A 71,369-nucleotide genomic window follows, 5' to 3' on the forward strand; every position below is an offset into this window, starting at 1 on the left:
ATTTTTTAAAGCCAAATTTGTTTTTTTAATCCAAATTTGAAAAATGGACATCAGGATGAATTTCAGGATGAAATTCCATGTCTAAAAATGGTGTTGCTTCCACTTTTTAAAAATCGAGCCTTTTTTGTGCCAGGGGAAGAAAACGCTTTACTCCGCTATCAGGGAAAACGCTGCCAAGGAACCAAAAATGTTTTTTAAAGAGAATTTTTTTTTTAAACAAAATGCAAAAACGGACACCAGGATGACTTTCAGGATGAAATTCCATGTCTAGAAGTGGTGTTGCTTCCACTTTTTAAAAATCAAGGCTTTTTGGTGCCAGGGGAAGAAAACGCTTTACTCCGCGGTCAGGAAAAATCCTGCCCAGAACCAAAATGTTTTTTGAAGCCAAATTTGTTTCTTTAAACCAAATGCAAAAACGGACACCAGGATGAATTTCAGGATGAGATTCCATGTCTAAAAATGGTGTTGCTTCCACTTTTTAAAAATCGAGCCTTTTTGGTGCCAGGGGAAGAAAACGCTCTACTCCGCGGTCAGGAAAGATGCTGCCCAGGAAACAAAAATGTTTTTTAAAGAGAATTTTTTTTTTTGAAACGAAATGCAAAAACGGACACCAGGATGACTTTCAGGATGAGATTCCATGTCTAGAAATGGTGTTGCTTCCACTTTTTAAAAATCAAGGCTTTTTGGTGCCAGGGGAAGAAAACGCTCTACTCCGCGGTCAGGAAAAATCCTGCCCCGGAACCAAAATGTTTTTTGAACCCAAATTTCTTTCTTTAAACCAAATGCAAAAACGGACACCAGGATGAGTTTCAGGATGAAATTCCATGTCTAAAAATGGTTTTGCTTCAACTTTTTAAAAATCGAGCCTTTTTGGTGCCAGGGGAAGAAAACGCTCTTCTCCGCGGTCAGGAAAAGTCCTGCCCCGGAACTAAAATGTTTTTTGAACCCAAATTTGTTTCTTTAAACCAAATGCAAAAACGGACACCAGGATGAGTTTCAGGATGAAATTCCATGTCTAAAAATGGTTTTGCTTCAACTTTTTAAAAATCGAGCCCTTTGGTGCCAGGGGAAGAAAACGCTTTACTCCGCGGTCAGGAAAAAATCCTGCCCCGGAACCAAAATGTTTTTTGAAGCCAAATTTGTTTCTTTAAACCAAATGCAAAAACGGACACCAGGATGAGTTTCAGGATGAAATTCCATGTCTAAAAATGGTTTTGCTTCAACTTTTTAAAAATCGAGCCTTTTTGGTGCCAGGGGAAGAAAACCCTTTACTCCGCGGTCAGGAAAGATGCTGCCCAGGAACCAAAAATGTTTTTTAAAGAGAATTTTTTTTTTTTTTGAAATGAAATGCAAAAACGGACACCAGGATGACTTTCAGGATGAAATTCCATGTCTAAAAATGGTGTTGCTTCCACTTTTTAAAAATCAAGGCTTTTTGGTGCCAGGGGAAAAAAACGCTCTACTCCGCGGTCAGGAAAAATCCTGCCCTGGAACCAAAATGTTTTTTGAACCCAAATTTGTTTCTTTAAATCAAATGCAAAAACGGACACCAGGATGAGTTTCAGGATGAAATTCCATGTCTAAAAATGGTGTTGCTTCCACTTTTTAAAAATCGAGCCTTTTTGGTGCCAGGGGAAGAAAACGCTTTACTCCGCTGTCAGGAAAAATGCTGCCCAGGAACCAAAAATGGTTTTTAAAGAGAATTTTTTTTTTGAAACGAAATGCAAAAACGGACACCAGGATGACTTTCAGGATGAAATTCCATGTCTAGAAATGGTGTTGCTTCCACTTTTTAAAAATCAAGGCTTTTTTGTGCCAGGGGAAGAAAACGCTTTACTCCGCGGTCAGGAAAAATGCTGCCCCGGAACCAAAATGTTTTTTGAACCCAAATTTCTTTCTTTAAACCAAATGCAAAAACGGACACCAGGATGAGTTTCAGGATGAAATTCCATGTCTAAAAATGGTTTTGCTTCCACTTTTTAGAATTCGAGCCTTTTTGGTGCCGGGGAAGAAAACGCTTTACTCCGCGGTCAGGAAAAAATCCTGCCCCGGAACCAAAATGTTTTTTGAAGCCAAATTTGTTTCTTTAAACCAAATGCAAAAACGGACACCAGGATGAGTTTCAGGATGAAATTCCATATCTAAAAGTGGTTTTGCTTCAACTTTTTAAAAATCGAGCCTTTTTGGTGCCAGGGGAAGAAAACGCTTTACTCCGCGGTCAGGAAAGATGCTGCCCAGGAACCAAAAATGTTTTCTAAAGCCAAATTTGTTTTTTTAATCGAAATGGATAAACGGACACCAGGATGAATTTCAGGATGAAATTCCATGTCTAAAAATGGTTTTGCTTCCACTTTTTAAAAATCGAGCCTTTTTGGTGCCAGGGGAAGAAAACGCTCTACTCCGCGGTCAGGAAAGATGCTGCCCAGGAAACAAAAATGTTTTTTAAAGCCAATTTTTTTTTTTTAATCGAAATGGAAAAACGGACACCAGGTTGAATTTCAGGATGAAATTCCATGTCTAAAAATGGTGTTGCTTCCACTTTTTAAAAATCGAGCTTTTTTGGTGCCAGGGGAAGAAAACGCTCTTCTCCGCGGTCAGGAAAAATCATGCCCCGGAACCAAAATGTTTTTTGAACCCAAATTTCTTTCTTTAAACCAAATGCAAAAACGGACACCAGGATGAGTTTCAGGATGAAATTCCATGTTTAAAAATGGTGTTGCTTCCACTTTTTAAAAATCGTGCCTTTTTGGTGCCAGGGGAAGAAAACGCTCTTCTCCGCGGTCAGGAAAAGTCCTGCCCCGGAACTAAAATGTTTTTTGAACCCAAATTTGTTTCTTTAAACCAAATGCAAAAACGGACACCAGGATGAGTTTCAGGATGAAATTCCATGTTTAAAAATGGTGTTGCTTCCACTTTTTAAAAATCGAGCCTTTTTGGTGCCAGGGGAAGAAAACGCTCTACTCCGCGGTCAGGAAAGATGCTGCCCAGGAAACAAAAATGTTTTTTAAAGCCAAATTTGTTTTTTTAATCGAAATGGAAAAACGGACACCAGGTTGAATTTCAGGATGAAATTCCATGTCTAAAAATGGTGTTGCTTCCACTTTTTAAAAATCGAGCCTTTTTGGTGCCAGGGGAAGAAAACGCTTTACTCCGCTATCAGGGAAAACGCTGCCAAGGAACCAAAAATGTTTTTTAAAGAGAATTTTTTTTTTAAACAAAATGCAAAAACGGACACCAGGATGACTTTCAGGATGAAATTCCATGTCTAGAAGTGGTGTTGCTTCCACTTTTTAAAAATCAAGGCTTTTTGGTGCCAGGGGAAGAAAACGCTTTACTCCGCGGTCAGGAAAAATCCTGCCCAGAACCAAAATGTTTTTTGAAGCCAAATTTGTTTCTTTAAACCAAATGCAAAAACGGACACCAGGATGAATTTCAGGATGAGATTCCATGTCTAAAAATGGTGTTGCTTCCACTTTTTAAAAATCGAGCCTTTTTGGTGCCAGGGGAAGAAAACGCTCTACTCCGCGGTCAGGAAAGATGCTGCCCAGGAAACAAAAATGTTTTTTAAAGAGAATTTTTTTTTTTGAAACGAAATGCAAAAACGGACACCAGGATGACTTTCAGGATGAGATTCCATGTCTAGAAATGGTGTTGCTTCCACTTTTTAAAAATCAAGGCTTTTTGGTGCCAGGGGAAGAAAACGCTCTACTCCGCGGTCAGGAAAAATCCTGCCCCGGAACCAAAATGTTTTTTGAACCCAAATTTCTTTCTTTAAACCAAATGCAAAAACGGACACCAGGATGAGTTTCAGGATGAAATTCCATGTCTAAAAATGGTTTTGCTTCAACTTTTTAAAAATCGAGCCTTTTTGGTGCCAGGGGAAGAAAACGCTCTTCTCCGCGGTCAGGAAAAGTCCTGCCCCGGAACTAAAATGTTTTTTGAACCCAAATTTGTTTCTTTAAACCAAATGCAAAAACGGACACCAGGATGAGTTTCAGGATGAAATTCCATGTCTAAAAATGGTTTTGCTTCAACTTTTTAAAAATCGAGCCCTTTGGTGCCAGGGGAAGAAAACGCTTTACTCCGCGGTCAGGAAAAAATCCTGCCCCGGAACCAAAATGTTTTTTGAAGCCAAATTTGTTTCTTTAAACCAAATGCAAAAAGGGACACCAGGATGAGTTTCAGGATGAAATTCCATGTCTAAAAATGGTTTTGCTTCAACTTTTTAAAAATCGAGCCTTTTTGGTGCCAGGGGAAGAAAACGCTTTACTCCGCGGTCAGGAAAGATGCTGCCCAGGAACCAAAAATGTTTTTTAAAGAGAATTTTTTTTTTTTTGAAATGAAATGCAAAAACGGACACCAGGATGACTTTCAGGATGAAATTCCATGTCTAGAAATGGTGTTGCTTCCACTTTTTAAAAATCAAGGCTTTTTTGTGCCAGGGGAAGAAAACGCTTTACTCCGCGGTCAGGAAAAATGCTGCCCAGGAACCAAAAATGTTTTTTAAAGCCAAATTTGTTTTTTTAATCCAAATGGGAAAACGGACACCAGGATGAGTTTCAGGATAAAATTCCATGTCTAAAAATGGTGTTGCTTCCACTTTTTAAAAATCAAGGCTTTTTGGTGCCAGGGGAAGAAAACGCTTTACTCCGCGGTCAGGAAAAATGCTGCCCAGGAACCAAAAATTTTTTTTGAAGCCAAATTTGTTTCTTTAAATCAAATGGAAAAACGGACACCAGGATGACTTTCAGGATGAAATTCCATGTCTAAAAATGGTGTTGCTTCCACTTTTTAAAAATCGAGCCTTTTTGGTGCCAGGGGAAGAAAACGCTCTACTCCGCGGTCAGGAAACATCCTGCCCAGGAAAGAAAAATGTTTTTTAAAGAGAATTTTTTTTTTTGAAACGAAATGCAAAAACGGACACCAGGATGACTTTCAGGATGAGATTCCAAGTCTAGAAATGGTGTTGCTTCCACTTTTTAAAAATCAAGGCTTTTTGGTGCCAGGGGAAGAAAACGCTCTACTCCGCGGTCAGGAAAAATCCTGCCCCGGAACCAAAATGTTTTTTGAACCCAAATTTCTTTCTTTAAACCAAATGCAAAAACGGACACCAGGATGAGTTTCAGGATGAAATTCCATGTCTAAAAATGGTTTTGCTTCAACTTTTTAAAAATCGAGCCTTTTTGGTGCCAGGGGAAGAAAACGCTTTACTCCGCGGTCAGGAAAGATGCTGCCCAGGAACCAAAAATGTTTTCTAAAGCCAAATTTGTTTTTTTAATCCAAATGGAAAAACGGACACCAGGATGAATTTCAGGATGAAATTCCATGTCTAAAAATGGTTTTGCTTCCACTTTTTAAAAATCGAGCCTTTTTGGTGCCAGGGGAAGAAAACGCTCTACTCCGCGGTCAGGAAAGATGCTGCCCAGGAAACAAAAATGTTTTTTAAAGCCAAATTTGTTTTTTTAATCGAAATGGAAAAACGGACACCAGGTTGAATTTCAGGATGAAATTCCATGTCTAAAAATGGTGTTGCTTCCACTTTTTAAAAATCGAGCCTTTTTGGTGCCAGGGGAGGAAAACGCTCTTCTCCGCGGTCAGGAAAAATCATGCCCCGGAACCAAAATGTTTTTTGAACCCAAATTTCTTTCTTTAAACCAAATGCAAAAACGGACACCAGGATGAGTTTCAGGATGAAATTCCATGTCTAAAAATGGTTTTGCTTCAACTTTTTAAAAATCGAGCCTTTTTGGTGCCAGGGGAAGAAAACGCTTTACTCCGCTGTCAGGAAAAATGCTGCCCAGGAACCAAAAATGTTTTTTAAAGAGAATTTTTTTTTTGAAACCAAATGCAAAAACGGACACCAGGATGAGTTTCAGGATGAAATTCCATGTCTAAAAATGTTGTTGCTTCCACTTTTTAAAAATCGAGCCTTTTTGGTGCCAGGGGAAGAAAACGCTCTACTCCGCGGTCAGGAAAAGTCCTGCCCCGGAACTAAAATGTTTTTTGAACCCAAATTTGTTTCTTTAAACCAAATGCAAAAACGGACACCAGGATGAGTTTCAGGATGAAATTCCATGTCTAAAAATGGTTTTGCTTCAACTTTTTAAAAATCGAGCCTTTTTGGTGCCAGGGGAAGAAAACGCTTTACTCCGCTGTCAGGAAAAATGCTGCCCAGGAACCAAAAATGTTTTTTAAAGAGAATTTTTTTTTTGAAACCAAATGCAAAAACGGACACCAGGATGAGTTTCAGGATGAAATTCCATGTCTAAAAATGTTGTTGCTTCCACTTTTTAAAAATCGAGCCTTTTTGGTGCCAGGGGAAGAAAACGCTCTACTCCGCGGTCAGGAAAAGTCCTGCCCCGGAACTAAAATGTTTTTTGAACCCAAATTTGTTTCTTTAAACCAAATGCAAAAACGGACACCAGGATGAGTTTCAGGATGAAATTCCATGTTTAAAAATGGTGTTGCTTCCACTTTTTAAAAATCGTGCCTTTTTGGTGCCAGGGGAAGAAAACGCTCTTCTCCGCGGTCAGGAAAAGTCCTGCCCCGGAACTAAAATGTTTTTTGAACCCAAATTTGTTTCTTTAAACCAAATGCAAAAACGGACACCAGGATGAGTTTCAGGATGAAATTCCATGTTTAAAAATGGTGTTGCTTCCACTTTTTAAAAATCGAGCCTTTTTGGTGCCAGGGGAAGAAAACGCTCTACTCCGCGGTCAGGAAAGATGCTGCCCAGGAAACAAAAATGTTTTTTAAAGCCAAATTTGTTTTTTTAATCGAAATGGAAAAACGGACACCAGGTTGAATTTCAGGATGAAATTCCATGTCTAAAAATGGTGTTGCTTCCACTTTTTAAAAATCGAGCCTTTTTGGTGCCAGGGGAAGAAAACGCTTTCCTCCGCTGTCAGGAAAAATGCTGCCCAGGAAACAAAAAAGTTTTTTAAAGAGAATTTTTTTTTTGAAACGAAATGCAAAAACGGACACCAGGATGACTTTCAGGATGAGATTCCATGTCTAGAAATGGTGTTGCTTCCACTTTTTAAAAATCAAGGCTTTTAGGTGCCAGGGGAAGAAAACACTCTAGTCCGCCGTCAGGAAAAGTCCTGCCCCGGAACCAAAATGTTTTTTGAAGCCAAATTTGTTTCTTTAAACCAAATGCAAAAACGGACACCATGATGAGTTTCAGGATGAAATTCCATGTTTAAAAATGGTGTTGCTTCCACTTTTTAAAAATCGAGCCTTTTTGGTGCCAGGGGAAGAAAACGCTCTACTCCGCGGTCAGGAAAGATGCTGCCCAGGAAACAAAAATGTTTTTTAAAGAGAATTTTTTTTTTTGAAACGAAATGCAAAAACGGACACCAGGATGACTTTCAGGATGAGATTCCATGTCTAGAAATGGTGTTGCTTCCACTTTTTAAAAATCAAGGCTTTTTGGTGCCAGGGGAAGAAAACGCTCTACTCCGCGGTCAGGAAAAATCCTGCCCCGGAACCAAAATGTTTTTTGAACCCAAATTTCTTTCTTTAAACCAAATGCAAAAACGGACACCAGGATGAGTTTCAGGATGAAATTCCATGTCTAAAAATGGTTTTGCTTCAACTTTTTAAAAATCGAGCCTTTTTGGTGCCAGGGGAAGAAAACGCTCTACTCCGCGGTCAGGAAAAGTCCTGCCCCGGAACTAAAATGTTTTTTGAACCCAAATTTGTTTCTTTAAACCAAATGCAAAAACGGACACCAGGATGAGTTTCAGGATGAAATTCCATGTTTAAAAATGGTGTTGCTTCTACTTTTTAAAAATCGTGCCTTTTTGGTGCCAGGGGAAGAAAACGCTCTTCTCCGCGGTCAGGAAAAGTCCTGCCCCGGAACTAAAATGTTTTTTGAACCCAAATTTGTTTCTTTAAACCAAATGCAAAAACGGACACCAGGATGAGTTTCAGGATGAAATTCCATGTTTAAAAATGGTGTTGCTTCCACTTTTTAAAAATCGAGCCTTTTTGGTGCCAGGGGAAGAAAACGCTCTACTCCGCGGTCAGGAAAGATGCTGCCCAGGAAACAAAAATGTTTTTTAAAGCCAAATTTGTTTTTTTAATCGAAATGGAAAAACGGACACCAGGTTGAATTTCAGGATGAAATTCCATGTCTAAAAATGGTGTTGCTTCCACTTTTTAAAAATCGAGCCTTTTTGGTGCCAGGGGAAGAAAACGCTCTACTCCGCGGTCAGGAAAAGTCCTGCCCCGGAACTAAAATGTTTTTTGAACCCAAATTTGTTTCTTTAAACCAAATGCAAAAACGGACACCAGGATGAGTTTCAGGATGAAATTCCATGTCTAAAAATGGTTTTGCTTCAACTTTTTAAAAATCGAGCCTTTTTGGTGCCAGGGGAAGAAAACGCTTTACTCCGCGGTCAGGAAAGATGCTGCCCAGGAACCAAAAATGTTTTTTAAAGAGAATTTTTTTTTTTTTGAAATGAAATGCAAAAACGGACACCAGGATGACTTTCAGGATGAAATTCCATGTCTAAAAATGGTGTTGCTTCCACTTTTTAAAAATCAAGGCTTTTTGGTGCCAGGGGAAAAAAACGCTCTACTCCGCGGTCAGGAAAAATCCTGCCCTGGAACCAAAATGTTTTTTGAACCCAAATTTGTTTCTTTAAACCAAATGCAAAAACGGACACCAGGATGAGTTTCAGGATGAAATTCCATGTCTAAAAATGGTGTTGCTTCCACTTTTTAAAAATCGAGCCTTTTTGGTGCCAGGGGAAGAAAACGCTTTACTCCGCTGTCAGGAAAAATGCTGCCCAGGAACCAAAAATGGTTTTTAAAGAGAATTTTTTTTTTGAAACGAAATGCAAAAACGGACACCAGGATGACTTTCAGGATGAAATTCCATGTCTAGAAATGGTGTTGCTTCCACTTTTTAAAAATCAAGGCTTTTTTGTGCCAGGGGAAGAAAACGCTTTACTCCGCGGTCAGGAAAAATGCTGCCCAGGAACCAAAAATGTTTTTTAAAGCCAAATTTGTTTTTTTAATCCAAATGGGAAAACGGACACCAGGATGAGTTTCAGGATAAAATTCCATGTCTAAAAATGGTGTTGCTTCCACTTTTTAAAAATCAAGGCTTTTTGGTGCCAGGGGAAGAAAACGCTCTACTCCGCGGTCAGGAAAAATCCTGCCCCCGAACCAAAATGTTTTTTGAACCCAAATTTGTTTCATTAAACCAAATGCAAAAACGGACACCAGGATGAGTTTCAGGATGAAATTCCATGTCTAAAAATGGTTTTGCTTCAACTTTTTAAAAATCGAGCCTTTTTGGTGCCAGGGGAAGAAAATGCTCTACTCCGCGGTCAGGAAAGATGCTGCCCAGGAACCAAAAATGTTTTTTAAAGCCAAATTTGTTTTTTTAATCCCAATGGAAAAACGGACACCAGGATGAATTTCAGGATGAAATTCCATGTCTAAAAATAGTGTTGCTTCCACTTTTTAAAAATCGAGCCTTTTTGGTGTCAGGGGAAGAAAACGCTCTACTCCGCGGTCAGGAAAAGTCCTGCCCCGGAACTAAAATGTTTTTTGAACCCAAATTTGTTTCTTTAAACCAAATGCAAAAACGGACACCAGGATGAGTTTCAGGATGAAATTCCATGTTTAAAAATGGTTTTGCTTCAACTTTTTAAAAATCGAGCCTTTTTGGTGCCAGGGGAAGAAAACGCTCTACTCCGCGGTCAGGAAAGATGCTGCCCAGGAACCAAAAATGTTTTTTAAAGCCAAATTTGTTTTTTTAATCGAAATGGATAAACGGAGACCAGGATGAATTTCAGGATGAAATTCCATGTCTAAAAATGGTGTTGCTTCCACTTTTTAAAAATCGAGCCTTTTTGGTGCCAGGGGAAGAAAACGCGTGACTCGGTGGCCAGGAAAAATGCTGCCCAGGAAACAAAAATGTTTTTGAAAGCGAAATTTGCTTTTTTAATCCAAATGGAAAAACAGACACCAGGATGAATTTCAGGATGAAATTCCATGTTTAAAAATGGTTTTGCATCAACTTTTTAAAAATCGAGCCTTTTTGGTGCCAGGGGAAGAAAACGCTCTACTCCGCGATCAGGAAAGATGCTGCCCAGGAACCAAAAATGTTTTTTAAAGCCAAATTTGTTTTTTTAATCGAAATGGAAAAACGGAAACCAGGATGAGTTTCAGGATGAAATTCCATTTCTAAAAATGGTGTTGCTTCCACTTTTTAAAAATCAAGGCTTTTTGGTGCCAGGGGAAAAAAACGCTTTACTCAGGAAAAATCCTGCCCAGGAACCAAAAATGTTTTTTAAAGCCAAATTTGTTTTTTTAATCGAAATGGAAAAACGGACACCAGGATGAATTTCAGGATGAAATTCCATGTCTAAAAATGGTGTTGCTTCCACTTTTTAAAAATCGAGCCTTTTTGGTGCCAGGGGAAGAAAACGCTCTACTCCGCGGTCAGGAAAAATCCTGCCCCGGAACCAAAATGTTTTTTGAAGCCAAATTTGTTTCTTTAAACCAAATTCAAAAACGGACACCAGGATGAATTTCAGGATGAAATTCCATGTCTAAAATGGTGTTGCTTCCACTTTTTAATAATCAAGCCTTTTTGGTGCCAGGGGAAGAAAACGCTCTACTCCGCGGTCAGGAAAAATGCTGCCCAGGAAACAAAAATGTTTTTTAAAGAGAATTTTTTTTTTTGAAACGAAATGCAAAAACGGACACCAGGATGACTTTCAGTATGAGATTCCATGTCTAGAAATGGTGTTGCTTCCACTTTTTAAAAATCAAGGCTTTTTGGTGCCAGGGGAAGAAAATGCTCTACTCCGCGGTCAGGAAAGATGCTGCCCAGGAACCAAAAATGTTTTTTAAAGCCAAATTTGTTTTTTTAATCCCAATGGAAAAACGGACACCAGGATGAATTTCAGGATGAAATTCCATGTCTAAAAATAGTGTTGCTTCCACTTTTTAAAAATCGAGCCTTTTTGGTGTCAGGGGAAGAAAACGCTCTACTCCGCGGTCAGGAAACGTCCTGCCCCGGAACTAAAATGTTTTTTGAACCCAAATTTGTTTCTTTAAACCAAATGCAAAAACGGACACCAGGATGAGTTTCAGGATGAAATTCCATGTTTAAAAATGGTTTTGCTTCAACTTTTTAAAAATCGAGCCTTTTTGGTGCCAGGGGAAGAAAACGCTCTACTCCGCGGTCAGGAAAGATGCTGCCCAGGAACCAAAAATGTTTTTTAAAGCCAAATTTGTTTTTTTAATCGAAATGGATAAACGGAGACCAGGATGAATTTCAGGATGAAATTCCATGTCTAAAAATGGTGTTGCTTCCACTTTTTAAAAATCGAGCCTTTTTGGTGCCAGGGGAAGAAAACGCGTGACTCGGTGGCCAGGAAAAATGCTGCCCAGTAAACAAAAATGTTTTTGAAAGCGAAATTTGCTTTTTTAATCCAAATCGAAAAACAGACACCAGGATGAATTTCAGGATGAAATTCCATGTTTAAAAATGGTTTTGCTTCAACTTTTTAAAAATCGAGCCTTTTTGGTGCCAGGGGAAGAAAACGCTCTACTCCGCGATCAGGAAAGATGCTGCCCAGGAACCAAAAATGTTTTTTAAAGCCAAATTTGTTTTTTTAATCGAAATGGAAAAACGGAAACCAGGATGAGTTTCAGGATGAAATTCCATTTCTAAAAATGGTGTTGCTTCCACTTTTTAAAAATCAAGGCTTTTTGGTGCCAGGGGAAAAAAACGCTTTACTCCGCGGTCAGGAAAAATCCTGCCCAGGAACCAAAAATGTTTTTTAAAGCCAAATTTGTTTTTTTAATCGAAATGGAAAAACGGACACCAGGATGAATTTCAGGATGAAATTCCATGTCTAAAAATGGTGTTGCTTCCACTTTTTAAAAATCGAGCCTTTTTGGTGCCAGGGGAAGAAAACGCTCTACTCCGCGGTCAGGAAAAATCCTGCCCCGGAACCAAAATGTTTTTTGAAGCCAAATTTGTTTCTTTAAACCAAATTAAAAAACGGACACCAGGATGAATTTCAGGATGAAATTCCATGTCTAAAAATGGTGTTGCTTCCACTTTTTAATAATCAAGCCTTTTTGGTGCCAGGGGAAGAAAACGCTCTACTCCGCGGTCAGGAAAAATGCTGCCCAGGAAACAAAAATGTTTTTTAAAGAGAATTTTTTTTTTTGAAACGAAATGCAAAAACGGACACCAGGATGACTTTCAGTATGAGATTCCATGTCTAGAAATGGTGTTGCTTCCACTTTTTAAAAATCAAGGCTTTTTGGTGCCAGGGGAAGAAAACGGTCTACTCCGCAGTCAGGAAAAATCCTGCACCGGAACCAAAATGTTTTTTGAACCCAAATTTGTTTCTTTAAACCAAATGCAAAAACGGACACCAGGATTAGTTTCAGGATGAAATTCCATGTCTAAAAATTGTTTTGCTTCAACTTTTTAAAAATCGAGCCTTTTTGGTGCCAGGGGAAGAAAAGGCTCTACTCCGCGGTCAGGAAAGTTGCTGCCCAGGAACCAAAAATGTTTTTTAAAGAGAATTTTTTTTTTTGAAACGAAATGCAAAAACGGACACCAGGATGACTTTCAGGATGAAATTCCATGTCTAGAAATGGTGTTGCTTCCACTTTTTAAAAATCAAGGCTTTTTGGTGCCAGGGGAAGAAAACGGTCTACTCCGCAGTCAGGAAAAATCCTGCACCGGAACCAAAATGTTTTTTGAACCCAAATTTGTTTCTTTAAACCAAATGCAAAAACGGACACCAGGATGAGTTTCAGGATGAAATTCCATGTCTAAAAATTGTTTTGCTTCAACTTTTTAAAAATCGAGCCTTTTTGGTGCCAGGGGAAGAAAAGGCTCTACTCCGCGGTCAGGAAAGATGCTGTCCAGGAACCAAAAATGTTTTTTGAAGCCAAATTTGTTTTTTTTGAAACCAAATGCAAAAACGGGCACCAGGATGAGTTTCAGGATGCAATTCCATGTCTAAAAATGGTGTTGTTTCCACGTTTTAAAAATGCCATAAAATCACTGTACAACTACGTGGAAACTCAGTAGAAGACCAAGATCGCACAGCTGCAGAGCAACCATGGGGCCGAGTTTATGTCCTGAAAGTTCCAGGACTGGGTAAAGCATAAGGGCATACACCATTTTCGTACAGTGCCTTTTACTCCTGCGCAGAACGGTGTGGTTGAAAAATGAAATGGTGTCCTGCAGACTATGGTGCGTAGTCTGATTGCAGATGTTGGGGTTGCAGAATCATACTGGGCGGAAGCAGTACACTACACTAGGCCAATTACACCCTGAACCACACCTGGAGCAGCGTTGTGAACCAGACCCCATACTTTCTGGTCCACGGTAGGAAGCCATGTTTGGGGCATTTGCGTGTATTTGGCTCCTACGCTTGGGTGCACATCCCCAAGCAGCTGTGGAAGAAGGGGAGATCCGTCTCCCAGAGACTGAGGTTCTTGGGCTATGCCCTTGGCTCCAAGGCCTACCAATTCCTGGGAGAAGGGGGCAGGACTGTGACCTCCCAATCTGCCTCCTTCGAAGAAGACTCCAATTGGACCCAGATCCACTCAAACGATCTGGGCCCATACATCAACCGGCACAGTAAGGCTGCACCAACCACGATACCGCCCGAGATAACCACAGACCCTGCCACCGACGAGATCAAGGAACAGGATGAAGAGGTCAGGTCCAGCGATGCTTTAGCGGCCCATGATGCCCAACACCTGGGACCGAGGGCCTCCACATCCTGGTCGTGAACAGCAGAATCTGCAGAAGAAAAGGGTGGTGACTGGCAGGAGGTCAGAAGGTCAAAGAGGTCCAACTAGGGGGTCCCACCGAAGAGAATTGACATTGGTCACGTTGTGTCTGTCAACAGCGTCGTGGTCATCCCAAAGACTTTCTCTGACATCCAGGAGCTGCCCATCGAAGAACAGGAGAAGTGGCAGCTCGCGATGGAACAGGAGATGGAGAGCCTGAGAAAGCTCAAGATCTTCACCCCCAGGCAACCACCAAAAGAGAAGAAGGTCATTGGCACAAGGTGGGTTTTCAAGGCCAAACCACTTGCCAGTGGCCACTACCTGTACAAGGCCTGCTTGGTAGCACAGGGGTTCGCCCAACGCTACATGGAGGACTACATAGAAACCTATTCTCTGACTGTCCGGGCAGAAAGTGTCAAGGCCGCCCTCGTAACTGCAGCTGCTCTGGGGAAGAAAGTCTACCAATTTGACATCCAGACGTCCTACCTCCACGCCAACTTGGACCGGCAGATCTACGTGAGGGCCCCTCCTGGTTACCAGCAGGAGGGGGGAAAGACATGGTTGCTCCAAAAGGGACTATATGGCCTCAAGCAGTCGGGGAAACTCTGGTACGATTGCCTTAAAAAGGGTTTAGAGCAAATTGGCTTCAGGGCATCTCATGCAGATGAGTGCGTTTTCACACGTGACACCAAAGGTGATACAGAATGGGTTTTGGTCTACATGGACGACCTCCTATATGTAGGGCCTGGCAAGGAAAGGTGTGACGAATTTGCCAAGGCCCTGGGGGAAAAGTTTACCCTGAAGTCCTTGGGGCGGGTTGACAGGTACCTGGGCGTACATATCTTGGCCACTAAAAAGGGATTTGCATTATCCCCCCCCAAAAAATTGAGGAGTTGTTGGCCAAATGCAAAATGGCGGAGTCTAACTCAACGCATAGCCCCATGCAAAGTGACTACTATGGCCATAATGACAAGGACAGCCCTGAGTTCACAGATAATAAATTATATAGATCTGTGATTGGCTCCTTGCTATACATTAGCAATTGGAGCAGGCCTGACATAGCTTTAGCTGTAAATCTATTGTCCAGGCATGTGGAAAACCCAAAGGAATTCCACTGGAATGCTGTCAAGAGGGTACTTAGGTACCTCAGGGGCACGGCCAATGCCCTCTTTATGCTGGAACCAGAGAAGGGGAAGCCGGCCCAGCTCTCCGCTTACTCGGACGCAGACTGGGCTGGTGACACCAAGAGTAGACGGAGCACCTCTGGTTTCCTCATACTGCTAAATGGCTGTCCTATCCATTGGCATGTTAGGCAGCAAAAAATTGATTCTTGCTCCACGGCCGAGGCAGAATATGCCAGCCTATCGGACACAACAAATGACTTGATTTGGTTCAATGCTCTGGTAACGAGCATCTGGGCACCTCCTACTCTGCCCATCCAAATTCAAGAAGATAACACGGCTGCAATTGGAATCTCGGGGGCGTACACGGTGGGCTCTAGGTCACGCCACATAGACATCCGCTACAAGAATGTCAGGTAGCTTGCCAGAATGGGGTTTGTACACATCAAACATTGTAATACAACCGACCAGTTAGCTGATCTGTTCACAAAACCTGTGCCCATTGACCGACACAACCTTCTGTGTAAGCGTTTGTGTTTGCTCCTGTAAACGACGCATCTGCATGTCTATGACACCTGCTCACCCCCTCACTCATACTCACTGGCACCTGTCATTGGCTGGCAAGAAGGGGAATTGTTAGGTGTTTTGTGCCAGCCATGGCAGTTTCTTAAAAGGCCACCAGATGGGAGCAAAGAGGCACCTTTGATCCCACTGCTGGGCCAAAGGGCTCCGGCCCCTGCAGCCCCATTGGGGAGAGTTAATGGCCCTCCGGCCCCCTCACACTTTGGTAAGGGAGAGACCAGGGGCCCCTATAAGAATCCCTGCACAGGGGCTGCTCTTTGGCTCTTGTTCTAACTTCCTACAGGACTGAACCATGGGCTCAATCCAGGCATGGATGCCTCCATGCCAGGGAACTCATTTTACTCTACTTTACTTCTACATAAAGATTCAACGTGATTGCATCCTTGCGTGCTGCCTTTTCTTGGAAGTGGCCTCAACGAACCATCGATCTTTGTGAGATCCCTCACATCCCCATCATCTTTGCTGGTCAGAAAGTCAGAAAAGGGGTCATGTGACCCCAGGACATTGCAACCGTCATAAGTACATGCCAGTTGCCAAGCCTCTTGAGCTGAATTGTGGCTGTACGTCTAGGTAGCCCAGCCCCAGAGACGAGGCAGGCCCCCAACCTCCTGACCTTCCCCAAGAGCATGAAGACTCAACTCTGCCAGCTGTCTGGGGGCCCAAGGGGGCCCTGCAAGCCATGGGGGGGGGGGGTTGGGGAAGAAGGAGCTTCCTCTCCTTTCAACTCTGCAATTGTCCCTTTTACCTTTTTTAAAAAAACAAACCTGTTTGGCTTTTTTTTAAAAAGACTTTGTTTTCAACTGCAGCTTTTGTATCGTTGGAGAGTTTTACCAAAACTACTACAACACTTCAGCGATGATGGGCAGTGCAGAAACTGGACCCCCCCAAAAAATCATATATATAAGTAGTCCTCGATTTACGACCACAACTGAGCCCAACATTTTTGTTGCCAGTTGTTAAGTGAATCACTGCAATTCCTAAATTAGTAACATGGTTGTTAAGTGAATCAGGTTTCCCCCTTGGCTTTGCTTGTCAGAAGGCCGCAAAAGGGGATCACGTGACTCCTGGGACACGGCGACTGTCATAAATGTGAGTCACTTGCCAAAGGTCCAAATTCTGATCATATGACCGTGGAGATGCCAGAATGGTCATAAGTGTGAAAAATACTTTGTTCAGTGCTGTTGTAATTTGAACCAGCACTAAAAGAACGGTTGTAAGCCAAGGACTCCATAAGAATAGAATAGAATAGAATAGAATAGAATAGAATAGAATAGAATAGAATAGAATAGAATAGAATAGAATAGAATTAGAGAGTTGGAAGGAACCTTGGAGGTCTCCTAATCCAACCCCTGCCCATGCAGGAAACCCTACACCAGTATATCATATCTCATATATCTCATATCTCATAATAAGAAAAATTAAAAAACCAAGCTCGGTAGCAGACTTAGCCAATCAAAGAACAAAGTTGATCAGCCTTAATCTTGGTTAGGTTCTTTTGAGATCTAGCACGTTGAGGGACACCATCACACTGAGTCATTCCATAGTGACACCTAGTTTTGCTCCCCATAATGTCGCTAATGGTTTTTTTTTTTTTTTGAGAAACTTTATTGAGATTTTTTACAAAAAAGAAAAAAAACATACTGACATTTACAGTTAGTATCAGATGTGCAGTGTTTTAACTATATACATAAATAATACTTGGTGATATTTCAAATCACTTTTTACCGTTATTTAACACACCTTTAGGTCTTTCTTTCATTTTATCATGCATCCACTTGTACCACCTTTCCCACACAATATAATAAACTGACTTCTCATCATCGTTTAATTCATGAGTTAATTTAGTCATCTCTGCGCACTCCAATATTTTCCTAATTGTGAGCTCTTCTGGTGGTTGGGTTTTCTCTTTCCAGTACTGTGCGTATGCCAATCTGGCAGCTCTAATTATGTGGATCATTAAATGTATCTTTTCCTTTCCATATGGCTTCTTTACTATTCCCAGGAGAAATATCTCTGGTGTTAATTCAATATCTTCGCCAATTATTTCATATAACCATCTCCTGATCTTCTTCCAATATCCTTTCGCTTCCGGGCATGTCCACCACATGTGAAAGAAGGTGCCTTGACCGTGGCCACATTGCCAACAATTAGGATGTATATTAGGGTATATCTTTGCTAGTCTGGCCGGGGCTAAATACCATCTATGTAGCATTTTATAATGGTTTTCCTTGTATGTCGCAGCTGTAGTCAATTTAAGATTCCTATTCCATGCCTCCTCCCATTCCCCAAAATTTATATCACGCCCTATATTTTTCTCCCATGCATTTATTTGATTCTTTGTGATATCTTCGGACTTGTCATCACCTAATAAATAGTTGTATAGTTTGGCCAGAATCTTTTTATTTGTTCCCATCAGGACTTTATCCAATCCATTTGATCCAAGTTCTAAACCGTATTGTTCTTTGTCTTTCTGATATCTAGATTTTATTGGTGAATAGGTCCACCAATCTAAAGTTATTCCTTGCTCTCATAAAGTATCATTTGATTTAAGATTCCCTCCTTTGTCTAAGATATCTTTGTATCTGCCCATTTTCTCCATCCCCCATCTATTGGGGTGGATCAGGGCCTCCATCGTTGAGAGCCAACTTGGAATTTTTTTGTAATATCTTTGCCTAATCGGGGTCCATGTTTGTATCAATGAGTCTCTAATTTTATGTCTATGGAAATATGTCTTCCTTTTCTTCTCTACATCCCAAATGTGGGCATGCCACCCTTTTTGCAAATCGTGGCCTTCTAGGGTAAGAATCCTCTCATTTTCCAGGGTGATCCAATCTCTTATCCAGACTAGCTTAGCTGCCCTGTAATATATTTCCCAATCGGGGAGTCCAAATCCACCTATATCTCTTTTGCCCCTTAAAATTTTAATAGAAAACCTTGGTTTTTCCCCCTCCCATATAAATTCTCTGATGATTTTGTCTAATTCTAAAAAAAACTTTTTCTCTAAATTTACCGGTATGTTTTGGAATAAAAATAGTATTCTGGGGAGAATATTCATCTTAATTGTGGCTATCTTGCCCAAAAGTGATCATCTTATTTCTTCCATCTGTCAAGGTCTTGTTTCATCTTCCTAATTAGGGGAGTATAATTGTCGTCTTTTAAGGTCGAACATCTTGATGTAATCCAAATTCCTAGGTATTTAATTTTTTTGGCAACCTGTAGTCCTAATACTTGTTTTTCTGTCTCTCAGTTGTATTCTTAATCAATACTTTGGTTTTGGTTTTGTTCAATGTGAAGCCTGCCACCTCTCCATATTTACTTAATTCCTCTAGCACTTTTGGTCCTGATTCTATGGGGTCTTCAAGGATTAAGGCTACATCGTCTGCAAATGCTTGCGTCTTGTAAATTTCCTTCCTGATCTTCAGTCCTTTTATTTCCTCATTAATTCTAATTTTCCGTAAAAGAACTTCTAAGGCCAAAATAAACAATAATGGGGATAGGGGGCAACCTTGCCTTACTCCCTTACTAATTTGGAATGTTTTAGTCCTATGCTCAGTGGCAGACTTAGCCAATCAAAGAACAAAGTTGATCAGCCTTAATCTTGGTTAGGTTCTTTTGAGATCTAGCACGTTGAGGGACACCATCACAGTGGGTCATTCCATAGTGACCCCTAGCTTTGCTCCCCATAATGTCGCTAATGTTATCAAGGGGGTTATCCAGGGGACCCTCCATATCCCATCCCTATTATCTTGGGGAGTAAGAGGCCCCTTGGGTCATGACACCAGCTGTCCCCCATGAGAACATAATGCGGTGATGTCACAGCCCCTGGGGCAGAGATATAAAGGCAGAAGGGATGAGAGGGGAGCTGTGGAGAGTTGAGGAGAGTAGAGGATAGTTGAGTTCAGTTGAGTTGTGTTGAGCAGAGTAGAACAGAGCAGAGCGGAGGGGAGTGTTCTACTTTGTCAAATACCTCGCTGAAGCCTTTCAACTGTTATTTCTAGTCTGTCTTTCACAGTTACGTTGTTGGTAGGTTGGGCTATAGTTTCTTTTTGCATGAAGACCGATGCAAAGAACGAGTTAAGCAACTCTGCTTTCTCTCTGCTGCCTGTAATTTCCTTGCCGTCTTCTCTCTTTAGGGGACTTTTAGTTTGGTTGCTGTGCCAAACCAGACAGTTGTAGAGGTACAAAGGAGAGACTCCCAAATTCCTCTGTACATCAGCAGCTCCTTGGGCAGCCTGAGCTTGTTGACCCAGGAAGAACATGTGATAAATAGAGATAGATAGATAGACAACTAGATAGATAGATAGATAGATAGATAGATAGATAGATAGATGATAGATAGATAGATAGATAGATAGATAGATAGATAGATGATAGATGATAGATGATAGATGATAGATGATAGATGATAGATGATAGATAGATAGATGATAGATAGATAGATAGATAGATGATAGATAGATAGATAGATAGATAGATGATAGATAGATAGATAGATAGATAGATAGATGATAGATAGATAGATAGATGATAGATAGATAGATAGATAGATAGATAGATGATAGATAGATAGATAGATGATAGATAGATAGATAGATAGATAGATAGATGATAGATAGATAGATAGATAGATAGATGATAGATGATAGATGATAGATAGATAGATAGATAGATAGATAGATGATAGATGATAGATAGATAGATAGATAGATAGATAGATAGATGATAGATAGATAGATAGATAGATAGATAGATGATAGATAGATAGATAGATAGATAGATAGATGATAGATAGATAGATAGATAGATAGATGATAGATAGATAGATAGATAGATGATAGATAGATAGATAGATAGATAGATGATAGATAGATAGATAGATAGATAGATAGATAGATAGATGATAGATGATAGATAGATAGATAGATAGATAGATAGATAGATAGATGATAGATAGATAGATAGATAGATAGATAGATAGATAGATAGATAAATAGATAAATAGATAGGAGCACCAAGGACCCCTCCTTTCAATCTGGAGTTACAAAACTTCTCCTTTATTGACAGGATCTCCATCCAGTTCAAGAACTCCCTCTTCACGAGAGGATGGACCACATGCTAAAAAAGTTGCCCTTCTTGAAGAAGGAGGACAGCAAGGAGTCCCATCCACAAATTATGAATAATGACCCACGGCAGTGGAAGAGTCAGGAAGCTGACTTCTCTGGCTCACACCCATCCACTTCTTCGGCCACTCAAAGAACCACGCAGGTCTTGCCCCTTCTTGTAAAGGGTTCGCCAGCTCCAGTAGACATGAGGAACAAGGTGCAGCCTCCAGCACTGGTGCTGCCCGATTTACTGCGCAGGACAACTGCCAGGACCCCTCCGAGGGCTCCTCAGGGGGAGATCAAGGCTGGCCTGAAGGAGCCCCCTCCCTTGCCAAGGAGGCCCGAGAGGGAAAGGGCTCCGGGGAGAAAACGCTCTCCAGTCGCCCTCCTGCCTTCGTATCCAGGTATAGACGCTACAGGGCTGGGCTACCTATGGAACCAGCCTTGTCCTATCACATCAGCCCACCCCACACAATCCATCCATCCATCCATCCATCAATCAATCCATCAGGACAGAGCCAGAAGGGACCTTAGAGGTCTTCCTTCTCCAGAGACCAATTGCATTAAGCAATAAGTTTCTCTTCCTACCTTCTAGTGCTTTGGAAAATAAGTTGAACCCCCTCCTCTGTGTGCCAGCCCCTCAAATACTGGAAGACTGCTCTCATGTCACTAGTACACCCTTCCTTCCTTTTCCTAGACTACCCAAATCCAAATCCTGCAATCATCCTTCATCAGGTAGGGACGTTATGGTGCAGACTCCATCAGTCAAAGAGTTTCGACTGTGGGGTCTAGGAAGAGGGTCTTCTCTACCGTTGCCACTGTATTAGGGAACATCTTACCCTCAGAGGTGAGGAAAGACCCCTCCCTCTTAGCCTTTTTCAAAGGCTAGATTTAAATTATAAGATTACAACATCATGAAATTTCAAAGCAATAAAAAATTCCAATTCCATATATAAGATGGTTGTCTAAGGACAGGAAGATCAGGGCCTCGAGACTTTTGACATATTTGACCCCTCCCTCAGGCTCAGCCTGGTGATCCACTACGCACTCCTTGTCTCTCTCTGCTTTGAGAAGGCTTGTCCTGTCGAATTGCCCATCAATCTCTGTCTGTCTCTTCTTCTCAGAACTCTCGGATGAGTGCTTCAGAAACTTATGGGAGAGCAGGAAGCCATTGAAAGGCAGACCCGTCAAAGAAATCTTGGATCTGATGGACGAGAGAGAAATATTAGAGACCATCTTGGACCATCTTCGTCCTTTCCAGGTAAGCAGCTGGGTTTGTGTCGCGGTGGGCCCTGAGGTCCATCGTGGAGAGGGTCCAGAAGCCAGGGCTGCCTCGGTGGAGATCATTTATCCCAAAAGTAGACAAATGTAGTTATGGAGAATTTGCTGAACTATGGGGTCCTTGCTGGAAGGATCATGGAACGACCATGGAATGATTGCCTCAACCATTTTGGACTCCACCTCAACATCAAGACTGGGTACTTAGGGACTGTCACCACCCCTGGAATGCTTCAAATCAATGGAGAAAACCTAAAGAAGGTGGACATTTTTTGGTATCTGGGATCCCACCTCCAATGTCAATGGTGACATCAATGGCGAGGTGAGAGCAAAGGAGAATGCAGCCTGGATACGTTGGCGAGAACTCACCAGTGTGTTACTGGACAGACGAATGGCCACCCATCTTAAATCTAAGACCTACAAGACAACCATCCGCCCTGTTGCACTGTCTGGCACTGAATGCTGGGCAGCAACAACAGGGACCGGAAGCTCTCTACATGCCACGGAAATGCGAAATGGTCCTGAGTGTGAGAAACAGTCCATTTTTTTCAGTTGTAAACTACTCGTTATAACTTCGAACAGTCAGTAAATAAATGTTCTGACCCAAACACGACAAACCCTCTGAAGTGAACTCAAAGATTCCTTTATGAGGAGAGCCAGCAGCCCCGACAAAAAGTTTCTCTCTCACCGCAGGCTAACAAGTCCATCCGGCAGGGAGAAGAATCGTTGTCTGCCACATCTATTCATCTCCGCCCCCTGCCTTTTATCCCCAGAGCTAGGGAGGGGCTTCGCTAGCCGTGGTGGCTCGTCTGTCCCAAGGACCGGCCCATAGATTTCCACTGCTCTCCTCTCCTCTGCCTTCTGTGTATCCGCGCGTCAGGCACTGGACCCAGCTGCTCCTCCTCTTCCTCATCCATCTCCAGACCTGCGGTCTGTTGACTCACCATCTGAGGGCTGACGGATGGCCCAGGCTCCTCCTCTGTCTCTCTCTCTGCCAGCCCCATTCCCTCTTCCCCCTCGGAGCTCTCAGGTTGCCTTGATGCTGGCCCTGACTCCCACACCACCACCTCCTCCTCCTCCTCCTCCTCCTCCTCCTCCTCCTCCTCCTCCTCCTCCTCCTCCTCCTCCTCCTCCTCCTCCTCCTCTGATTCGGCTGCTGGAGGGCCACAACAATAAATGGTGATAAATCAAGTTCTCAAAATTTGTGGCAGAGATTTTCCAACCGTTCATCTTAAAAGCTGCCTCAGCTCCAGCTGATACAATCCGGATGGTCCTTGTTACGTGCTTCGTGTCTGTCCCAGCTAGAAAAGTCAAATTACTTATAATATGCATCCAGACGCAGAAGGGAAACCACTCCTCCCCTTGGAAACACACAGAAAGCTGTTCCTTCCTCTGCTCCTTCACTTTCTCACAACTTCTTTTTTGTTGTTCTTGTTGTTGTTGGCAAAGCAGATTCCTTCAGACCACAAACTGCCCAGGAGGAAAACAAGCGCATTGCCGCCCATCGACCAGAAGCAAAGCACGTCCCAGGTCTTGTCTAAAGACAAGGTAAATATGCGGAGGTTTTACACTTTTAGGGCCGCAGTTATCTTAGATGCAACATCAGAAGAGGACAGCTTGCCATGGCCAACTCACCGTGGCTGCCCACGAGCCACAGCAGACTCACCGCGGGTTAATTCAACCATTCCGTTCTCTCCAATAATGTTAAAAATCATTTTAACATTTGTCATTTATGTTTCATTTGTCCCTCCTTTGAGGCCTCCTTTCTTTGACGCTTCAGTTCCACCATTTCCTCAATATTAGACAGACAATGATTAATAGAACTACAGACTTGGAAGGGGGCCTTGGAGGTCTTCTAGTCCAACCCCCTACTGAAGGAGGAAACCCTTCCCATTTCAGGCAAATGGTTGTACAATCTCTTCTTAAAAGCTTCCAGTGATGCAACACCCACAACTTCTGGAGGCAAACTGTTCCACTGGTTAATTGTTCTCACTGTTTGGAAGTTTCTCCTTGGTTCTAGATTGGTTCTCTCCTTGATAAGTTTCCATCCATTGTTTCTTGTCTTGCCTTCGGGTGCTTTGGAGAATAGGCTGACCCCCTCCTCTTTTTGGCAACCCTGGAGGTATTGGAACCCTGCTATTAGTGTAACTCTTGTTCCCTGGTGAGTTGGCCACGGCAAGTAGGCCATGGCTAGTTGGCCATGGTTAGTTGGCCAAGCCAAGAGGGCCATGGCAAGTTGTCCCAATCCACCACGGAGAGCTAATGCATGTAAAAAGATGAAGCTGCCAGATCTCCACAGAAACCATAAAGGATCTCAGGACGGCCAAACAGAGAATCAGCAAAGGGCACCTATGGGGATGGGGGAAGGGGGGTTAAAGTAGCTTTTCAAGAAGAAGAAGAAAGTCAAAATGGCAATTATTGACTTATTAGATTCGTATGCTGCCCATCTCCCCGATCAGGTCACCCAGGACCAGTTTCCGTGTGCTTGACCACACGGAGTCCTTTTTTGATCATAATTTCTCCTATATTTCCTTTTCCTGGCCGTTTGGTGGAGCTCCCTAGGACTCACGGACTCTTTTTCCCACCTTCAGATTAGCCTCTACAAATATTATGGCGTTAAACTGCGAAACTCAACACAGAAGGACCTGGTGACGGAACAGCTCCAAAGCCTTCTAAGTTTTTCACTCCAGGAAGAAACAGACCGAGAAGTGAGTGGCAGTGGGATGCCTGCGGGGGCTGAGACCTCCATCTTTGTGGGGTCCTTGGGGCTCTCTGAGCTTGGATGTTTTCTTGCAGACGTTTAGTGACCCAACTAGGTCACCTCATCAGTGCCAGAAGAGAACAGGTTTTGCAGAATAGAGGTGAAGGGAGGAGGAGGAGGAGGAGGAGAATTGTGGGGTCCTTGGTGCTCTCTTAACTTGGTTGTTTTCCTGTAGATGTTTTATTATCCAGCTAGGTAACATCATCAGTGCTAGAAGAGAATGGGGGTTACAGAGAGGAGGAGGAGGAGGAGGACTGTGGGGTCCTTGGTGCTCTCTGTGCTTGGTTGTTTTGTTGCAGACATTTCATTAGCCAGCTAGGTAATTTCATCAGTGCTAGAAGGGCCTGGGGTTTGCAGAGAGGAGGAGGAGCAGGAGGTGGAGAAGGGGAGGAGAAAGCGGAAGGTAAAGACAAAGGGTTAGGTGCAAATAAGAGCCTTGGTGGTGCAGCGGACTAAAGTGCTGTTAAGTAGCACTTAGCTGCCAGCTGCCGGCAATTACTGTGAGTTCAAATCTCACCAGGCTCAAGGTTGACTCAACCTTCCATCCTTCCGAGGTAGGTAAAATGGGGACCCGGATTGTGGGGGCAATAAGCTGACTTTGTACAAAAAAGAACACCGCTTGGGGGGGGCGAAAGCCCTACTAAGCAGGTCTATACAAAAGTATGAAGGCTATTGCTTAACGCATTGTAAGCCACCCTGAGTCTCCGGAGAAGGGCAGCATATAAATCGAACCAATAAATCAATAAATGTCCTAATTCACAAACATCGCTTTGCCTAGGGAATCTCGGAATCCATTCGAATGGCATCCTTTTGCCACCTGCCTGAGATTCTGGTGGCCCTGGAGGAAGCTGGCCAGTTCAGGCAGACAAGAGGACCGTTTGCAGTAGAAGCCCCCATTGAGGTAAGACTAGGGATGGGGTTGCAAGGTCTGAAACTCAGTACAGAAGGAGGCTGGGGGATTCTGGGAAGGAAAGTCCAATGTGCTTAGAAGGACTTAGGCTCCAGGCTGTCAGGTCTCCTCAGATTGGTCATAGATCTCGTAGACCAGAGACCAGCGCTGAGGATGTAGGTGGTGCTGAAATTCTCCATCTCCATCTCCTGGAGAACTATTTTATAAGGCTAGAGAAGATTAGGAGCTGCCCCAACAAACACCTCGAGTAGACCCAAAGGTGCTTTTTCCAAAGGCTTGGGCTTGGTTTTTTCCTGAAGACATTTCGCTTCTCATCCAAAAAGCTTCTTCTCTTTTAACCAAAGTCAGACCTGAAGAAGCTTCTGGGATGAGAAGCGAAACCTCTTCAAGGAAAAACAAAGTCCAGTTGCCTTTGGAAAAAGCCCCTTTGGGGCAACCGTGACCTGGATGACTAAGAAGCTCCATCAGTTTCCATCCATTGCTTCTGGTCTTGTCTTCTGGTGCTTTGGGAAAGAGTTTGACCCCCTCGTCTTTGGACTGACAGGACTCACAGACTCTCTCTGAGAGATGGATTCGGACCACATTAATACTCTGCTATGGCCAGGCAGTCCTGGGAGCGCAAGTAGAGGACATGATGCCTTTCCTGGACAACATTGTCTCAGAAATATTCTATCAGTATTCCAGCATGAAAAAGGTAGGCAGGTTTCCACCCTCTACTTCTCTTAATGCTGAGTTTAATCACAAGAACAATTATAATCCGGAGTCCTTAGCTTGTTTGATTTCTTAAAGACATTTCATGACCCAACTAGCATGTTGTGGGAGAGGAGGAGGAGGAGGAGGAGGAGGAGGAGGAGGAGGAGGAGGAGGAGGAGGAGGAGGAGGAGGAGGAGGAGGAGGAGGAGGAGGAGAATCTATGGTCTTGTTGCATTTATTATCCTCAAGGCAGCGCTCATGCATTACACTCTTTCTTCCTTTCCACACAACAACTCTGTGACGTGTTTGGATTGAGACTGGCCCCAACTCACCTAGCTGGCTCTCGTGCCTAGGGCGGGACTTGAACTCACAGTCTCCTGGTGATTGGCCCAAAGACAGTTGGCCTTTTTCCCTAAGGAGGACTAGAACTCACCATCTCCTGGTGATTGGCCCAAAGTCTCTCAGCTGCCTTTCATCCTAAAGTGGGACTAGAACCCAGAGTGTCCAGGGATGCTTTGATTGGGGGCCCCCAGAGTTCAACCAAAGACAATCGGCTACGTAAAGGTTTCAATAAATAAATACATCCTCTTCCTTCTGGTTTCTTTTCATTCCCACTGGGGTTTTCCAGGACGAAGGGCTGAAGAAAGCCTTCATGAGGTCCATCATCATGATCACCAAAGCTGTTGCCAACAGCAGGAGGCAAGACCTCGATTTGCCCCAGAAACAGGAACTGGTCACAAACATCGTTGTAAGTGGGGAGAGGGAGGGAGGCAGGTGCTCCTGGGCGTCTTTCTTTTTGGAAGTGAATTTGAACCGAATTGAATGCCAATCAATGGAGCCTGAAAGGTTTTGTTGCTAAGTGGGACATTTGTTAAGGGAATTCTGCCCATTGTACGACCTGTCTTGCCACCGTTGTAAGCCGAATCATTTTCGTTCCGTTAATCGCACGGCTGTTAAGGGAATCTGGCTTCCCAATTTTATATAGGTCATCAAGAGGCCACAGTTACCCACCCCTGACTTAAATCATGGTCACGGGACGCTGCAAACTGCCATCAATGCAAGCTGGTGGCCAAGTGACCGAAATGGGGTCACAGGATCGCTGAGGAAGGGGCGCCTCTCGGAACTTGGCATCTGGGTCATAAGTAGTCCTGAAGAGATACCTCAAAACTTTAAATGGTGGCTAAGTGACCAGTTGTAAGCTGGGGACTTCCTGTGTCAACCAGAAAAAGCGTAGGGCTGGGAAGAGGGCCAGCTGGATGGTGGCCATATCTCAGGTTCTTTCTTAGATGGGTTTCCTTCTCTTTTCAGGAAGTCATTGAAGATGAGCCCGCGAAACCCTTGTCCATCGAAAATCTCCATCAAGCGATCATCACCATCACCTGCATGAGGTATGTACCTGCCGAGAGAGAGAGAGACAGAGAGAGAGACAGAGAGAGAGACAGAGGAAGGAGGGAGGGAGAGAGAGAGAAATCCTGCATCCTGTTTTGGTCACCACAATATAAAAAAGATGTTGAGACTCTAGAAAGAGTGCAGGGAAGAGCAACCAGGATGATGAGGGGACTTCTGATATTTGAGGGGCTCTCACAGAGAGGAGGGGGTCACCTTCCTCTCCAAAGTAGCTGAGAGCATGATGAGAAGCGATGTATGGAAGCTTATCAAAGAGAGATCCAGGAGAAATTTCCTGACACCGAGAACAATCCATCAGTGGAACAGTTTGCCTCCAGAAGTTGGGGGTGCTCCATCCCTCGAGGTTTTCAAGAAAAGAGTGGACAACCATATGACTGGGATGGTTTAAGGACCATCAAGCAAGGGTTGGAGTAGAAGACCTCCGAGGTCCCTTTTAGCCTAATGAGTCTATGATCTTCTCACCCTCCTCCTCTTTTCTCGTCTTTCATCAGCCGTATGAAGCCCCCCTTGAACTCCGAGATGAGGTCTAAAGTGGTGAGAAAAAGCATCCAGAAGGTGTTTTCCTTGCCGGCTTACCTGGTGACAAAACTGAACGTGAACAGCCCAGGACAACCAGCTCAAACTCAGGTGAGCAGTCCAGATGGAGCCAAGCCATCTGAGATCCACCTGGAAATAAGCATGATTCAAAATCTCCTCCAAAACTCTGGATCCATCCATCGAGCCCAATGTCCTTTTGTTCCTCGTGTTCAGCCGAGAAAGCATTTCCTCCAACTCTGGAAGAAAAACCAGCCCTGCAAGACGGGCCGCTCCGTTGATTGCAGAAGGGTGGACTTCAACTCCCAGAAGTCCGTGGCTGGCTCAGGATTGTTGGGAGTTGCAGTCCACCAGTCGTCCTAAAAGGGCCATAAGTTCCCCAGCCCTGGATTTCTTCCTCTTTCTTCCTTTACACCACTTCTTCCTTTAGAGATTCTTTTTCTCCTTCTAGGATTTTTATGACCAGATGGTGACCACCTGCAACACCATGCTCACCGCCTTGCTGTCCGAGGCTCCCAATTTGGATTCCCTGCAGGATGTCTTGACGGTAAAGAGTGATTCTTTCTCGGGGTTGGTCAGCCAGATGTTTAGGCTGGATTTGGCGATTCTGTCCAGCTGTCGAGTCCCTCCCAAGGACCCGGGATAGGCAAATGTGGCTGTTGGATGGACAACTCGTCCCATGGGACAATTCAACCATTCAATTTAACTCATTTCAATAGTTAAAAAATGATGTTCATTTTTGTCATTTACATTTGTTTTGTCCCTCCTCTGGCATCTTTTCACTAATGATTCTATTCCACTATTTCTCTGATATTCGTGTCTCTCTTGTCCCACGGCAAGGAGGAAGGGAGGGAGGGAGGGAGGAGATGATAATAAGAGTGAGGGAGGGTCTCAGGGAAGTCCACAGGTGCCCCTGACACGAGAGACGTTGAGCTGGCCACTCCCACCTCGGCCACGCCCCCCTCGAGGTCAAACACAACCTTGATTCGGCCCTCCATGAAATCGAGTTTGACACCCCTGTCATAGAGCCTCGCAGCTGTTCCGAGTAAAGCTGCCTTCTGCAATTGACCGATGCAGATTATGTCGATGCCGATGGGATTCATTTTAGCAACAGAAATTTTGGACTCATTGTGGTCATAAGTCGAGGACTACCTGTATTTGTGATGGTTGCAGCATCCTGGGGGGGGGGGGTGTCACCTGACCACCATTGGCGAACTGCCCAACTGGCTTCCGACAAGCCAAAGTCTACGGGGAAAGCGAGATTCGGCTAATGACTGCATTATTCACTTAAGGACCACAGGGATTCATTCAACCCTGGCAAAAAAAGGTCATAAAGCCAGTCACAAGTCGCCTAACATCCACCTTGGTAAGCACCCCAAATTCTGGTCGTAAGTCAAGGACTACTTATACAGGAAGTCCTCGACATACAGCCATTCATTTAGGGACCGAGCTGGGATGCTGCAACCGTCATAAAGATGAGTCATTGGCCAAGTGTTCAAATTTTGATCACGTGACCATAGGGATGCTGCAATGGTCATAAGTGTGAAGAATGGTCGTAAGTCCCTTTTTCAGTGCCATTGTAACTTTGAATAGTGACTAAATACTAATAGCACTTAGACTTACATACCGCTTCACCGTGGTTTACAGCCCTCTCTAAATCTTCTCCTATCTGGGTCCTCATTTTACCGACCTGGTAAGGACGGAAAGCTGAGTCAACCTGGAGCCGATCAGGATGGAACTGCTGAACTTCTGGCAGCTGGCAGAATTAGCCTGCAATACTGCGTTCTAACCACTGTGCCACCACGGCTCTAAATGAACTGTTGTAAGACTAGTTGTATTCCAGAAATCTTCAATTGCTACTCTAGTTTTCAGTCTAAAATAGACCTCAATTGACCAATGTCTCAAATTTGTTGAGTTCCTTAGATTTTCTCCCCAGTCCTGGCAACTTCTGTGGCTCTTCCAACTGTGAATCACAAATTCTTCCTTTCCTCCTCCTCCTTTGTTTTTCCGGGCAGCACATTAATCCCTGGATTGAATCTCCCAAGGGACACGAGAGAGAGAGGGCCATCAAGAGCATCAGACACCTCCTGAAGTTCGTTTCTGAAAACGTCAATTTCGACGTAAGTCACTGTTTGGGATGCGAAGTGAGATGTTTTCAAAGAAAGGAAGAAAAAGAAGAAAGTCCTGCTGCCTTTTGGAAAAAGCATCTTTGGGATGTGACCAGGAGGATACAAGGAGTCCCGCTTGATGAAGGGGTTGGAGGAGAAAACCTCCACAGTCCCTTCCAGCAATTGAGGTTCTGGGATTCTAAGGTTCTATGATTCTGTGATTCAAAGATTCAGAGATTCAAAGATTGTATGATTTAGAAATTCAAAGATTCTATGATTCTATGATTCTAAGATTCTATTATTCAAAGATTCTAGGATTCCCTGATTTGATGAATCTATGACTATGATTCTAGTCTTCTAAGATTCAAATATTGGATAATTCTAAAATTCTAAGATTTTATGTTTCTAAGATTCTGTGATTCTAGAATTCTAAAAGGTAGGATTCTAGGATTCTATGGTGCTATGCTTCCTATGCTCTGATTTCAGCTGGCTGAAACCTTCATGAGCCCCCCTTCTCATCTTTCCCCTCCTTTTTGCTTCCTTTCATTAGACCACAGGTGACTTTTCTTTGCTGGGACAGCTGGTGGCTTTGCTGGGCCTGCACGTTGGCGACACCAGCAAAGAAGTTGGCCAGACGTCCGCAGAGGCCGCCTACCACCTCCACCACCTCATCATGAGCAAAATGGGTGAGAAAGTTGGACTCCAAGGGCTGCCAGGAGCCCAGGGATGCGCACTGCCCAGGAGAGCACTGGGTGGCACAGCTTGTGGTGTGACCAAGACCCCGGTCGTTTGCCTGGGCAGAGATGCCTGGAATTGGCCGTTGGTATTGGCACCTCTCAGGGCCAGGGGTCATTTGAAGACTGAGTTTCTCACGTTAAGTGGATCCGTTAGGCCAGTGGTCGGCAAACTCATTAGTCAACAGAGCCAAATATCAACAGTACAACGATTGAAATTTCTTTGGAGAGCCAAATTGGTTAAACTTAAACTAGATAGGTAGGTACATTGTTATTAACTTAATTAGGGTACTCCTAAACTGGCCTTTGCTAAGAACGTCCTCAATCTGATGGAGGTACGTTCGCTGAGGTCGACCCCTTCCATCTCTCCCATCCACACTCGTCCTGTATACTTCTTTCGTCTATCTCCTTTCGTTCATCCTCTTTATATGTCCAAACCATCTCCTCGACACTACATCTTCTTTCACTCCACAACGTTCCCTAAAATTAACTTAATAAACTTTACTTAAAGTTTTAAGTCTTAGTTAAACTATAGGTACGTTGAATCAAACTTGATCTCATACTTAATAACGATATTATTTATTGATAAAATTAAATTTCTTACAATTGACCTTACAATATCCATAAAATTAAATCATGACAATGACTGACAAACACTAATGTGAACAATGGCCTTGCATCTCCTTGGAAAGTTTGAGTAAGTCAGGTTTGTTTTTAATTTTAGTCACGATTCCAGGTTCTCATCAATAAGACAACTTCTCAATTTACTCTTGATAAGGTTCATGCTTGAAAATGATTGTTCGCATAACTATGTAGACCCGAATAAGGAAAAAACAGCAAACGCTATTTTTTTCAGTTGATGATATGAGTCAGGAATACTATTCCAGGTGTTAAAAATCATCATATCTTCCTTCTCCGGGTCTTTCAAAGCAGACCACTTGTGCTGTGAACTAAGTTCACATTTATTTTTCTCCAATATTTCTGTATCGGCACAAAGACCTTCAAATTTCGAGCTCCACAATTCTTTGTTTTTGAAATCCAGCAATTGCATTTCAAAGTTGCCAATGTCAATATTAAAGGGAGAAAAATTTAATTCTGTTACAGTAGCATTAAGAGGCTTTTTAACAAAGGCTAACGTCGCTTTGCTGTTTCTGAATTCCTGAAACCTGTTGAGAAAAGCTTCCCTCATATTTAAAAGTGTTGTTTTGAAATAGCAAATGTCAATATCAGAATTATTTTCTTGGCGATGTTTCAACAGGCTTGGAAAGTGAATCAAAGTTTCTCTTTCAAAATCTTGAGCAAAAAGAGATCATTGGTTTTCGAATGAAATAACTTCTTCTAACATCGAAAAAATGGTGTTTCCTTTCCCCTGTAGTTTACGATTAAGCTGATTTAGATGAGATGTAATGTCTACCATGAAATAAAATTTTTGGATCCACTGATCGTTCGTTAGTTCTGGATAGCGAATCCCCTTCTCATGGAGAAATGCTTTAATTTCTGTTAATAAGGAAGCGAAACGTTTCAAAACGTTTCCTCTTGATAACCAACGTACCTTGTTATGCAGCAGAAGATCGGCGTACTCGCTCTCCATTTCAACTAAAAATCCTTTAAATTGGCGATGATTAAGAGGTTTAGTTATAATGGAGTTGATAATCTTAATCACCAATTCCATAACTTTGCAAATTTCTTCTGGAAATGTCTGAGCACAAAGCGCTTCTTGATGAATGATGCAATGGTAAGTAAGTACCTCGTGATTAATTTTTTCTTTCAAAATAGCAACAAACCCGTTTCTTACGCCGGTCATACTTTTCGCCCCGTCTGTTGAAATTAAGACAATTTTATTGAGTGGAATATGATGTTTTTCAATGTACTCAATTACAGCATTGCCATGTCCTCTCCACGTGTTTGACCTTTGAGTGGCAGTAATCCTAAAATTTCTTCTTTAGGACCTGTAGATGAAATAAATCATACAAAAAGTGAAACTTGCGCTGTATCATTTATGTCACAAGACTCGTCAACTGCTATTGATAAAGCTGAAACCAATTTAAGATCTTCGACTTGCTGGTTGGTTATATTCGAAGACATTTTGACTGTTCTGTCTTTCACTGTTTTAGCAGACAATGGTAACTCTTTAATTTTTTTTAGAATATCGGCTTTGTTCTTAAAATCCCGAAATAGCTCTTCGGATGCATTTATAAAACAACTTTTTATGTATTCGCCGTCTGTATATGGTTTTCCTCTCTTAGCAATCTTTTGACTAACCACAAAACTTGCAATATTAACATTGTTGGAAGATTGAATCCAGTAATTAAATACAGAACTTGATTTTTCTTGACTCTTCTGAAGTTCCTCAACTGCTTTCTTCCTTGCATCACCGACAGGATATTTACTACTAAATGACACGTGTTTAGTTTTAAAGTGTCTCTCCAAATTTGATTTCTTGTTATGCACCAATTTTTCCTGACAAATAAGACAGGTCGGAAGGCCATTTAAGTTTTGAACAAACGCGAAAGTCTCGGTCCGTTCAACTTTAAATTCATGGTTTTCGTCTTCCGTTTTTCTTTGCTTCTTCTTTGTAGCCATGTCAAACAGGGCACCTAAAAAAATGTTTCATTTTATAATAATAAAGCCACCAACACAAAATAATTACAATTCTTAAATTGATGACAAAAATACCTGTAGGATTTGCAGCTGGTTGGAAAAATACAGGTAACTTTATGCTCCGAGTAGTTACTTTTGTCACCTGCGCGTGATTTGCGGATGCGACTAGCACTAACCACTGCACAAGGAGATTGCTGACTGACTGGCTCACGCAACTCGTGCATGAATTGCGTGCGCCTCTCCCACGCTGCGTATCCCATGGCCCACCTGCGCCGCGTCTCCCGTCTCCCGTCTCTCGCCCGCAAGACACCCCCACTTCTTCTAACGCCACTTCTTCAGAATAGACTCGCCCAGGCCGAAAACCGACTTCTGCGCATGGGCCACGAAGTTTCAATCGCACTGTGCGTGCGCGCCCGCAGGTGGTATTTTGTGGAAGAGCCACACTCAAGGGGCCAAAGAGCCGCATGTGGCTCGCGAGCTGCAGTTTGCCGACCACAGAGTTAGGCTAGGCATCTGCCATCAGCCAGCCTGGGCTTGTGAGTCTTGGCACATGGATTGGGTCTTAGCGTGTTTTGCAAAGCCACCTTTTAGTCATTGGATGGCTGCATGTATTGCAGGAAGCCAGAAAACGGGTTAACCAAGTTACGGGTTGAGTGGGCATTGTTAAGGAAAGAGCTAAAGAGGGTTTATAATTGCAATACATTATTTGTTAATTTTATAGTTTCAACCCCATTTTACGTGTCTTCTAATTTTTAATTGGGAGCCGTCCACAATCGGTTGAAAGACAGGCACTTATATCAATGGTTTACCTAAAGAAAAGGATCGGTTAAATTTGGCTAGTTAAAAGCTTAACCCAGTGGCAACTTTAAGCCATGTGGATTTCAATGCCCAGAATTCCCCAGGCAGCACACAATCAATTCACAACCTAATGCTTCATTTGCACATCAGACCAAGGTAGTCTGGGTTAAATCCGGTTAGATTCATTCATTCCTTTGTTCATTCGTTTGTTGGTTCATTCCTTCATTCCTTCATTTATGTAATTTGTCTCTTATGTAGCCCTATATTTCCCCTCCATTTACAGTCCCATCTATTGTGTTAACCTAGAAAAGGGGTTACAGGTAGTCCTTGACTTACAACAATTCATTTAGTGACCATTCAAAGTTTAACCGGCACTGAAAAAAAGTGACTTGTGATTGTCTTTCACACTTACGACCGTTGCAGCATCCCCATGCTCACGGGATCAAAATCTGGACACTTGGCCACTGACTCCGATTTATGACGGTCGCAGTGTCCCAGGGTCATGTGATCCCTTTTGTGACCTTCTGCCAAACAAAGTCAATGGGGAAGATGGATTCACTTAACAACCGGGTTGCTAACTTAACTGCTGCGGCAATTCACTTAACCATGTTGGCAAGAAAAAAAATCGCAACATGAGGCAAAACTCGCTTCATAACTGTCTTGCTTAGGACTCAATGGTGGCCGTAAGTCGAGGACTGCCTGTAATTGGACCACTAAAGAGGTCATTGTACCTGTTTCGTTCCTGATCAGTGAGATAAGAGAAAGGGGGGGCAGAGAAAGAGGGAGCGAGGGGGGAGGAGGAGGACTGGTGTCTCTGAGCTTTGTTGTTTTCTTGTGAAGGTTTCATGACCCAACTAGGTAACGAGAAAACCACCGAGCCCAGAGAGCACCAGGGACCCCTCAGGTCAGCCCTGAGCTACAGAGCTTCTCTTCTGTTGGAACGACTAAACCGGCCGTCAGACGAAGGATCTTCAGAAGTTCCGAATGCCAAAATCTGACCTTCTCTTGTTTCCCTCCCTCCAAAGCCAAAGAAATGGATGAGAAACCTAGAAACAAGAAGGGGAAGGTCGTCAGTTGGCTGAGGGAAGACTTCTCCTTTTCGGGCCCAACAATATTTTATAATAACGTCTCCAAAATGGCTACGGTACGTTTTCCTTCAGCATTTTGCCTGGCTTCTTATTGACCTTCCTTTCTCTCCTCCTCTTGACCTGGAGATACTCAAAAAAGTCAATATCACAGTGGGGACGGCAGGCTCCAAAAGCCGGAGGGTGGATATCCATCCCCCACAATGTCTAGGAGCAGGCGAGCTCGGCTGCCATGTTGGCTTCTTTCACCCACATCCTAATATCACGTGGTGGATGTCATGGAATACGGCCTGCCTCTCTACATGGGGTGCTGTCCCCGGATACGGGTCAAAGTCTCTGGCTTGTCAAAACCCTGATGCATCTCTTCATGGTCTCCTTTTCTTCTTTCCGATAGGCCTTTGGCGAGCATCTGAGCCCATCACAAATAAACGACCTGATCTTAAAAGCCTTGGCAGCTCTGACACACCTGGACAAAAACATTTCACACACTGCGGGACTCCTGCTCAATTCGTTCTTGGAGGAATGTGGGATGGATATGGAGGAGGTAAGAAAATGGCAGGGTTTGGAGCAAAAGGGATAGAGGAGATTTTGTAGAAAAGAAAGATGAGAATGGGTGAGACCTTGTTGACTTGGTGACAACACTTCGGCTGGATTTAAGAAGGCTAGGGTTGGATGGAGACCACCAGGTAATCTTAGGGCTGTTGAGAAAGTCGGTCATCCCTTGGATTTCTCTTTTGCCATAGCTGCCCATGATCCTCAAGGAGATCTACCGACGTCTCCCGAAGATCTTGGACCCTGCCACCAAACAACAAATGCTAAAGGCAGTGTGTCACCTGGCGTCCAAACGGGTGAACAAAGTCGTGGATATTCTCCTCGAGTGCTCGGTGGCGTGCGATGGGTAAGAAGAACCTCAAGGAGATGTGCCTCCTGTTTTCTTGTACTCTACAGAGATTCTCAACCATTTGCGATAGGGGTGAATATCTGTAGCTTGGGGTGGGCAGGTCATGTGCTGATTGGGGGGGAGGTTGCATTGGGTTGGTTGAGGGCCAGTGCAGTCGCTGGTTGGCTGTGCAGTCGATCTGAATTCTGAGAGCTTCCTAGGCTGGTTGTCTCCACCATCCAGGTCATGATTGTCCCAAAGGTGCTTTTCCAAAAGGCAGCTGGACCTCCTTGGTTTTTTAACTTTCTTGGTCGCCACACTGTAGAAACAATGCAGAGACTCTGAAAGAGTGCAGAGAAGAGCAACGAAGATGATTAGTGAACCGGAGCCTAAAACATATGAAGAAGAGTTGCAGGAATTGGGTCTCTCTAGTTCAATGAAAGGAAGGATTGAGGGGGGACAGGATAGCAGTGTTCTGATATCTGAGGGGCTGCCACAAAGAGGAGGGGGTCAACCTATTTTCCAAACCACCTGAGGGCAGGCAAGAAGCAAAGGATGGAGACGAATCAAAGAGAGAAGCAACCTACAATGTGCAGAACTTTCCTAGCAGCGCAAACAATTAACCAGTGGAACAACTTGCCTCCAGAAGTTGTGGGTGCACCATCACTGGAGGTTTTCAAGAAGAGATTGGACAGCCATTTGTCTGAAATGGGATAAGATTTCCTGCCTGAGAAGCGGTTTGGAGTACAAGACCTCCAAGGCAGGGGTGAAATCCTCTGGTTTGGTCTGGTTCGCCCGAACCGATAGGAATAATTGCTACTGTTTGCCCGAACCGGTAGTAAAAAAAACGCTTTAAAAAGTACGACAATCAGCTGTGCCGGGCAATGTCGGAACCTTTTTGTAATTTCTAATTTCAGCATTTTTTTACTACCAGTCAGCTGTGAGAAAATCAGCTGTGCCTGATTGTCTGTGAGGTTCCTGTTTGTTGCAGGGGCCATTTTGTGTAAAGTCCAGCTGCTTCTGCATTGTATGTGAGTCAGTTGTGTAGCTTTTGTGTTACTTTTGTGTAAAGTGTGATAGTTTGCTTTTGAGCTCTCTGTGATTCAGTGAGGTTCTGCATTGTGTGTGAATCAGTTGTGCAGCCACGCCCACCCGGACACATAACCACCAAGCCACGGCCGCCTGGTCATATGACCACCAAGAAACGGCCACAGAACCGGTTGGGAACATTTTTGAATTTCACCACTGCTCCAAGGTCCCTTCCAACTCGGTCATTCTGTGAAAAGCACCTTTGGGTTAATTCTGTAGACACACTGCTCCTAGAAACATCCCCTCCCTTGACCAGTTCTGGGTTCTCTGGCACTTCCGGTGGCGCAGAGGCCCTCCTTTGAATGGCTACTAGACAAACGGTTGCAAGTCGAGAACTACCTGTAGCTATATTTTTTTCCATGCCTTAAAGCAGTTCATTTGGCCATCGGTTCTCTAACCCTTTCTTCCGTTGTGGGGGTTAATCTATCTGGAATGGCCGTCTCTTTGAAAATGGGGAAAGAATCTGATTTTTTTCCCCAATCCATTTTTCCACCTGCACAGAAGTGCTAGGGAGCTGTGGAGGGCGCTGGCTGCAGACCCCTATGCTAACCTGAAGATCATGAAGCCCCTCCTCAAAAGGCTTGATGACCAAAGCCCCAGCACCGAAGCTATTGGGAGGAGATGCATCATGCCCATTGCGGTAAGCCCTCAACCGGTGGCTCTCCTTTCCTTAGATCTGCAGGTGGGCCAGGCCTGAGGAAAGGGGGAAGGGGCTGAGCAGAAGAGTCACCCTCGGGGGTCTCCTCATCAGGAGCAGGCACGCCCTGGCTGGAGGGAGGCAGAGGGCAAACTGGTGGGGGCTGAAATCGGAGCAAAATTTGACGTAAGCCCCCCTTCCCCCCAAAATGCCCCATTGAAAGTAGAGGCATCTGTGGGCTTCCTCACCAGAACAGCTTTGATATTCATCCATCCATCCATTCATCCACCCATTCATCCAGCCAGCCAGCCAGCCAGCTCTATCATCTATCCACCCATCCATCCATCGGTTCATCTTTTCATTAATCCATTCATTCATGTATCCGTTCATTGATTTATTCGTTTATTCATACATTCCTTCATTTATTCATTCCTTTACTCATCCAATCATTCATAATTCAATTGATTCCTTTATTCATTTCTTACGTTATTTCTTACAGAAATAACTAAAAAAGAGTTTAAGAAAATACATGATAGGAACCAACAAAGGCAAACACCCAACGGAGTACTTTGTGTCATATCTTATTTTAAATATTCTTAATCTGTATTTTTATTATGTGTTATATTGTTTTATTACATTGTTGTAAACTTCCCAGTGTCAGATTGCTCAGATGGCCGGTGGAGAAATTTAATTAATTTGTAGTCCAGGTTTGAACTGTGGGGTCCTTGGTGCTTACTGAGCTTGGTGGTTTTCTTGCAGATGTTTCCCGACCCAACCAGTCTAACCCTACCTCTAAGCCTAACTCTTCCAGCACTGATGATGTTACCTAGCTGGGTCATGAAACATCTGCAACCAAAAAACACACGCTCAGACAGCACCCAGGGCCCCTCCAAGGACCCCTAAGAGGTGGAGAGTCAAGAGCCCACTTAGGGGGTTACCGATCTCTTTGTCCCCAGTTCTGTCTCACTTGCGCTACTCGTTGTCTCCCTTTTGTCCTGTATCTACACCCCACTGGCCTCTCAAAGTCTGGAGGGGGTGTAGAATGGGAGTTTCAGAAGTCCCACTTCTAGCAACCTTTTGCTCCGTGTCTCAGACATGGACATTCCTGGCTCAGGTTTCATGGACATGAGGATTTTTTTCTTTCTCTGGGCACAATGAGAATGTATCTGCCGAACAAAACTCTGCATTGGCGACAAGAAGGGCATCCAGCCAGGAAAGCCTCAGCTCCATTCAGTTGCCCAGACTCCACCCCGCAAGGGATTAGGGGGTCGTTAAAAGAAGAAATAGATGATGATGAATCTAAGTAACCTGATGAGCCTGAGCTGACTCTCGTCTCCTCCTGTTTCTAGGCCACCAATGCGCTCTCCTTCCTCCTCTCGCTTCCTGAGGCAGCAATCATTGTCCAGCATAAGTTCTCCAGCCTGCTCCTGGCGCTCGTGACGCACATCTATTTTCTGCTGGGAGCAGGCAAGAGCGGGTCAGAACTGACCTACCATCTGGGGTAAGGAATCTCCTGGGCCCAATCTGGATCCTTTCTCCATTTCTGCAAAGCTCAGGAAACAGTCGTTAAGTGAACTTTGTCCCATTTTGCAACCTTTCTTGCCAGAGTGGTTAAGTGAATCATTGCACTGGTTAAGTCCCATGGTCGTTAAGTGAATCTGGCTTCCCCGTTGACTTTGCTTGTCAGAAGGTCCCAAAAGGGGATCGCGTGACTCTGAGACACTGCGACCGTCATAAATATGGCTCAGTTGCCGAGAGTCTGAATTCTGACCACATGACCATAGGGCTACTGTAACGGTCGGAAGTGCAGGGGGATCAGCTGAATGATTGGCACCAACTCTTCTGCCTTTGTTTCATTTAGCAACGCAGTCAAAGCCATCAAACACCTCATCTTGCGCACCGGCTATCAGGAGGAGTTCAAGGAGTTAGATATGGTTCAATGTTGGGCGATGCTGATGAGTCCTGAAAGTGTGTTTGAAGGCATTTTCCACCTGGTCCGGTAAGAAATTAAAAGTCAAAAGAGCTTGGCTACGAGGGGCAGTGGGTGAGAGAGGGAGGGGAGGCAGAGGGAGAGGAGGAAGAAGAGGAGGCAGAGAGATAGGGGGAAGGGGAGAGAGAGGGAAGGGGAGAGGGAGAGAAAGAGGGAGAGAAAGAGGGAGAGAGACACACAGAAGGCAAAAGTGTGAGAGAGGAAAGATTAGAGGGGAGGAGAGGGAGGGGAGAGGGAGAGGGAGAAAGAGAGAGGGAGGGTGAAAGAGAGAGGGAGGGTGAGAGAGAGAGAGGGAGGGTGAGAGAGAGAGAGGGAGGGTGAGAGAGAGAGAGGGAGGGTGAGAGAGAGAGAGGGAGGGTGAGAGAGAGAGGAAGGGGAGAGGGAGAGAGGGAGGGTGAGAAATTCTCTAAATGGAGTAATTCATTGAGTAATTCATTTATCGATCATTCAGCTCATGATTTCTCTAGCTTGGTGATTTTCTTCTCCCTAACCAGCAGATCTTGTCTGATCTCTCCATATTTATTCTCTTAGGATCTTGTTCAACTACTCAAAACATGAGCTGAAGGTCATGTTCCGACAGGCCGAGACCTACGTGCGCCACCCCGATTTAAGACACAAAACCATTGGGATGGTTTTCTTTTCGGAGGTGAGGAGACCTTGAGATGCACCCCAACCTTCTGGAGCTCAAGGAAAGTTGCCCAGGGTTCAACAGAACTTTATGGTTAGAAACTAGAAGTTGTGGGTTCTCCATCACTGGAGGTCTTGAAGAAGAAACCAGACAGCCATTTGTCTGACATGGTAGAGGGTCTCCTGCTTCACCAGGGGGTTGGGCTAGAAGACCTCCAAGGTCTCCTGGTATTCTGTTAATCAGTGGAATGGCTTCCCTCCAGAAGTTGTGGGAGGGAGGGAGGGAGGGAGGGAGGGAGGGAGGGAGGAAGGAAGGAAGGAAGGAAGGAAGGAAGGAAGGAAGGAAGGAAGGAAGGAAGGAAGGAAGGAAGGAAGGAGATTGAGGGAGGGAGGATGGGAGAAAGGGACGAAGGAAGACTCAATGACGCTAAATTCCTTTTACTTTTTGCATTATTTTTTGTATTCTTGCAACTATCATTTACACTACCTATCAGACAGTCACAAAAGGGATGACGTAACCTCGAAACACTGCGACCGTCACATATATATATATATATTTATATGCCGCCATTCTCCCGAGGCACTCAGGGCGGCTTACAAAAACAATATCCAATACAAATCACAATAAATTAAAATCAACAACCCAATTAAAACAATTTAAAATTATAACAATGTACACCCATAACGGATCAGTTAAGTTGACGAAAGAGCCACATCTTCAACTCAAATATGGACCGGCAAGTACCCAAATTTTGATCACATGACCATGAGGATGCTACCATGGTCATAATTCTGAAAAATGGACGTATCTCTTTTGTCAATGCCGTTGTGACTTTCAGCGGTCACTAACCGAGGACTGTGTTTATTTTCTTTTTCTCTCCCCGTAATGGCTGAAAGTGGCATCTTTAGTAGAGGCTCTCAGGGAAGTTCCCTTCCTTTGCTTGGCTAATGCTCCGTATCTCCACTCTTCTTCCTCAGTTGCTGTACCATCCGGAAATTTGCCAATTCTTTGTCATCCAAGACATCCTCAAGGTGCTGATGGAATGGATGACACAGCCATATCCGCTGATACAGACTTTCAGTGTTAGAGGACTGGGGAACCTCATCCAACACCCGTTTGAGGTAAGAGATGGGGGGCAGGAAGGGAGTGGCTTCCAAGGTAGTAGCAGGTGTGACCTCGCTCTCTCGGAAGTCTACAAGGCTGGGAAGGATAGAAGAAGGAGAAGAAGAAGGCAACCAGCAGAAAGAGGACAGCTAGAGTGGTGTCTCTTCTCCAAAGATGGCTGCAACCCTGGAAGATCTGAAGGTGCAAGTAGAGGCCAGATCCTCTTGGAGGACATCTGAAAGCAGAACAAGAAGCAACGGATGGAAACTAATCAAGGAGAGAAGCAACCTAGAACTTAGGATAAATTTCCTGACACCCAAAACAATTAATTAGTGAAACAACTTGTCTCCAGAAGTTTTGGATGCTCCAACACTGGAGCTTTTCAAGAAGAGTTTGGATAACCATTTGTCTGAAATGATCTAGGGGTTCCGGCTTGAGCCGGGAGTTGGACTAGAAGACCTCCAAGATCCCTTCCATCTTTGTGATTCTGTTAAGGACCAGGGGAGACCTGAGAGCAGTCTTCCAGTATTTGAAGGGCTGCCCCAAAGAAGAGGGGGTCAACCTATTATCCAAACCCCTGAAAGGAGAACGAGAAGCAGCAGATGGGAACTAATGAAGGAGAGAAACAACCTGGAACTAAGGAGAAATTTCCTGACCCTGAGAACAATTCATCCTTGGAACGACTTGCCTCCAGAAGTTATGGGTGCTCCATCACTGGAGCTTTTCAAGAAGAGTTTAGATAACCATTTGTCCAGCAGAGTCTAGGGTCTCCTGCTTGAGCAGGGGGTTGGACTAGAAGACCTCCAAGTTCCTTTTCAACCCTCTTCTTCTATGCTCTGTGGCCTTCTCTTGCGTTTGTCATGATCGCTGTGAGACTCAGAGAACTCCAGTGACCATGTTTAATTGCTCGTTTCTTTCCCTGCTTCCTCCAGAAGAACATCTTGGAACCCCTCTTGATGCCAGTGCTAAACTGCGCTTGTCACGAACAGAAGACCTTGGCAAAAGAAGCTATAAGGACCCTGCATTTCCTCCTCAGGAACCTCGATATCAAAACCCATGCGGTGAAGGCAGTCAACCTCATTCCGCTCCTTCTAAAACATTTTCATGATGTAAGTCAACCAAATCATAACAAACTGGTTTTCCACCTCTCTCTCCCTCCCTCCCTCCCTCCCTCTATTTCTCCCCCTCCTCACTCCCTTCCTCCCTCTCTCTCTCTCTCTTTCTCTCTCTCTCTCTCCCTCCTCCCTCCCTCCTTCCCTCCCTCCCTCCTGCACTCCCTTTCATTCTCCCTCTCCCTCTATCTCTCTCTTTCTCCCATAAAGATGGGAGAAAGTCCAGAAGGAGCTGCTGAGATTGAACAACTCTGGTCTAGATCAGGATTTCTCAACCTTGGCAACTTTAAGAGGTGAGGACTTCAACTCCCAGAACTCTCCAGCCAGCATACTGGAGTTGGGGTCCCCATCTTTGGGGCAACCATGACCTGGATGATTGACCATCTCCATGGACATTGAACTGGGAATAGGTGTGCTCTGAACTTGTGTGTTCTCCTGCAAACTTCAAGAAACTTCTGCATGGCTATTCTGCTATTGGAGGGACTAACCTGTCTCTCTTCCTTCGTAGGACGACATCGAACTGAGGAATACCTCCATCACCATTTTTGGCATGCTCCTGAAAGGACTGAAGGAGTTACGGAACAGTAGTATGGCCGAAAACATCCTGAACGGCCTTATTCCTCTAGTCATACAACTGTCAAATGATCGGACAAAAGAGGTGAGTTGAAGGGCTGGCTAACCTGAGCTCCTGCTCTGATCATGCTACCTTCACAGAGACCACTCTGTACCCCCATCTTCACTCAGAGCAACGTGGTTGTACCACATGGACACTCTGGAGAATGCAAAGACATTGTAGACAATCCTGAAGTTGTGGGGTCCTTGGTGCTCCCTGAACTTGGTCGTTTCCTTGAAGACCTTTCATGACCCAACTAGGTGACAGGATCTCCCTCTTTCCTCCCTCGGCCAGGTCTCCAGGAAGACCCTCGACTCCTGCGTGTCCTTTATGAACTGGGGGGGCTTTCCCAGCAACTTGTTTGACTATGAAATGTACACCAGTCTCCATAGCATGTACTCCAACATCTGCTACGTGGTTGTAAGTAGGAGCCAAGCTGGCCTGTTTTCTTCCAGATTAGAGTATACTAACCGTTTATTTCTTTATTTTGCCCTGCCTTTCTTATTTTTATAAATAGTTCAAGACGGTGGGCATCCCTAATACTTCTTCTTTTCTTCACAACAACCCTGTGAGGTGGGTTGCCCTGAGAGAGAGGGACTGCACCAAAGTCACCCAGCTGGCCATCGTGACTAAGGAGGGACTAGAACTCCCAAAGTCACCCAGCTGGCTTTGACCAAGAAAGCAGCCCCTTGGTTAAAAAAAAAAATTAAAAAAGGAAGCTCTATAGTTCATTGGCTTGTTTGTTGCCTTGTTTTCCCCAGATGAATAAATGCAAGCAAAACCTTCCTGCGATGTTGGATCAGATGCTGGGATTCCTGAGGAGCCGGAACTCTTCCCATCGCGAGGCAGCTGCCCTCTTAATTGGTAATCACCAATGCCAACTCTGGAAGGAGGGCAGGAAAACCCAAGACAGGCGGGCGGCCTTATCACCAAAAGAATCTATGCCGAATTAAGCCATGTCGCTTAATCAGACTGGAAGCTGCTCTTATACCGGGTGGCTTCTCCGGAACTGCTACGATCGCGCAACAGTTTCTCAGGCAGTTCCTGCCCTCTTTCTTAAGGGTATCGCTGCCGTTGTTAAGTTAGTCACATGGTTGTTAAGTGAATCTGGCTTCCTCCCGGATTTGGCTCATCCGAAGTGATCTTTGACCCCCAAGACACTGTAAGCGTCATAAATACGAGTCGGTTTGCCAAGCATCCGGATTTTGATCTTGATGTGGCATCGCTTCTAAGTGTGAAAAGCAGTCGTAAGTCACTTTTTTCAGTGCCATTGTAACTTTGAATGGTCACTAAATGAACTGTTAGAAGTTGAGGACTACCTGGCCTGTATCCCTCTCTCTTGTATAGGCAAACCCACAGCCGTGGTTTTTTCTCTGGAAATATTTCCAGCTGGCCTCCCATTCTAGTATTAACTGGATTCAAGGCTGCTTAGATTTTTTTCCAGGATGATGGTTGTTTGCACAGCCCTAGAACATAAAGTAATAGAGTTGGAAGGGACCTTAGAGGTCTTCTAGTCCAACCCCCTGCTAAAGCAGGAGACCCGATCCCATTTCAGACCAGTGGCTGTCCAATCTCTTCGTTAATCTCTTCTTGAAAGCCTCCAGTGAGACCTGGAGACAAAAACATAGGAAGATCGGCTACCCCTAGTCCTTCTTATTATTAGACAGACCCAATCCCTGGAACCATCCCGTAAAGTCCCAAAGCGACTCTTCCAAGTGGAAACCAGTGAATTGCGCGTTTTTTTCCTGAATCAGTCGATTTAGCCGTCTCTGTTAACCCCACCAACGTTTTCTTTTTACGTGCCCAGGCTGCTGCGCGCAATACATGCAACCGGAAGTGGTGACTTCAAAACAAATGAAAGAAGTTTTCCTGGGTGAGTTTCAAAGTTCCCTCGCTTGAAACAAGGAGTTTTTCTCCAGAAGCTCTTTCGCTGATCAGGGCTGGTTCTCAGGGTTGATCCAGGAAATCCTTTGTTTTTTGGATTCGTTTCAGGTCTCCAGGATCTGCAAGGCGATTCCGAAGCCTCAGTGGCTCAGGCTGCAGCTGACTCAATGCAAGAAATCTTTCGGCAGTGTGGCCATCTGATCAAGCCGGGTCTTGTTAGTAGTCAACTCCCCTCCAAAGTCATCAGGAGGATCTCCGAGACCAAGCAATAATAGTTTCATAGTTTCATAGTTTTCATTATTGTCATGGCACCTCATAGAATGAAATTAAGTGCCATCCTCACTGTATATTATACTTTTTAAAAACCCTATAAAAATAAAACAAAAACACACCTCCTTCACATTGTATGCAATTGAATTAAAAAACCCTGGTATTGTATTAATATTGCACTGTACGTAGAATTGTATAGTTACTGCTCTGGGATAGAAGCTGTTTTTCAGCCTATTTGTCCTTGTTTTTATTGTCCTGTACCGTCTGCCAGATGGTAATTGTTCAAAAAGAGGGGGGCCCAGGATGAAATGGATCCTTAAGGATGCTTTGAACTTTCTAAAGCCAGCGGGAGCTATAAAGCTCTTCCAAAGTGGGGAAGGGGCAACCCATGACCCTCTGGGCACCTGCCTTCCAGCTGGTCTTTGGGGAAAGCGAGGAAGCGTGAAGATAATTCTTACATCGCGAAGGACCACGAAGGAACGTCGCAGAAACAAGACCTGGCAGGGAGATTGTGGAAACAGGCCCTGGAGATAGACAGAACAATTTAATGTCAGAGAGAGGAGAAGGTTCCACGAGAAGGTCACAGAGCCACAGGTGCTATTGGAGAAGGGTGGTAGCAACCATCGACCATCGATGATATCTGGAACATCTCCACTCTTGCTCGTCTTCCAACAGAAATAGGAACGCCTAGAGTAGGGCAGATGCAGAGAGCTGAACACTCCGTGGGGGGAGATCTAATGTCCTCCAAAAAGATGCTCATTATTATCCACATAGATGGAGCATTGAATAAAAGCCTTCAGGAAAACCTCTGGATCCCAAAGGCGTCTTCCCATGGGCCCTGATCTCCTTTGGAAAGCATGCGACGTTTCTCAACTTAGTTTGTTAAGCCAGAAGGTTGTGTGTTTGGGGGGGGGGGATGCAGGGATTTTTGCCACTGGTTCTCCGAACCACCCGCCGCCATCGCTACCGGATCGGGCAATCTGGTCCGAACCAGGAGATTCACCCCTGACCTTGGAGGTCTTCTAACCGAACCCCTGCTCAAGCAGGAGAATTTACACAATCTAAGATAATTTTGTCTTCTTAAAAGCCTCCACTGATAAAGCACCCACAACTTCTGGTGGCAGGCTGTTCCACTGGTTAATTGTCTTCTTTGTTAAGAAGTTTCTCCTTAATTCCAGGTTGCTTCTCTCCTTGATGAGTTTCCGTGGTTTCTTCTCCTGCCTTCTGGTGCTTTGGAGAAGAATTGGACCCCCTCTTCTTTGGGGTAGCCCCTCAAATACTGTGAAACTGCTATCATGTCGCCCCTAATTCTTCTTTTCTTTAGAAAAGAATAGCGTCTAATTATGGTAGATGCCCCAAAGTGGAGAAAGGCAGACCAAAAAGGCATAGAAATATCAGGACAGGTAGTTCTCAACTTATAACCGGTCATTTAGTGTCCGTTCGAAGCTACAATAGCACTGAAGAAAGTGTTTTACGTCCCTTTTTCACACTGATGACCGTTGAAACATGGTTGGTCCTCAACTTACGACCACAATTGAGCCCAAAGTTTCTGTTGCTAAGTGAGACATTTTTAAGTGAGTTTTGTCCCATTTTACGAACCATTCTTGCACCATTGTTAGGTGAATCTCTGCAGTTGTTAAATCAGCAACAAGGTTGTTAAGTGAATTGGCTTTGCTGGTCAGACGGTCGCAAAAGGGGATCACGTCACCCTGGGACACTGCAGCCGTCGTAAATGTGAATCAGTGGCCTAGTGTCTGGATCTGGATTGTGTGACCCTGGGAAATGCTGTGGAAAACAGCCCTAAGTCACTTTTTCCGTGCCGTTGTAACTTTGAATGGTCACTAAATGAACTGTTGTAAGTCAAGGACTACCTTACCCCAAGGCTTTCCTTTCTTTTCGTTCTCCACTTTCCGTTTCCTTTCTTTTCGTTCTCCACTTTCCGTTGCCTTTCTTTTCGTTCTCCACTTTCTGCCAAGTCTTTCCAAATTCTTCCAGCAGATGGTGGCATAATCTTACGAGTCTTTCCTCAGCCAAGTTCTGTAAAAAAATAATAATCAGAATTTGATTTTGGAATGTTGGAATTTCCCGATATATACGGCATACCTTGTTTGAACTTTCTGAACATGTCCTGGTCAGTTTCTCAACATGATGAGATGGAGGAATAAGACTGAAGAAGAAGGTTCGCAAAAAAGTCAGGAAAAAATCGAGATGGAAAAATTACAATCTTTTTGCCTGGGGAGGATAGTAGTAGTGAAAATGAATGACTAGACTTTTATTTAGGGACATGATTTGTTTTGAAAAGTTATATTAAGTAATCTTACGTTTGAATTGTTATGGGCTACTGACCAAACTTTCACTTTTGTCCTGAAGTATATTAACACTAAAGTTAATTTTAAGGAATGCTTTGCTGAAAATGTATATAAGCTTATAAAGAATGTTTTGTTGAAGAATAAATATAAACTTGTGGGGTATAAGGAAAATATAAGTGGTGTAAGGGTTGAGGGAAGGTCTTTTACAATATTTTTTATAGATATCAAATAGTGAAGATGTTATTTGATTATAAGCAGTGTATTTGTAGAGAATAAGATGAATAAGTTTATGCAAAGTTATTAAGTAAGGCATGTTCCCAGGAAGAATTAATATGAGTTTATGGGGTAAAAAGTACAAATAAGGTTTTTACAATATAGTTTATTTAAGATTGGTTAAAATATTTTATTAATGGGTTCATATATGTAAGGGTTGGAGATGTGATGGTTAATTGTAATTGGGTGCTGATTGTGCAATGCTGGAAGAAAGAAGACTTGCGTATTATTGAAGATCGGACAAGAATGAAGTTGGATTGATTATTTTCAAACAATAATTGGTTTAAATAGTTATATTCAGATATGAACAAGGGGAGTTAAAGTGTAAAAGGGAGATAAATCTATAGATAGTTAGCTTATGTTTTTTTATATGTTTGTTAAATGCTATAGCCTGTATTTGCTCTGGGAAGTCTGGGGGGGGGATAGGAGGGTTGGGCAGGAGGGGGGAGGAGGGAAGGGAAAATATGTGTAAAATTTAAAAAAAACTTTTTAATAAAAAAAAAGGAGTGGTTTGGAGTAGAAGACCTCCAAGGCAGGGGTGAAATGCTACCAGTTTGGGCAGGTGAGCCCGAACCGATAGTAATAATTGCTACCTTTTGCCCAAACCGATAGTTTAAAAATGCTTTAAAAAGTACGACAATCAGCTGAACCAGGCAATATCGGAGCTTTTTTAAAACTCTTTTTTAGCATTTTTTTACTACCAATCAGCTGTGCCTGATTGTCTATGAGGTTCCTGCTTGTTGCAGGGGCCATTTTGTGTGAAGTTCAGCCGCTTTTGCATTGCGTGTGAGTCAGTTGTGCAGCTTTTGTGTTATTTTTGTGCAAAGTGTAATAATTTCTTTTTGAGCTCTCTGTGATTCTGTGAGGTTCCTGTTTGTTGCAGGGGCCATTTTGTGTGAAGTCAAGCAGCTTTTGCATTGTGTGTGAGTCAATTGTACAGCCACGCCCACCCAGTCACATAACCACCAAGCCACGCCCACCCGGTCAACTGCCCACCAAGCCACGCCCACAGAACCGGTAGGGAAAATTTTTAAATTTCACCACTGCTCCAACTTCCAACTGGGTCATTCTGGGAAAAGCACCTTTGGGTTAATTTTGGAGACACGCTGCTCCTGGAAACCTCCCCCCCCTTGATCAGTTTTGGGGTCCCTGGCACTTCCGGTGGCGCAGAGGCCCTCCGTGAGGGACGGCCCACTGACCTCTCAGCCACGGAGGGTGTGGTGTGGCTTGCCAACTCCTCAGCAGATGTGGCAGTGTCATAATAAATGCCTAACTACTACATCTCCCTGATCACCCGGACCTTCAAGGGTTAACTAACCACATATCCCATAATCCCTGTAACCACTCCTTACCTCTTAGCCCCTCCTCCTGGGTACAAAAGGTCCGACCACATGGTCCACAGATGATTCCAGATGTATACCTGAAAGAGAAAGGTACAAGGTCAGTGACCTCCAGTACCAACAGATCAATAATAAAGCTACAGAAAAGAATTGGAGTCTGTCTTTGAGTTATTGGGCTAGATCCAGCTTTTAACAAAATGGTAGCAGAGGTCGGTTGCCCATAACTCCAGACAATGACTGAAGCCAACACCTACCCTGAAGAAGCAAACAGAGCACAGACCAGAGCTCTTACCAAGAAGATGGCTGAGAAGCTTGCAACCAAAGCCACAGCCATGGAGGAGACAGAAGCTGGAAGCGAGCAGGACTCCAGCCTGGACTCACAATCAGATGAAGAGGGGCCATCCAAGGAAATCACCGCCCCGGAAGAAGAAACAGCACAGAAAATGAATAAATTAAAACTCTCCATCCTGAAACTGATGGAGGGAAGCAGCGACAAAGAAAACCTCATCGCGGACCTTCAAAGCCTCTTCGAGCAACAAGAAGCAGCGATTGAGGCCCCAAAGACCACCGAGAAAGAAAAGCCAGCAAAAAAGGGTAAGCCACCCCAACCCGATGATCCTGAGCCGGCAGAATCCATTTCCGCGCCCCCTTCCCGGCGGCCATCTTGGGACGAGCACCAGCCAATGGAAAGCCAGGATTTGAATCCCTTGGCGCGAAAATGCCCGAACCCCAAAACAGATGAGGGGGACTCAGAAAGCGACTACGAAGAGCCCGACTCTGAAAGCGACCACGAAGAGATCACAATAACAAAAAGAAAAACGCCTACCGATCTCGAATTGCAAAAGGCAATCGAGACCATCACCGCTGCCCTAGGCTCTGCTTTCGAGCCTCCTGCGGCACTCAATAAATCAAAGAAAAATCCTGGAAAGCACAAGAAGGCCAGGACAACCAACAAAGACCAGGCAACCGAGTCACAGCCAACTAAAAACACCGCACACACCAACAACCGGCACAAAAGACCGCCCACCTGCAGGAAGAATCAACCGCAGAACTCGAACTCACCACCCGCTACACCGACAACGCGAGGCCCGAGGGAGAAGAGAAGAACCGGCTACTCACCAACACCACGACATCCATCAGGCCAGTCCACGCGACCAGGGACCAGCGACCACGAGGGAGGATCTGCCGCCGCCGCCGCCATTACCGCCGAGCCGCTGGGTGCAGGGAATCCTCAACCTACGTCCTCCGCTGCTGCCGCGCCGCCGACCCGCGAAAGTCCTCGACTTGCGACCGCTTCGCCCCCACACCTTCTGCCCTTCTTCGCCGGGGATCCGGCCATCCAGCAGTGGTGTCCACCTTCAGGAGGAATCTTCGGACCCACCGGGGGCGGGTCCAGCCTCCCACCGACAGGCCTAGGCCTAGGCCTGGGAGCTCCAGCAACAGGAACCTCACCCGATGGACTCCAGCGCGGAATGAGCTTCGCGCATGCCCAGTACCTGCCTGTAACAAGAGAAGCAAGTTACATAGATCCAAGCAAGTACAGAATGGCCACAGACATCCCAAAGCCTTATTGTGAGTTTAATCACATTTTGGACCATGGACAGCTCCCCCCAGTAAGTAACCTTACTAATATTTCTGGGGCAAATTATACCAATTTGCCAAAATTGCAGTTAGATGGGGGTAATATTATAGAATGGAGCCAACAATTAAGAGTTGCTCTCATGAGAGAGAATGCACTGTTCCTAGCTAACAGACCTCCCCAAAAGCCCTGGTCACTGGAAATTGACTGCATTCATCACAGGGCATTTTGCATCATGTTAACCTCCATTCCATCTGCTATGTATCCATCTATTGAGGACAATCTAACTGTTTATGATATTATGCAAAAACTATGTAACCTGTTTTATAGCCAAAGCAGAGCCACTACCACTAGACTATCTAGGGAGTTCCACTCCACCAAGCATAAGGCAGGGGTCCCCATGAGTGAGCACATCTTGAAGATGAATGCTGCAAGGGCAGAACTCATGCAGAGGGGGGAAATCATCACTGAAGAGAGCATGATAAGCATAATCATAAACTCTCTTGATAGCAGCTGGGACAGCTTCATGACCCAACTAAATAGCCTCAGCTTGCAATACCTCACACTAGGCGCACTGACCAGTCAGCTCGTTGCAGAGGACACTCTGAGGAGGGAACGCCAACTAGCCAAAGGGGACCCTAGACCCACAAAGAGGGTGGATTTCCAGGATAGGGCCAGGGATACCTCAGAATGTTATTCTTGTGGATCAAGGAACCACTTAAAGAAGGATTGCCCCAGGAACCATAGGGATAGGGGACAGCACGACAGTAGAGGGGGAAGGTCACCTGAACGCAGGTACCCAAAGGAAAGAGGGCGAGGGTGGTCACCCAACCCCAGGAAACACCACGAGCGCAGAGACCACTCCAGGGACAGTAACTCTGGCTCCATGTACGGGATCAGGCACGATGACCCAAATGACAAACACAAGATAGAGAGAAACTCATGGCTTCTAGATTCAGGGGCCACAAGTCACACTACCTGTAACCCAGAGCTGCTAGACTCACTCACAGAAATAGACTCAGAAATAAAGGTGGCAAACCAAAGCAAGGTCAAAGTAGTGGGGAAAGGAAACGTACACATCACACAGGTAGGGGACTTAAAAGGAGTATTGTACGTACCAGAGATTCCCCACAACGTGCTAGCCATCACAAAGCTGACACGAGACACAAATATAGAAATAAAATTTAAAGATGGAAAGGCACACTTGATCAAGCAAGGGAAAGAGATAGGAAAGGTAACCATACACGAGGGACTTCCCTACTTCACACCCAACGCAAGGGAGGAAGAAGGCATTGATACCAGCACAAACCACAAGGTAGATAAGTATCCAGAAACAGAGGGGGTGCAGCAGGAGGCAGGATGTAGCCATGAGAAGACAAACAAGTCTGTATCTATCGGCAAGCCATTGCATGATAACTGCGCCCACCTCCTCCACAGGAGACTGGGACACATAAGCTTCCCCATTGTAAAGAAAATGACGGAATGTACCGAGGGTCTCAAAGTAAAGAACTGCGAAAACTACTTGGAGTGTTCAGTTTGTAAGTGTTCTAAGATCAAGGTTAAGGCCATCCCCAGGGGATCCAAACGAACCACGGAATACCCCTTCCAATTGGTGCATATGGACTTGGTAGGGCCAATGAAACCCTCTGTAGGACATAGGAAGCGATTCTTCCTCACGATTGTGGATGACTACACCAGATACGGGTATGTCTACTCCCTCAGACACAAAAACGAAGTGTTCCAAAGGTTTAAGGAATTCCACAGAAGAGTAGATATGCAACATAACATGAGAATAAGGCAGATAATGACTGACAGGGGCTCAGAGTTCATGGCCAAAGAATTCACAAGGTGGCTGAGGGAGCAGGGCATAGCGCATTACACCTCTTCACCTTTCTCCCCCTTTCAAAATGGAGTCTCAGAGAGAAAAAACGGGGTGTTGCAAACCATGATGAGATGCGCCCTGGAGGATGCTGGGATGGGGCAGCATTTCTGGTCAGAGGCATTACACTACGCTAATTACACCCTGAATAGACTGTGGTCAAGCTCTATCAATAAGACACCATATGAGATGCTATACAACAAAAAGCCCAACATTGCACACTTACACATATTCGGCGCCCCAGCTGATGTCCACATTCCCAGACAGCTAAGAAGAAAAGGGGAGAAATTATCAAAAAGGTTGAGGTTCGTGGGTTACGAACCGGGCACAAAGGGCTACAGATTTGTCGACAACAATAACCGTTTTGTGGTTTCCAGATCAGCCAGTTTCCACGAAAACGCAAACTGGTCGAGGGTACACTCCAATGACATCCCAACCAATAGGGTCACGTTCGAGCATGACCAAGGGGAAAGGGAGGTCAGAGAGGTCACAGGGCACAAAGCCAACCATCGCAAGGCGAGCGTCAAAGGTTGGAAAGAAGGGCACCCTTCACTGAAGATAGATGACCTGACGGACAAAGAGGCAGACAACATGCAGGAAACCGAGCCAACCCCCAGCAGGCCAATCAGAGAAACCAGAAACAAGCTACCAAAGAAGTTAGAGGACTACGTTATGACCATCCACAACACCCATTTCACGCCCAGCTCATATGAAGACATCCTCGGGCTCCCCCAGGAAGAGAAAGAAAAATGGATGTCTGCCATGGAGAAGGAGATGGAAAGCCTAAGGAACCTCCAGGTATACTCACCTGCCCAAGTTCCAGAGGACAAAAAACCAATAGGAACCAAATGGGTGTTCAGGGTTAAGACATTAGAGGACAACAAGGTCCTATACAAGGCAAGACTAGTCGCGCAGGGTTTCGCCCAAAGATACCCCGAAGACTATACAGACACCTACTCACCAACCGTCAGGGCGGAGAGTGTCAAAAGCGCCCTGGTGGTGGCCACCATCCTGGGCTTGGAGGTCTTCCAATTCGACGTACAAACAGCGTACTTGCACGCCGAGCTGGATAAAGAAATATACGTCAAAGCGCCGCCTGGGTACAACAAAGGTGAGAACCAAACCTGGCTGCTGAACAAAAGCCTGTACGGGCTCAAGCAGTCAGGCAAAAGGTGGTATGACTGCCTGGCCAAGGCCCTCAGATCCATGGGCTTCGAGGCCACCTCAGCCGACAAATGCTTCTTTACGAGGAGAGAAAACAACACATTCGAAGGTGTGCTCATTTACGTGGACGACATCTTGTACATCAGCAAACACAAGGACAGATGTGACAAGTTCGCCACTGACCTGGGTAGCCACTTCTCCTTAAAGTCACTTGGAAAGATTGACAGATACCTAGGGGTCCAAGTGATAAAAACCAACAAGGGTTTCCGCCTCTCCCAGAGAGAAAATATCATCGAGCTGCTGTCCAAATGCAACATGTCCGAAGCAAAACCCAGCGAGACCCCCATACAACCTGAGTTCCTGAAGACCATGTATGAGGAATCTGAACCTTTCACAGACAACAAATTGTATAGATCAACGATAGGGTCACTGCTGTACATATCCAACTGGACCAGGCCCGACATCGCCTTAGCCGTCAATCTGCTGTCCAGGCATGTAAGCAAACCCACGGTAACACACTGGAACGCCATCAAAAGACTACTTAGATACTTAAAATTCAGTGCGGATGCCCTACTCTGCCTAGAACCAGAAACATCCGAGAAACCAAAGCTAACCTGCTATGCTGACGCTGACTGGGCTGGGGACATAGAGTGCAGAAAAAGCACCTCAGGCTACGTGCTACTACTCAACAATTGCCCCATCCATTGGTACACTGGAAAGCAAAAACTGGTGGCCACATCAACTACGGAAGCAGAATTTGTTTGCCTATCAAAGGCCGCAAACAATTTAGTATGGTTCGATGACCTGCTCTGCGACATCTGGGCTGAACCCTCATATCCAATAGTTATCCACGAAGACAACAAGGCAGCGATAGAGATCTCTAGGGCCGATGCCATAGGTCAGCGTTCTAGGCACATTGACATTAAATACAAACACGTCAGGCAGTTTTCAGAGATAGGTTTCATTAGGGCAGTACACTGTGACACAGAGGAGCAAACAGCAGATATCCTCACTAAACCCCTACCACATAAACAACATGCTTACCTCATGTCAAAAATGCGTGTTTGCTTGTAATTCATGCCTGTACCTGTGTATTCTCTGTATGTATGCAAACACCACCCCAGGTACCCAGTTAGGCATTTAGAGGGGGTTTTGTCATAATAAATGCCTTATCTCCCTGATCACCCGGACCTTCAAGGGTTAACTAACCACATATCCCATAATCCCTGTAACCACTCCTTACCTCTTAGCCCCTCCTCCTGGGTACAAAAGGTCCGACCACATGGTCCACAGATGATTCCAGATGTATACCTGAAAGAGAAAGGTACAAGGTCAGTGACCTCCAGTACCAACAGATCAATAATAAAGCTACAGAAAAGAATTGGAGTCTGTCTTTGAGTTATTGGGCTAGATCCAGCTTTTAACAGGCAGGGAAATGGCCAACGTTTTACCTGCCTGGGCTTCCTTGAAAAGCAAACTTCGGGAGTGGACCAGGGTTTCCGTGCTTCGGAAGGCTTTCATTGCTGCAGAGAAAAAGCAGCAAAGGCCCAGGAGCAACGTAAGCTTCCTGCAATCAGATCAGTTGGCAACCCTTGCTCCTTCACAGGGAGATACCAACCCAGAGGAATATATGGGCGGTCCTCGACTTACGACACAAGTGAGCCCAACATTGCTGTTCTGAAGCAAGACCGTTGTTAAGTGGATTTCCCCCCATTTTACGAACTTTCTTGCCATGGTTGTTAAGTGAACCACTGCAGTTGTTGAGTTAGAAACAGTTGTTGAGGAAAGAAGGAAGGAAGGAAGGAAGGAAGGAAGGAAGGAGGAATTAAGGGAGGGAGGGAAAGAGGGAAGGAGGGAAGGAGGGAAGGAAGGGAGGGAGGGATGGAGGGAAGAAGGGAAGGAGGGAAGGAGGGGAGAGGGAGGGGGAAGAGGATATGGGAATGACCTTTTAAAGACATTTTAGGACTTTTCTTGTCACATCTGTTAAGTGAATCACTGCAGCTCTCAAGTTAGAAACATGGTTGTTAAGTGAATCTGGTTTCCCCACTGACTTTCCTTGTCAGAAGGTCGCAAACTGTGATCGCTTGACTTTGGGACACAGCAACGGTCATAAATCTGAAGCAGTGGCCAAGCGTCTGATGCTGGGCTTTTTTTTTCTGGCAGCCAGCAAACACTCTGCTGCCCATTGGGAGACTAAGGAGACTATGATAGATCTATCTCGGACTTATAAGTCCTCATCAGTTAGCCACACCCTCATCCCATGTATCCTCCCTGTAAAGGTACAGTATTTGTTTGTTTTTTTTCCTTTCCTTTTCATAGGCTTTATGTGTATTTCTCTTTAGGCAGGTTCTTCTGCTGCACCGGCTAGAGGAGTTAGGGGTGGGGGGCACCGTCCTACGGTGGTTTTCCTCCTTTCTCTCTGACCGGTCGCAGTCTGTGTTGACAGGGGGGACAGAGATCGACCTCGAGGCGCCTTGTGTGTGGGGTGCAGCAAGGGTCGGTCCTCTCGCCCCTTCTGTTCAACATTTATGTGAAGCCGCTGGGTGAGATTATTCGTGGTTTCAGGGTGAAGTGTCATCTGTATGCTGATGATACTCAGCTGTACATCTCCACCCCGGACCACCCCAACGATGCCCTTGAAGTGATGTCCCGGTGCCTGGAGGCCGTGTGGATCTGGATGGGGAGAAACAGACTCAGGCTCAACCCATCCAAGACCGAGGGGCTGTGGTTTCCGACATCCCGATATAGTCAGTTGGTGCCATCACTGACTATTGGGGGCGAGTCACTGGCCCCCACGGAGAGGGTTCGCAACTTGGGTGTCCTCCTGGACTCACGGCTGTCTTTAGAAGAGCACATGACGGCCGTGGCCAGGGGGACTTTTTATCAGGTCCGCCTGATTCGCCAGTTGCGTCCCTTTCTGGATCGGGACTCGTTAAATACGGTCACTCATGCTCTCGTTACTTCCCGCTTGGACTACTGCAATGCTCTCTACATGGGGCTCCCCTTGAGGAGCACCCGGAGGCTCCAGCTGGTCCAGAATGCGGCCGCGCGGGTGGTTATGGGAGCGACGTGGCGCTCCCATGTGACCCCCCTCCTGCGCGAGCTGCACTGGCTCCCGGTGGTCTTCCGGGTGCGCTTCAAGGTTTTGGTTACCACCTTTAGAGCGCTCCATGGCATCGGACCGGGGTATCTACGAGACCGCCTTCTGCTACCAATAGCCTCTCACCGACCAGTACGCTCCCATAGAGAGGGGCTTCTCAGGGTGCCGTCAGCCAAACAGTGTCGACTGGCGGCCCCCAGGGGGAGAGCCTTCTCTGTGGGGGCACCTACCATCTGGAACGAGCTCCCCCCAGAGATACGGAAGATCCCGGACCTGCGCACATTTCGCCGTGCTCTCAAAACTTTTCTATTTCAGCAAGCTGGCCTGGCTTAACTCCCATCTTTTAAATTTTTAAATTTTTTAATTCGTGATTTTACAAATTGGGTGTTTTAATCTGTGTTTCGGCCGAAATATTTAATAATTTTAAGGGTTTTTTTTAATATTTGTATTATCTGTATTTTATCTTGGCTGTTCACCGCCCTGAGTCCTTCGGGAGTAGGGCGGTATAGAAATTTGATTAATAAATAAATAAATAAATAAATAAATAAATAAATAAATAAATAAATAAATAAATAAATAAATAAATTTCTCCTTAGTTCCAGGTTGTTTCTCTCCTTCATCAGTTCTCATCTGTTTCCTCTTGTTCTGCTTTGAGATCTTCTCCAAGAGGATCTACTTGATCCTTCAGATCTTCCAGGGGTGCACCCATCTTTGTAGAAGAGACACCATTCTAGCTGAGTCCATCCTGTTCCTGATGATTGTCTTCTTCTCCTTCTTCTGTCCTTACCAGCCTTGAAGACTTCCCAGAGAGTGAGGCCACACCTGCTACTACCTTGGAAGCCATTTCCTTCCTGCCCCCCATCTCTTACCTCGAAGGGGTGCTGAAGAACATATCCCAGTCCTCTCACGCTAAAGATCTGGATGAGAGGATACGGCTGAATCATCCATTCCAAGAGAACCTCGAGAATGTCTGGCGTCATAAAGAAGTCTCCAACCTCCGGGTGATACAGCAGCTGAGGAAGAAGAGTGGAGATACGGAGCATTAGCCAAGCCAAGGAAGGGAACTGCCCTGAGAGCCTCGACTAAAGATGCCACTTTCAGCCATTACGGGGAGAGAAAAAGAAAATACAGTCCTCGGTTAGTGACCACTGAAAGTCACAATGGCACTGACAAAAGGGACATGCCCATTTTTCAGACTTTCAGACCATTGTAGCATCCTCATGGTCATGTGATCAAAATTTGGGTACTTGCCGGTCCATATTTATGACGGTCGCAGTGTTTCGAGGTTACGTGATCCCTTTTGTGACCGTCTGATAGGCCAAGTCAATGGGGAAACCAGATTCACTAATTCATCAGATTGACCACCGTAAGAACTGCACTGCAGCGATTCACTTAACAACTGTGGCAAGGAAGGTCAAACAATGAGGCAAAACTTGCTTAAGAACTTTCGCTTAGCAACAGAAATTTGGGGCTCAGTTGTGGTCGTATATCGAGGACAACTTTTAGACGGAAATCACTGAAAGATCTGGTTTATCCTAAGTATTCGACCACGGCATTGGCTTAAGGACTGCTGAAATCACTTACTGACCACTGGAGGTTCTATGACAGTCATATGTCGAGGACTACAGTATGGCAAAAGGTAATGTAAATGATAGTTGTAAGAATACAAAACTGCCTATAATACAGAGTAAAAGGAAATTGTGGTCATTGAGTCTTCCTTCCTTCCTTCCTTCCTCCCTCCCTCCCTTCTTTTCCCTCCCTCCCTCCCTCCCTCCCTTCTTTTCCCTCCATCCCACCTTCCCCACCAACAACTTCTGGAGGGAAGCCCTTCCACCGATTAACAGACTAGCAGAAGACCTTGGAGACCCCCTGCTCAAGCAGCAGACCCTCTACAACAGGCACCCTCAAACTACGGCCCACGGGCAAAGAATACGGCCTGCGGAGTTGTGTGATTAAGCCCCGCCCCTTGCCCCGCCCCTAACTGCCTTATCTCCCAGCGAGCCAGCTGTAAGGCCAGCTGAGGGCCAGCTGAGGGGTGATCTCGCCGGTGCAGCCTGGAAAAGCAGCTCTGGGCTTGTAAAGAACTCCTTCAAATTAAAAGTCTTTAAAAACAATTTAAACGGGGGCTTAGGAAGGAGAAAGACAAAAAAAATGAATCGGCCCCCTCTTTAAAACGTTGGAGGACCCCTGCTCTACAACCTCAGACAAATGGCTGTCCAGAATATTGGGGTGCATCCCAAGGTCTCCTCACCCCCGAGAAGAAAAGCTTCCCGATGGTCTTCTCTCTTAGATCGGGACGGGGCAGGTAGGTGTTGGCCTCTCTGAACATCACCTTCAGCCCCAGTTTAGAGAAGCTGACTAAATTCCCAAAAGAGCCAATATGGAGAGCTCAGACGAGATCTGCTGGTTAGGGAGAAGAAAATCACCAAGCTAGAGAAATCATGATCTGAATTCAATTACTCAATGAATTACTCCATTTAGAGAATTTCTCACTGTCCCTCTCTTTCTCTCTCTTTCTCTCCCTCCCTCTCTCTCTCCCTCTCCCCTCCCTCTCCCTCTCTCTCTCTCTCCCCCTCCCTCTACCTCTCTCTCCCCCTCCCTCTCTCTTTCCCTCTTTCTCTTTCTCCCTCCCTCTCTCCTCTTCCTCTCTCTCCCCCTCCCTGTTCCTCTCTTTCTCTCTCCCTCTCCCCTCCCCTCCCTCTCCCCACTCTCTCTAGCTTTCTCTCTCTCTCTGCCTTTTCTTCTTCCTCTCCCTCTCCCCTCCCCTCCCTCTCCCCACTCTCTCTAGCTTTCTCTCTCTCTCTGCCTTTTCTTCTCCCTCTCCCTCTCCCCTCCCCTCCCTCTCCCCACTCTCTCTAGCTTTCTCTCTCTCTCTGCCTTTTCTTCTCCCTCTCCCTCTCCCCTCCCCTCCCTCTCCCCACTCTCTCTAGCTTTCTCTCTCTCTCTGCCTTTTCTTCTCCCTCTCCCTCTCCCCTCCCCTCCCTCTCCCCACTCTCTCTAGCTTTCTCTCTCTCTGCCTTTTCTTCTTCCTCTCCCTCTCCCCTCCCCTCCCTCTCCCCACTCTCTCTAGCTTTCTCTCTCTCTCTGCCTTTTCTTCTTCCTCTCCCTCTCCCCTCCCCTCCCTCTCCCCACTCTCTCTAGCTTTCTCTCTCTCTCTGCCTTTTCTTCTTCCTCTCCCTCTCCCCTCCCCTCCCTCTCCCCACTCTCTCTAGCTTTCTCTCTCTCTCTGCCTTTTCTTCTTCCTCTCCCTCTCCCTCTCCCCTCCCTCTCCCCACTCTCTCTAGCTTTCTCTCTCTCTCTGCCTTTTCTTCTTCCTCTCCCTCTCCCCTCCCCTCCCTCTCCCCACTCTCTCTAGCTTTCTCTCTCTCTCTGCCTTTTCTTCTTCCTCTCCCTCTCCCCTCCCCTCCCTCTCCCCACTCTCTCTAGCTTTCTCTCTCTCTCTGCCTTTTCTTCTTCCTCTCCCTCTCCCCTCCTCTCCCTCTCCCCACTCTCTCTAGCTTTCTCTCTCTCTCTGCCTTTTCTTCTCCCTCTCCCTCTCCCCTCCCCTCCCTCTCCCACCCGCTGCCACTTGTAGCCAACCTCTTTTGTCTTTTAATTTCTTACAGGACCAGGAAGAAAATGGCTTCGAACAATCCATCAGGAGTCACCGTCATGTCCCAGCATCTAACCTTCTCCAACTGACTGAACTCCTGATAGCCGGCACATAATATTAAAATTTTGATGGCTTGCACCGCATTGCTAAATCCAAGAAAGGAGGAAGAGTTGGAGCCAATCATTCAGCCGAGGCCCCCTGCAAAGCCCAGGCTTGCGCTGACACCGATCGGCCTCCCGCTGCTGTTCAGGAGAGCACTCGGCGGCTTGTGCAGCAACCACAAAACACAATGCAAAACAAACAAGCAACAGCAACAAATCGGCCTCCCATTTTCTCTTCCCCCTCAAATAATAGAGTGGATTATTAGAGCTCCCGCTGGTTTGGTCAATTCCACGTTTCCTTGGCCTGCATCACCAAGAATGGGACAAAGTTCACTTTACGACTGTTTCCCTCAGCAGCAGAAATTTGGTGCTCCGTTGTAGTCTTACATCAACTTGGGGGAAACCTGAGGTTTTCATGTCCTCATGAACATGAGGTTCATGAGGACTTCCTTGACGGGTCTGCCTTTTAGCGGCTTCTTGCTCTCCCACAAATTTCTAAAGCACTCGTCAGAGAGTTCTGAGAAGAAGAGACAGACAGAGATTGATGGGCAATTTGATGGGACAAGTCTTCTCAAAGCGAAGAGAGAAAAAAATGTGCTTAGACCAGACTGATCCTGAGGGAAGGGTCAAACGTGTCATAACTCTCGAGTCCCTGATCTTCATGTTCTTAGACAACCGTCTTGAGGAGGAACTTTGAACTCCATATATGGAATTGGAATTTTTTCCAATTCCATATATGGAGGAGGGGGTCAACTTATTTTCCAAAGCAGCAGAAGGCAGGAAGAGAAGCAACGGATGGAAGCTACTCATGGAGAGAAGCAGCCTGGAATTAAGGAGAAACTTCCTAACAGTGAGGACAATCAACCAGTGGAACTTCTTGCCACCAGAAGTTGTGAGTGCTTCATCACTGGAGGCTTTTAAGAAGAGACTGGATAGGCATTTGTCTGGGATTGTGTAGCATCTCCTTCTTGAGCAGGAGGTTGGACTAGAAGACCTTCAAGGTCCCTTCTGGCTGTGTTCTGATAGATAGATTGATTGGTAGTGTGGGATGGGCTGATGTGATGGGACAAGGTGGTTCCATAGGTAGCCCAGCCCTGTAGCGTCTATACCTGGATATGAAGGCAGGACGGCGTCTGGAGTGGGTTTACTCCCCCGAGGCCTTTCCCTCTTGGGCCTCCTTGGAAAGGGAGGGGGCTCTTTCGGGCCAGGCTTCATCTCCCCCTGAGAAGCCTTCAGAGGGGTCCTGGCAGATGTCCTGCGCACCAAATCAGGTAGCACCAGCGCTGGAGGCTGCACCTTCTTCCGGATGTCCAATTGAACTGGGGAAGACGTCACAATCAGAGGCAAGGCCTCCATGGTTCTTTGACTGGCTAAAGAACCGGATGGGTGGGAGCCAGAGAAGAGGACTTCCTGATTGTCCCACTGACGCAGGTCATTGTTGCTGATTTGTGACTCTGACTCCTTGCTGTCCTTCTTCAGGAAGGGAAGCTTTTTCAGCCTATGATCCATCCTGTTGTGAAGAGTGAGTGTTGGAACTGGAGTAGAGTAGAGTAGAGTAGAATAGAATAGAATAGAATAGAATAGAATAGAATAGAATAGAATAGAATGAGCTGGAAGGGATCTTGGAGGTCTTCTCTTCCAGCCCCCTGTTCAAGCAGGAGAACCTATAGATTTCAGATAAGTGGCTGTCTAGTTTCCACTCTAGGGATTCACTTAACAACGGTGGCAAGAAAGGTTGTAAAATGGGGCAAAACTCACTTAAGGACCGTCTCGCTTAGCAACCTCAATTTTGGCCTAGATTGTGATGGCAAGTCAAGGGTTGCCTGCGTTTCAGTTTCCTTGCAGACCATCCAGAATCTCTTCCTTTGTGAGATGGACAATCCTTTCACTTAGATGAAGAAAGAAAGAAAGTTTGTTTTGAAGGGGGCGATTTTGGTGATTCAATGCAGCTTCTGGTTTCAGAGCTGAGTTTGCTTCAGTTGCTTTAAACACCGACAGCTCTTTAAATTTCGAGTTTCTTGGCCTCTTCAGCTTTGAACAACCTTCATGGCATCAGATCTCCCTACCGTCAGTTTTGCACCTAACCATTCCTTCTTTCTCACGGGGTTACATGGCACATCAAGGTGTCTGCGCTTTCTCCAGAGATTTGAGCTGCCATTCACTTGCTGAACGTTTTCTGGATTGGACACAAATAGTTTCTTTACTGGAAGAGACTATAGACATGAAGTAAACGCTAATAAGTCAAACAACAATATGAGCACATGTTACGTTCAGGGTCCCAGCGTCTGTGAGAAATATACCCTATTAATAATGTCTTTGTGTATTTTGAATGCCTTCACTGAACATAATTTCTGCTGTTTCCACGAGTCACAGCTATTGTCTTAATCAGTTAAACTTTGAACTGAGTAGAATTCTCCAATTATTTCAGAATAAGAGAGTTGGAAGGGACCTTGGAGGTCTTCTAGTCCAACCCCTAGCTCAGGCAGGTGACCCTACAATCATCTCAGACCAATCTCTTCTGAGAAGCTTCCAGTGTGGTTGGAGTTTCAACTTCAGCTTCAACTTCTGGAGGCAAGTTGTCCCACTGGGTGAATGTTCTAACGGTCAGGAAATCTCTCCTTAGTTCTAGGTTGCTTCTCTCCTTGATGAGTTTCCACCCGTTGCTTCTTCTCCCGCCCCCTTCTTCTTTGGGGCAGCCCCTGAGATATTGGAAGACTGCTATCCTGTCTCCCCTAGTCCTTCTCTTCATCAAACTAGACGTAGCCGCCCTGAGTCTTCGGAGAGGGGCGGCATATAAATTCAATTGATTAAATTAAATTAAATTAAATTACCCAGTTCCTGCAACCGTTCTTCATATGTTTTCGCCTCCAGTGGTATTAACACTTCACGGGCTCTTGATTCTCTCCCTCTGTTTACGCAGCCCAGAACTGTGTTGGCTTTTTTGGCAGCTGCTGCACACGGCTGGCTCCTATCTAAATGGTTGTCCACTAGGACTCCAAGATCCCTCTCACAGTCACCACTATTGAGCAAGGGACCACATCTACGGTACCTGTGCATTTGGTTTTTCTTGCCTAAAAGTAGAACCTTGCTCTTTTCACTCTTGAATTTCATTTTGTTAGATAGCGCCCAATGTTCAAGATCTGTCAAGATCCTTCCGTATCTTGAGCCTATCTGCTGGAGTGTTGGCTATTGCTGCCAGCTTGGTGTCATCTGCAAATTTGATGAGTTCCCCATCTCTCCCCTCGGCCAACGTCAAGTTGGCCATGCCCACCAAGCCATCAGTGACCGTCTGATAGGCCAAGTCAATGGGGAAACCGGATTCACTTAAGAACCGCATGACTAACTTAACAACTGCAGGTCGTACAGTGGGGCAAAACTTGCTGAAGAACTGTTTCGCTTAGCAGCAGAAATTTGGGGCTCAGTTGTGGTCGTAAGACGAGGACAATCTATAGAAGGAAATCACTGAAAGATCTTGTTTATCCTAAGTATTCGACCACGGCATTGGCTTAAGGACTGCTGCGATCACTTAGTGACCACTGGAGGTTCTATGACGGTCATATGTCGAGGAGTATACTATGGGAAAAGGTAGTGTAAATGACAGTTGTAAAAATACAAAACTGCCTATAATGCAAAGAGTAAAAGGAATTTGGGGTCATTGAGTCTTCCTTCCTCCCTTCCTCCCACCCGCCCTCCCTCCCTCTGCTTCCTTCCTTCCTTCCTTCCTTCCTTCCTTCCTTCCTTCCTTCCTTTCCTTCCTTCCTTCCTTCCTTCCTTCCTTCCATCCTTCCTTCCTTCCTCCCTCCCTCCCTCCCTCTGCTTCCTTCCTTTCTTCCTCCCTTCCTTCCATCCTTCTTTTCTTCTTCCCTCCCTCCCCATCAACAACTTCTGGAGGGAAGCCCTTCCACCGATTAACAGACTAGCAGAAGACCTTGGAGACCCCCTGCTCAAGCAGCAGACCCTCTACAACAGGCACCCTCAAACTACGGCCCACGGGCAAAGAATACGGCCCGCGGGGTGGTGTGATTAAGCCCCGCCCCTTGCCCCGCCCCTAACTGCCTTATCTCCCAGCGAGCCAGCTGTAAGGCCAGCTGAGGGCCAGCTGAGGGGTGATCTCGCCGGTGCAGCCTGGAAAAGCAGCTCTGGGCTTGTAAAGAACTCCTTCAAATTAAAAGTCTTTAAAAACAATTTAAACGGGGGCTTAGGAAGGAGAAAGGCAAAAAAAATGAATCGGCCCCCTCTTTAAAACGTTGGAGGACCCCTGCTCTACAACCTCAGACAAATGGCTGTCCAGAATATTGGGGTGCATCCCAAGGTCTCCTCACCCCCGAGAAGAAAAGCTTCCCGATGGTCTTCTCTCTTAGATCGGGACGGGGCAGGTAGGTGTTGGCCTCTCTGAACATCACCTTGAGCTCCAGTTTAGAGAAGCTGACTAAATTCCCAAAAGAGCCAATATGGAGAGCTCAGACGAGATCTGCTGTCTTATGGGCCTGCTGGGTATCGTTTCTGAGTCGTGCATGTGTTGGGCCTCCCTCCCAGTGAGTGCATCTACTTTTACCTTTAGGATGGGGTGGTTCTCTTTCCATTCTTTGGCATTTACCCTTTTGTGTTTGGGTTTTTGTTTCTCGCGCGTCTCGCTTTCGGTTGTGTCTGGTTTGTTATTGGTCCTAGCATTGTCATCAGTTTCTTGCCCGGGCAGTACCTCATTGAGGTGTATTCTTGACCAGTTTGTGTTCTCGTGGAACACAGCTGATCTGGACACGACAAATCTGTTGTCTTTGTCGATGAACCTGTAACCTTTGGTTCCGGACTCATACCCCATGAATCTTAGTCTCCTTGACACTTTGTCCCCTTTTCTCCTTAACTGTTTGGGTATGTGTACATCTGCAGTTACCCCAAATATGTGCAGGTGTGCTATCTGAGGCTTCCTATTGTACATGACCTCGTAGGGAGTTTTGTTCACTACGCTTGACCATATTCTGTTCAGTGTGTAGTTTGAATATGTGAGTGCCTCTGCCCAGAAGTGTTGCCCTAGTCCGGCGTCTTCTAAGACGCACCTTACCATTGTTTGTAATACGCCGTTTTTGCGTTTTGATACTCCATTTTGGAATGGCGAAAACGGAGAAGAGGAGAAGTGTAGTATCCCGTGCTTCTTTGTCCAATTGGAGAAGTCCCTAGATAGGAACTCTGAGCCCCTATCTGTCATGATTTGTTTTATTTTTACGTTATGTTGAGTTTCTACCCTTTTGTAGAACTCTTTAAATTTTTGGAACACCTCACTTTTGTGGTTGAGGGTGTATACAAATCCGTAACGGCTATAGTCATTGACTATGGTAAGGAGGAACCTCTTCCTGTATTTAATAGAGGGTCTCATGGGTCCCACCACGTCCATGTGAACTAATTGGAATATTGAGTTGGTGGTGCGGGAGGCCTTCTTGGGCCTTGGTTTGGTTTTGATTTTCGAACATTTACACGCAGAACACTCCAAATAATTTTTACAGTTCTTTAATGGCAAGCCATTTGAGCATTCATTCATCTTTTGTACCATTGGAAAACTAGCATGGCCTAATTTTCTGTGTAGTAAGTGGGCGCACCCATCATGAATGGGTTTGCCAATATGTGGTTTCCCTTTGTGTGTTGTGTTTGTGGTGGGTTCGCCTCCTGCAGTGTGTTCTCCTTCACCCCCTCTATTTTCTGTGGGCATGCTTGTCCCTTTCTCGTTACTTTCTGAGTTAGTGTTTGAGTGCTCTTGGGGCACTAAGTAGGATAGTCCCCCTTCTATGATGATCTTTCCTATGCTTCTCTTTCCTTTGGTCATATATGCTTTCCCTTCCCTGAAGGTTGTCTCAATGCCCAAGTCTTTACTTAGTTTGAGTGTTGCTAATATATTGTGGGGTATTTCTGGGATGAATAGTACCCCCTCTATCTTCCCTATTCCATCTATGTGTGCGCTCCCTTCTCCTTTCACCAATACCTTGTTCTGGTTGGCTACATTGATGTGGTATTCCTTAGGCCTGAATGCCTCCAGTATGTTCCTATTGTTAGTGGTGTGATTGGTGGCTCCTGAGTCAATGAGCCATGTGTTCCTTCCTTTTGTCTGGGTGTTTGGGTGTTGGTGGTCTCTAAGTTTGTATAGTGACCCAGTCTGACTATCCCTGGAGCTATCCCTATATCCTCTCCTGTCCCTGGAGTTGGGTGAATCCCTGTGCCTGAACCTGCTTTCTGGGGAGCGCCTGTCTGAGTATCCTGGTTTGCGGCCTTGCCTTTCCCTACGGTAGCCGTGGTCCCTGTCCCTCTGGTTTCTGGGGCAATCTCTCCTATAGTGATTCCTAGACCCACAGTTAAAACATTCTGGCTTATCTTGGTCCCTGGTCTGGAAGTCTACCCTTTTTGTTGGTCTGCTTTCCCTGAGGTTTGATGAGCGTTCCCTTCTCAGGCTGTCCTCCGCAATCAGCCTGTTGGATAATGTCTCTAAAGAGAGGTGCTCTATGTTGAGACTCTCCAGTTGCATGATAAAGTTCTCCCAACTGGGGTTTAGGGAGTTTATGATGATGCTTTTCATGATATTATCAGAAATGGTTTCCCCCCTTTGTATGAGTTCTGCCCTGGTGGTGTTTAGCTTGAGTATATGTTCCCCCATGGGTGTCCCTGCCTTATGCCTGGCTGAGTAAAATTCCCTGGATATTTTGGTTGTAGTGGCTGCACGCTTACTGTAAAATAAATTAAGTATTTTTTGTAGTATCTCTGCCACGGTTAAGTGGCAGCCAAGACTGGGGTAAATGCTGGGTGACAAGCTAGACATTAGCAGATAGTAAGCCCTGTGGTGCAAACAGTCAATCTCAAAAGTCCATGGCTTCTTGGGTGGGTCATCAAATAAGTACAACATATTTTCTTTCAGAAAAGCAATCTGTAGTTGGTGGTACCACTCCAAAAGATTGGCCCCATCTAATTTCAATTTGTAATTGTCAGCAGTAAAAGTTATGTTACTTACAGTCTGGTGCTGTCCATGGTTCTTTACGTGAGTGAACTCACAATATGCTGGGGGAATGCTTGTTGCCAGTCTGAACTGACTTATCTCTATGTTCCTTGTACTTATCTCTATGTTCCTTGTACTTATCTCTATGTTCCTTGTACTTCCTGTAGGTGGCGACTGGGCATGCGCGAGGCTCATTTCGCGCCAGAGGTCGTCTGGTGAGGAGCTCCTTATTGCTGCTCTCAGGCCTAGGCCTAGGCCTGCTGGTGGGGGGCTGGGCTCGCTCCTGGCGGGCCCGTAGCCCTCCCTGGGCGTCGGATGCCATGGCTGGGCCCCTGCATCTTGGGCGAAGGCTGGAAGAAGGCGAGGAGGTGAGGCGGTCGCAGGTTGAGGATCCCTGGAAACGGCAGCGGTGGCTGTCGTAAGTCGAGGATCTCCCGGATTCGACGGCACGGCAGCAGCGGTGGATCCTGGGCGACGCTGGAGGACCTCCGGATGGGTCGAGGAGCCTGGTGGAGGCTGCGTGGTTGGTGAGTCGTTGTTTCTTCTCCTCATTCCGCGGCCTAGGGAAGTTGGTGCAGCGGGTGGCGAGTGTGAATCCTGCGGGTATTCAGTCCTGCAAGCGGCCGGGTCTTGGGTGTAGTTTTTGGGGTGCGTTGTCCTGCGTGGTGTCTGCTGGCGTGCTGCAAGGGTTCCGGTAGCTACCCTGCTGCTCTTTTGGGGGTGCTGAGTGTCGGTTTGTTTCTTCCTGGCTCCTGGGGGCTTGAGTGCTGAGCCGAGTGCTGCAGCCAGGTTTTCGATCGTTTTGTCTGCTTCGGGCTAGATGGGTGAGCCCCCGCAGGCTTGTGATCTTGCTTGGGTGCTGTTTTGGGGGTCTTCCCCAGCGAAGTTGGAGTTCCCGCTGTTTCCTGCCATTCGATTTGAATCTTGGCTTCCCATTGGCTGTTGGCCATTCCAAGATGGCCACCGAGAGCATGGCGCGGAAATGAAATCCTCTACGTCCGGAGCTTCAGCTTGGGGATACCTTCCTCTTGCTGGCTGAGGATTTCTTCTCTCTGTTGCTGGGTGCTCATCGCTGCTCCATTGCTTTCGAGTAGGCTTTGGAGTTTCGCGGTGAGCTCCTCTTTGCTGGCAGTCGCTTCCATCATCCCCAGGATGGTAGATCGGAATTCTTCATTGCTTGGTGGCTCTGCCCTTTCGCAGTAGTAGGTTTCTTCTCTTGGCCCTTCGTCCCTGAGTTGTGGACTCGGGTTGTAGTCTCCATCACCTTCAGTTGTGGTGGTCCTTGCTGTGGCACCTTCGAGAGCCTGCAGTTCTTTCATCTGTTTGATGTAGGCTCTGGTGGCCATTCTTTTCTCTGCCTCTGTCTGGGTTCTTGATTCTGCCATCTCTGTGAGTTGTGGGTAAGCCGTCCTCTGCTACCAACCTGTGACTGATTTCTAGGATCTTACCCAATAACTCCAAACACAGGATGCAGTGAACCAATGCTCTTTATTGATCAATGTTTCTATTACAGGTATTTAGCTGGAAGTGGCCCCTGGACTCCTGGACCATGACTTAAGTACCTGGGAGGCGGAGCTAAGGTAAGGAGGGGTCAGGGGAGGATCTAGGTGGATGTAGAGTTAACCCTTATCATACCTGGGATGGTGAATGGTGGGCATTTATACATAACAGAACCAGCCTATGCCAGTCTTCAAAGCCCTGAAACCTCATTGAACATCAGTTAACTCTGCATTCGTATTTGTCTTTATCTCCCCTCCCATTTGTGTTTCCTTATTGATTTATTTTATTAAATTTCTATACCGCCCTTCTCCCGAAGGACTCAGGGCGGTGAACAGCCAGAAGATAAAACACAGAGATACAAAAATTTAAAATAGATTAAAAACGAATTAAATAATTTGGCTGAATTTAAAATACCCCATAATTTAAACAGATTAAAATTTGTATTTAAAATTTATATTTAAAAGGGGAGAAGATTTAGGCCAGGCCAGCTTGATGAAAGAAAAACGTTTTAAGCGTTTTTGCAGGACTAACATCTCTGAAAAAGGGGGCAGAATGTCAGAACTGCAATCTTCAACTTGGCACTTCACTGGCGTCCTGCCACCAATTGTTAGGGGAGAGGATGGAGGCAATTGTCATGGACAGGGTAGAGTTGGCCTACAGGGAGGGCGTGTAACAGGCTTCAAAGAAACCACAGGTGTGAGAACCAGCCTGTTCCAGTCTTCAAGTCCACAAAGCCTGAGAAAAGAATGCAAACTTCACCAAGAGGCACCAAACATCTGAGCGGTTCCCCTAACACCTCCTCGGCACACCATTGGTTGAAGACGAACCGGTCGGGGTGGGGGGATGGGATGGTGAGAAGGGGAGAAATTTGCAAATTTTTGACCAGGAGCTTTAGTTCTAGCCTGCTTTTGCTGCAACCACTAATTCCTCTTTTAAAAACCTATCACTTCAACCAAGTGACACTTCAACCAAGTGTCCGGGAGGATCCCGGATCTGCGCACCTTCCGTCGCGCGCTTAAAACGTTTTTATTTCATCAAGCTGGCCTGGCCCAAATCTTCTCCTCTTTTAAATTTAAATTTTAAATACAAATTTTAATCTGTTTAATTATGGGGTATTTTAAAATTCAGCCAAATTATTTAATTCGTTTTAATCTATTTTAAATTTTGTATCTCTGTGTTTTATCTTCTGGCTGTTCACCGCCCTGAGTCCTTCGGGAGAAGGGCGGTATAGAAATTTAATAAAATAAATAAATAAAATGGAGTGGAGGGTCTTTCTTTCCTAACGTCCTAGTTTTGGCAAGCCTAACAACATCATCCTGGGCAAAGGAAGGAGGCCAGGAACTTCCTGACATGATTGGGATACCTACTAGAAACACTCACGTCAAAGGATTCTTCCACCACATTTTTGTTGCGATTTGGCAAGATCTGACCATGAATGGTGTGAATGGGTTTTAATTGTTTTTTTTTTTATTGAAAAGTTTTACAAACAAGAATTTTTTTTTCAAATATTTCCCCTCCCCCACTCCTTTCCTTCCCCACTCTACCCCCCCCCCCCCAGACTTCCCAGAACAAAATACAGGGTAAAACAATTAACAATCATGTGCTAAGCTAAGCTAACTAACTACAGATTCCTATCCCCCCCTCGACACTTTAACTCACCTTTTACTTAACTAAATATACATACTCTTAACTTTTCTATTCATTCATAAGCTATTTGATACTTTTTAGTCCGATATTTGTTTTGAATATAATCAATCCATCTTCTCCATTCCAATATATATTTTTCTTGTGAGTGATCTTTCAAATATGCTGAAATTTTCTCCATTTCTGCCAAATTTGCCACT

General features: G+C 45.3%; 1 protein-coding gene across 1 annotated transcript; it reads left to right on the forward strand.

Annotated features, from left to right (window-relative positions):
- Positions 1-13,747: 13,747 nt before the first annotated feature.
- LOC139322410 (maestro heat-like repeat family member 5) lies at positions 13,748-45,717 on the forward strand. The gene is made up of 28 exons (XM_070951508.1): positions 13,748-13,836; positions 13,914-14,532; positions 20,562-21,003; positions 21,724-21,860; positions 23,330-23,425; positions 24,469-24,585; positions 25,417-25,539; positions 26,093-26,242; positions 26,870-26,989; positions 27,550-27,629; positions 28,140-28,275; positions 28,634-28,729; positions 30,198-30,302; positions 30,841-30,976; positions 35,449-35,567; positions 35,903-36,052; positions 36,252-36,406; positions 37,979-38,117; positions 39,464-39,615; positions 39,976-40,113; positions 40,636-40,750; positions 41,710-41,853; positions 42,769-42,945; positions 43,457-43,606; positions 43,856-43,981; positions 44,323-44,425; positions 45,369-45,434; positions 45,554-45,717. The coding sequence occupies exons 1-28, from the start codon at positions 13,748-13,750 to the stop codon at positions 45,715-45,717; spliced, it is 4,344 nt and encodes a 1,447-aa protein (XP_070807609.1).
- The last annotated feature ends 25,652 nt before the right edge of the window (positions 45,718-71,369 follow it).

The sequence above is a fragment of the Pituophis catenifer genome, unplaced genomic scaffold (genome assembly GCF_029215685.1).
Source record: "Pituophis catenifer annectens isolate HBS135680 unplaced genomic scaffold, rPitCat1.0.hap2 SCAF_10, whole genome shotgun sequence".
Classification (NCBI taxonomy): Eukaryota; Metazoa; Chordata; class Lepidosauria; order Squamata; family Colubridae; genus Pituophis; species Pituophis catenifer.

Bases quoted from the DNA above. Each gene is read 5' to 3' on its own strand.
- LOC139322410 (XM_070951508.1), top strand. From the start codon at position 13,748: ATGATGCCCAACACCTGGGACCGAGGGCCTCCACATCCTGGTCGTGAA. The intron at 26,990-27,549 runs GTAAGTGGGGAG...TTCTCTTTTCAG, and splicing joins AACTGGTCACAAACATCGTT to GAAGTCATTGAAGATGAGCC. The intron at 41,854-42,768 runs GTAAGAGATGGG...TGCTTCCTCCAG, and splicing joins TCATCCAACACCCGTTTGAG to AAGAACATCTTGGAACCCCT.